The 72,089-nt window shown below is 43.7% G+C and overlaps 1 long non-coding RNA gene across 1 annotated transcript; it reads right to left on the minus strand.

The window, feature by feature from the left end:
• Positions 1–21,562: 21,562 nt before the first annotated feature.
• LOC111819504 (uncharacterized) lies at positions 21,563–47,638 on the minus strand. Its single transcript, XR_002823105.1, has 3 exons — positions 47,279–47,638; positions 31,207–31,343; positions 21,563–21,901 (listed from the first exon to the last, which is right to left on the minus strand). It is a non-coding gene; the product is annotated as an uncharacterized LOC111819504 (long non-coding RNA).
• Positions 47,639–72,089: the final 24,451 nt, after the last annotated feature.

The following is a 72,089-nucleotide window of genomic DNA, read 5'->3' on the forward strand; positions in this document are numbered from 1 at the left end:
GCTGCTTTTGGGAAAAAAAATGAGAAGATATTTCTAAACTGGCTCTCGCGGTAAAATGGACTGTAATGTTCAAACAGAGCTTGTGCCTGACAGTTCTCCATATTCTACTCCATGCCCTGTGAAATCACTTGTATGGAGTCCAGGCACTATTGACCTTGCACTTGCCCGGCTGTTTTTATAGTAGATAAAAAGTGATTTTTCCACACTTGACCTGCCTTGCTCCTATTGGCATTTGAATTTGCAACCCCTGATCTAAGGCACATAGATAAGCCAGAATTGTTTCAATTGCAAGGGACAGAAAACAAAGCCACCTAATTTAAACAAAAATAAAACAGGGAGTTTATTGGCTCATGCAGCTGAGAAAGATACCTGGGTAGCTACAGAATTGAAGGAAGAACTGCAGGGATCACAGAAAATAGCATTCAACCATGCCAAGACTTTCTCCAGCTCTCGTTTCTGCTTGACTCTGTGTATCCTTGCAGGCTGGCCTCATTCTCTTTCAGCAGAGATGCCTTTGCCACGTGGTGAGGATCGTGGTCACCAGAAGCCCCGGTTTAGAAATTGCAATAGGAAAAAGAGCTTCTTTTCTTCACTTCTGAAAATCAATCCCAGGACAGGATGCTGGCCTCACTTGGATCATATGCCTTAGATCTGCAGGGCATTTTCTTTTTTAATTAAACATTTATATAGCTGAACACTGTTCTACGCAGATCGCAAATATTAACTTATTTAATCTCTATAAAAAAGTCTATGAGTTAGGTACCATTATTACCTCCATTACAAATGAAAAAACTGAGGCCCAGAGAAGTTAAGTGGTTTTCCTAAGACCCCACAGCTATTAAATGGTGGAGTTAGAATTTCAACAAATGCAAGCAGTCTAGCTCCAGAGACCATGCTTGTACCTCGATGATGTGGTTGTGCAGGTTTCGCACTACACAACTATAGGGAAACAACCCCTGGACACTTACAGAGCATGACCTGCATACACAACATGGAGGGCCTGCATGTGCCCACCCCTTGGGCCAATGACTATTGTCAGGGGGATGGGAGACTCTGATGGTGGTTCATCTCTGGTGGGTATAGGGGGTGGACACTGTGACTGACAGCCCCACTTGAACCATGTCAACTGGGAGAGGAGTGGTTCCCCAGAGGAAAGAACCAAGCAGTCTGCGACAACACGTAACCATCTGTCTAAGTTATCTAGTGCTACTATAACAGAAATACCACAAGTGGATGGCTTTAACAAAGAGAAATTTACTCTCTCATAGTCCAGGCTAGAAGTCCAAATTCAGGGTACCAGCTCCAGGGGAAGGCTTTTTCTCTTTGTCAGTTCTGAAGGAAGGTCCTTGTCATCGATCTTCCCTTGGTATAGGAGCTTCTCACTGCAGGGACCCCGGGTCCAAAGGACACACTTTGCTCCTGGATCTTCCTTATTGTTGATATGAGGTCCCCTCCTCTCTGCTAGATTCTGTTTTATATTTCAAAAGAGGTTGACTAAAGATACAACCTAATCCTGTAGATTGAGTCCTGACTCATTAACATAACTGCTGCCAATCCTGCCTCATTAACATCATAGAGGTTAGCATTTACAACACATAGGATAATAATATCAGATCACAAAATGGTGGACAACCACAGACTACTGGGGATCACGGCCTAGCCAAGCTGACACACATTCTGGGGGGACACAATTCAATCCATAACAACATCTCAGGAGTGTCCAGGGTCAGCCATGGGCTAGAGCATCTGCCTATCTTCCTGCTCCCCTAAAGACGTCTGAGATCTGAAATGGCATGGCCTCTGGGAAGGATATTCTGGTTCAGAGTCTCTTAAAAAAAGAAGATTTAATCAACTGAAAAACGAAAGATAAGCAGACATTAACTCTGAATCTCAGTTTCTTCATCTGTAAATTGCAGGGATAAGGTCTATCTTCCAGAGTTGTTAGGATTTGTTGAGATAAGGGATCATCTAGCATGGCTCAATGGTACTTGAAAGGCTCTAGAAAATGTCAGCCAGTAAAGACCTAATTTTCACCCTTATTCTCACTGGGCAAGTGTCATTCAAGCCAGCTGCTCTCACTTATGACCTTATCTAGTCTCTTCCTGTGAGAGTTAATATAGATCCTGCCACCTCTTCTAGATTAGCATTGATTTTTTTCAGGATTAAACACCAGACTTTCTCCCTGTTAAAAAGGCTTACAGAGGGGCAGAGAAAGGGTTGGGTACAGGGTGTGTGTGGGGGGGCAGAGGAGAATCAGTGCACGTAATTGAAGGAATACCAAGTGCTCTGGTAATTAAATATAATGTCAGTAAGAAGGAAACGGAAGGGTGGGAGGGATGATTCAACTCCCAAAACAAACAAAGCACTATGACCGGTCCTGATCATTGAATTTTAGAGTTAAAATGAAATTTAGAGTTGATCCAGTTGAGTGGTTATTCAACCTTTTTCAAAAAGTAAAATCTTCTGCAGAACCCTGGTTATGGATTGAATTATATCCCCCAAAAATATGTGTTGTAAATCCTAACCTGTATGCCTGTGGTTATAATCCCATTTGGGAATGGGTTGTCTTTGTTAAGTTAATGAGGCAGGATTAGTGTAGGGGGTATTTTGAGTCAATCTCTTTTGAGATATGAAAGAGATTAAACAAGTGAGCAGGGCAGAGATGGGGTAAGATAGATGTCAAGCCTCATGGAGATCTCTAAGCAACCAGGAAGCAAAAGCTGAAGAGACAGGGTCCTTCCTCCAGAGCCGACACAGACAGAAAGCCTTCCCCTAGGGCCAGTGCTCTGAATTCGGACTTCTAGCCTTCGAAACTGTGAAAAAATAAATTTCTATTTGTTAATGCCATCAGCTTGTGGTATTTCTGTTACAGCAGCACTACATCACTAATACAACCCCCGTCTGTAAAACAGATAAAGGCAAGCTGCTCTGAATGGAAGTGGAGGCAGATTTGGGGAGTAGATAACTTGACTTCCTGTTGCCCTCCATGCAGAGCTCTCAGAAATAAAATTTGAAAATAAGATCTGGGTCAAACCAGGCTCCCACAACACCACAAATATCAGCCACTCTGCTTGCACTCCATAAATGAATTCTCTTCTATTTCATAATCCACCCCAAAACTTGTTAACTGCCATTGAATCAGCTCCCGATTCATGGCAACTCCACGCACAATGAACGCTGCCATATCCTGCATCATCCCCATGATCAGTTGTACAGGATCAGACTGTCATGATCTATAAAGTTTTCTCTTTTTTTATTATGCTTTAGGTGAAAGTTTACAGCTCAAGTTAGTTTCTCATACAAAAATTTATACACATGTTGTTTTGTGACATTAGTTGCAATCCCCACAATGTGACAGCACACTCCCCCTTTCCACCCTGGGTTCCCTGTGTGCATTCAACCAGTTCCTGTCCCTTCCTGCCTTCTCATCTTGCCTCCAGACAGGAGCCACCCATTTGGGCTCATGTATCTGATTGAACTTATTTTTTGTTTTATAGTCCTGTCTAATCTTTGTCTGAAGCGTGGGCTTTGGGAATGGTTTCAGTTCTGGGTTAACAGTGCATCCAGGGGCCATAGTTTCAGAGGTTCCTCCAGTCTCTGTCAGACCATTAAGTCTGGTCTTTTTACGTGAATTTGAGTTCTGCTCCACACTTTCCTCCCACTCCATCCGGGACTCTGTATTGTGCTCCCAGTCAGGGAGGTCATTGGTGGTAGCCGACTACCATCTAGTTCTTCTGGTCTCAGGCTTGTGGAGTCTCTGGTTCATGTGGTCCTTTAGTCTCTTGGGCTAATGTTTTCCTTGTGTCTTTGGTTTTCTTCACTCTTCTTTGCTCCAGGTGGGATGGGACCAATTGATACATCTAAGACGGCCGCTTGCAAACTTTTAAGACCCGAGACGCCACTCCCCAGACTGGGGTGCAGAACATTTTCTTAATAAACTTTGTTATGACAACTGACCTAGATGTCCCCAAAACTATGGTCCACAGGTCCCAGGCCCAGCTACTCTGTCCCTCAAATTGTTTGGATGTGTCCAGGAAACTTCTTAGCTTTTGCTTTGGTCCAGTTGTGCTAATTTACTCTGTACTGTGTGTTGTCTGTCCCTTCACCAAAGTTGATCCTGGTCTACTATCTAGTTAGTGAATTCCTCTACCCTCCCCCCAACCCTCATAACCATCAAAGAATGCTTTTTTCTGTGTTTAAACCTTTTCTTTAGTTCTTATAATAGTGGTCTCATACAATATTTGTCCTTTTATGACTGACTAATTTCACTCAGCATGATGCCCTCAAGATTCATCCATGTTGTGAGATGTTTCACAGATTCATCATTGTTCTTTATTGTTGCATAGTATTCCACTGTGCGTATGTACCATAATTTGTTTATCCATTCATCTGTTGATGGGCACTTAGGTTGCTTCCATCTTTCTGCTATTGCGAATAGTGCTGCAATGAACATGAGTGTGCATGTGCTCTATAAGGTTTTCATTGGCTAATTTTCAGAAGTAGATCTTCAGGCCTTTCTTCCTAGTCTGTCTTAGTCTGGAAGCTCCGCTGAAACCTGTTCAGCATCATAGCAACAGGCAAACTACCAATGATCAATGGGTGGTGGCTGAGCATGAGGTGCAATGGCTGGGGATCTCCTGCATAGAAGGCAAGAATTTCCCAAAACTTGGCTTAAAACAATACTCATTTTATTTGCTTATAATTCTGTGGGGATTCCATTTAGGCTGGGCTCAGCAAAGTGGTTCTCCTGTGTTATTTATGCAACTACCAACATCTAGAAGCTTGACTGGGGCTGGATAGTCTAAGATGGCCTCACTCACAAGTCTGAGACTTGGTGGTGGGTTTTGGCTGGGCCTCTCTCTCTATGTGGTCTTTCATCCTTAAGGCGGCTATTCTAGGATTCTCCACATGCGGCACTGAGTTCAAGGAGGGCAAGAATGAAAGCTGAAAGGCCTCTTAAGGTGGGAACTAGGAAGTCTCATTCTACTGGTCAAAGTAAATCACAAATCTAGCCCAGATTCAAGGGTTAGGGAATAGACTTTGATGGGAAGTGTGTCAAAGTCACATTGAATGAGAAGAATTTTTGGCTTTTTTTTCTTTTTCTTTTTTAATTTACCACATCTCCTTATTTTCTATAATCTTCCAGCAAACTTGGCATGCATCTTGATATACAACGATGACAACTTGTAATATGTGTGGGAGAATGTGACAAACCCTGCTAGTTCCCTACTCATTATTCATCCTCCATTTTTTTTCAGGGTGGCAATGTGCCCAGTTACAAATATTCACCTTCCCAGATTCCCAAACAGCTAAAGTCGCAATGTCGTGACCTAGTTCCGGCCAAAGAATAGAAGTTTCCTGGGTAGAGCCTCCAGGAAAGCAGTTCTTTTCTTCATAAAAGGGAACAGACTCAAGTGATTTGCCTTTTTCCCTTTGTCCTTCCTCTCTCATTCCTGCCTGGATCGCATATGCAACAATTGGAGGCGGAGCAGCAATCTTGAAATCATGAGGATGTTGCTAGTGATTGTGGAATAGAAAGACAGAAGGAGCCTGATCTCTGACGGCATCAAGGGGCCTCTATTCTATCCCTGACTCCCTGCCTCTGGGCTTCTTATTGCCTCAGAAAAGTATACCCTACTTGTCTAAGTCACTAGAACTGTGGTTTCTGCTACCTGAAACAGGGTGTGATAAGGAGATGAGGCTGGGAGGGAAGTCAGAAGACTGACTGTAAAGGGCTGTGACTACTAGAAAGACACCATAGTTGTTATGAAACTGAAAGAAGTTCCTTTCATAGGAATGTGTTCATGTAAGGAAAGGCTGTAGCTGTTGCAAAATTTAAAATCAAATTGGAGTCCAGATTTTGAAAGGCTGAAAATAGTAAGTTGAAAGCGTAAAGATAAGTTTAACGGTGATGACTGAAAACACTTGTACTTGGATTTTAGAAAAGATGTCAGGATGAGAGAGCTTAGTTTCACAGCCTGGGGGTTTAAATTGATTGCAAAGGCTTAGACTAAGCTCACAGAGTGAGTTGCAAGTACCTAAAGCTCTGACTCACGCTCTAACTGCCATGATTATCTAGGATCCAGAGCTTGAGGAACATATGTCCCTCAGCCTCTACACAGTCAGAACTCACTGGGAGTAAGCATCATGTCAATCCCAGGACTGGTGAATGGAGGCCACCCAGAGGAAGACCAGGATGCCAGACAGGAACCTGGGCACGTTTGATTTGGGCAAGAGAAGACTTGGAGGGGCCCAATAACTATAACAGTTATCTATCGTGTGTACAAACCACGCCCAAAACTTAGTGACTTAAACCAATAACCATTTATTTACTTACGATTGTGCAACATGGGCTGGGAAGCTTTTCTCTGACCTAGGTGGTGTAGTAGTATGGGCTGGGCTCACTGATACGTTTGCCACCAGCTCACAGGTCAACTGCGGATGAAGCAGCCGTGATTGCTTAACTCACGTTGCCTCAGCTGGGATGGTTGGAAAGGCTGGGGGCTGGCTGCACCTCTCTCATGTTCTTTCATCCTTCTTCTCCACATGGCCGCTCATCCTCAAGGATGCTAGCCCAGGATTCATGGCTTCTGGGGGCCACAAGACAGTGAAAGTAGAGGCTACAAGGCTGTTAATGCCCAGGCCCAGAATGTCTGTTCCACTCTATTGGATGAAGCAAGTCATAAGACCAGCCTAGACACAATGTGGAAAAAGACCACATGAAAGTGTGAATTCAGCAGTGTGATACGTTGGCAGCCATTTTGTAGTAGTCTAGCAAAATAAGTAATATCTATACCCTGGTGGCATAGTGGTTAAGAGCTATGGCTGCTAACCAAAAGGTTGGCAGTTCGAATCCACCAGGCACTTCTTGGAAACCCTATGGTACAGTTCTACCCTGTCCTAAAGGGTCACTATGAGTCGAAATTAACTCAACAGCAATGGGTTTGGTTTTTTTTCATTCTTTCTATGGCGTCTCTAGGTGTTGCAAACGATTAAGCGCTCAGCTGCTAACCAAAATGTTAGTTGTTCAAGTCCACCCAGAGGTGTCTTGAAAGAAAAATGTGGCAATTTACTTATGAAAAATCAGCCATTGAAAAACTCTATGAAGCACAGTTCTACTTTGACACAAATGGGGTTGCCAATAGTTGGAATTGACTCGATGGCAACTTGTTTTTTATTATTTCTATAGTCTTTGCAATTCACAAGGGGTGTTTACTTTCACTATCTCATTTGATCCTCACAACAAAGCTGAGATATGGTCGGCGGTGTGCTGGTAAAACAAAACAAACCAAGAAAAAGCTTTGGTTTGTAACATTTGCCAATACTCATGGTGTAAATACTCCTACCATGGCCAATTTCAAGTGATCGATGTGAGGTCACTGAGAGTAGAGTTGGCAGGAGATGCATTCAGTAGCGGAGCCCTGGTGGCACAGTGGTTGAGAGCTACAGTGTGCTACAGTGTGCTATGGCTGCTAACCAAAAAGGTCAGCAGTTCAAATCCACCAGTCACTCCTTGGAAACCCTATGGGGCAGTTCTACTCTGTCCTGTAGGGTCACTATGAGTCGGAATCGACTTGATGGCAAAGGGTTTGGTTTCAGGTTTTTGGGCATTCAATAGCTGGCTCCAGCACAGCACTGTGTACGGTGGGTATTATTATATCCATTGCAGATGAGGTTACAGGGCTTTCTCAAAATCACACACAACCAACAGTGGTGGATCTGGGACACAACCCAGATCTAAACTGTATGCTTTGGCTATACCATTGCCCTGTCTCATAGCAATTTTCTTCAAACATCTAAAGGGCCACTTTACCCTAGGAGTAGCTGTATTCTGGATTGCTCCAGAAGGCAGAACAAGAGGCGGCATAAACAAGTTTCAGGGAGGCATATTTCAATATAAGAAAGTCCACAAGAGAATGGATTCTGCAATAATGGAGCCATCCAAAAAGAATGAATTGCTCTGTGCCATGGTGTTGTCTCTATCATAGAAGTATCTGTCAGAGGCCAGACCTTTGAAGGTCTCTGAATTAGGGGAGAGGTTGAACTATGTAACGTTTAAGCTCCATCTATCTTTTAAGTTCTGGTTGTAAGAATTCTCTGACTCCCAAATCTGAAATCACTTAATGTCCTTTTGAGATCAAAGAAGGCAAAGGAAGGCAAGAAGGCCAGGGAAGGGAAAAGAAAGGAAAATAAGGGAAAGGAAAGAAACAGAAGGGAAGAAAGAGAAGATGAGTGTTAAATCCTGGGAAGAGCTTGGGCAGATGAGAAGTCCTTGTTTTTGGGAGCTACATCTCCTAAATAATTCTAGGTGGAAACTGAGTCTTCACTTGCAGTAACTCTGATCCAGATGACTGGCAATCTGACTCATGATATGGAAGCACAACTTATATTTTATCCCAAGTCAGTTCAAATGACAGAAGACAGCTCAGACCTTGTGTCTGAAATGTTAGGATGTTCTCAGTATAATAGAATGCAACCACTGATTTTGCCTGGCTGTTCGGATAGTGCTCTTTCTTTCTAGAGGGGCTTCTTTAATTTTTCTCAGTAGGACATTGTCATGGATTGAATTGTGTTCCCCTTTTCCTCCCAAAAAAATGTGTTGAAATCCTAACCCCTATACCTGTAGATGTGATCTTATTGCAAATAGGGTCTTTCTCTTGTTGTGTTAATGAGGTCATGCGGTGTACTGTGGAGACAGATGCTTCTATAAACCTGGGAAAGCCAAGGACTTCTGGCAGCTGCTACAAGCTAAAATAGACAAGGAAGGGCCTTCCCCTAGACCCACGCCTAACTTCAGACTTTCAGCCTCCTGAACTGTGAGAAAATAAATTTCTGTTCTTTAAAGTCACTCACTGTATTTCTGTTATTGCAGCACTAGGAAAATAAGACAGAAAACTTGCTGAAGATTTAGTATTTTATCTCTTTGGCTCAATCAGAACCGAAGTGCACCCCCACCCCCCAGCTGCCCTGCCCCAGCTTTGCAGGGGTTTTAGGTGATCTGCTAGAGGGTCTGGCAGTCTTTAGCACTTCCCCCTCAGCCCTGGGGTTTTCCTGGAGCAGTGGAAGGCTCTGGTCTTATAATGAGAACCACAAAACTGGAAGCTTTCCTGACTGAGCAGTTCAAAACTTGAGGCATCAATCTCAGCATTTGGGAATAAACACACAAGATATTTTCTGGGATGACTCAGGCATCACCAAGCATGCCAAGTAATTACATGGATAATAGTAAAGCTGTGGAGATTCCAAAGAATGCCCAAAACTGTTGCTAAAGTAGATAAATCATCTCTGAGAACAAGTCACTCAGCTCAAATATTGCAAAAATCCATGCATCTCTGGTTCTGAGGAGTTGTATTTCCATGTGCTGAACCCAAAGGAAGAGACAAGTTGACCAAGCAAAAACTGGCCCTATGCTTTCAGCAGGCAGCTCTCACAAGCAGGACCAGCCCCGTCAAAGACTTTCAAAGGCTGATTTAACACTGAGGTTTCTCATGTCCACTGAATGACATGCTCTGCCAGTTCCAATGGATCCCAGTCACCCATGGGTAGAAGGGTCTGGAATGACTGGGCAGGCTGTAAAATAACAAGCAATGATGCCTCAAAGAGTTGCTCCCCTGGAGGCAGGTGCTATGGTAGCTGTACTCCACTCTGAAATACATTTAGGCAATTGGGAACCATTATCAATTTACACACAAATCAGGCACCAACTCTATAAACCAGAGCCACCCCCTCCCCAGGCCCTGAGTGCCCTCAGTTACCTCTGTTTTGCCTTTTGCACAGAAATAGGTCTGAAAACCTCAGAGGAACAGGGAAGCAGCTATTAAATTAGAGCTTCCTGCTCCTATTTCCTTACTCAAGCCTGATCCTGGAGCTGTGGAACACCCTGGACCTGGGGCCTGGAGCAGGCGCAGGCCTCAGGGCTCAGGGTTTGGGGCTGATTCATGAGGCCCAAGCTCTTTTCTCTCCCCACTCCTCCCCTTCTTCATGTTTCTCCTCACTGACCTCTAATTATTAGAATCATGGACCTTAGGGAACTTAGAGATCATGCTAGTCCAAACTCCTTACTTTACAAGAAACTGAGGCCTGGAGATACTGACTGTTGGAGGACTCTCAGCTAGTTGGTAAAAGAGTCGTTCATTAGCCAGTTCATGCTAGTAACTCTTTTAGTGCATGATCCTCTTCTCCCCTTCTCTACTTCTCCCAAATTGGTGTGGTAGTTAGTCTCTGAGATAGTCCCAAAGATGCTCACCTCTTGGTATCCAGACCCTTGCATAGTCTTCTCTGTCACTGTATCAAGTTTGGTCTGTGTGACCAATAGAATATGGCAGAGTATGTCACTCCTGAGATTAGGTTATAAAAAACTATGACTTCTGTGTCTCTCTCTCTGATCACTCACTGTGAGGAAAGTCAGCTGTCATGTCGTAAGGACATCCAGGCAGCCTGTGGAGAGGCTCAGGTTTTGAGAACCAAAGTCTTTAGCCAATAGCCAGCAAGGAACTAAGACCTGCCAACAACACATGACTGGGCCTGCAAGCCTATCTTTCCGCAGTTGAGCCTTCAGATGACTGCAGCCCCAGCCAACAGCTTAATTAGGACCTCAAGAGAGATCCTGAGTCGGAACCACCAGCTAAGCCACTCCTGGATTCCTAATCTATAGAAACTGAGATAACAAATATTTGTCATTTTAAACTGTTAAGTTTTGGAGTAATTTGTTGCATAGGAGTAGATAAAAGCACTGGGTTTTTTTCTTGGCTTCTTTTTTTCTAGAAAAGAAAAAGAAACGAAGGCAAATATTCTACCATGGCCAGTCAACAAGGCCTTGTCCTACACTTTAAGGGACGTAACTGATAAATCAAGCTTCCCTGAAGGCCTGGGGTGAGAGCCTCATTGGTGTAGGACTAAGAAGTGGTTTTTGAAGGTCTTTCCAAGCCTGAGAAAAGAATTTCAGTTGGTGGCCTGCTAAAATACACTAGTTTCCTTTTAAAAGTTGTGAGCATGTTTCCAGTACAAATGTTAACCAAATAAGATACAGATTAATATTTTGGTGAATAAGTCTTTTAGTACTTTAGAAATGGAGTTCCTCATTGGTGGTTGTTCTTATAACTTAAGAGAAGTAGGGTGATTTCCCAAGATTCTGGCTTCCTAGTTGGGATGAAGTTGCCATGTGATTTTATTGGAGGGAAAGGCAGAGCCTATCCTCAATATGTACTTTCCACCCCCATCCCACCCACCTCTCACGTTGGTCCAGCTCAACCTTGCCTACTGTACACATACTCCAAGAGAGGAAGCTCTTTTAAAGGTGTCTGACCAAAAAGCATTGTCCAAATGTATACATTCAACAAAATACGGTCACAAGCTCTCTGACAGACTTACTCATTGAAGGGTCCAGATAGGAGGGTTGTTAAATGAAAGGATGCATCCTACTCAGGTATGCTGCCCCAAGTTGATTTCCTGTCTTGTTTTGTCTCCAGAAAACCTACAGCTAGAAGCATAACTTGGGTTTAGGTGCTCAGAATTTGTTTCCTAAAATACAATTTAACTAGGTTATTTATTTATTTGCCCTTAAAGTGTAGATTCAGAGCCTCTGGGACACTTCCTGGCTTCTTCTTTTAAGGAACCAACAAGAATACAGTTGTTACTTTCTTTTTAAGAGGAATTTCAGCTGGGCATCCAGGGAGCAGACAAGCCAGAGAGGTGGAAATGACTGGCTTTCCCAGGTCAGTTAGAGATAGTGAGAGCTTGTTAGCGCACACCAGGGGCAAAATATCACCACTCTGCAATGCTGCAGAGTCTTACTGTACAAAATAATGCCAAGTTAGTTTTGTACAGCTGGTGGAAGGCTGGAGCTGCTTTCAGGACCTATTGTGTGTGAGCCAACAGCCTCATCTCTTCAGCTGTTCCTTGGTCTCCTAAAGGAGACCAGGAACTAGAAGAAAATGAAGAAGTTGGAGCCAGAAGTCAGTTTCTGCCAAGAGAAACAATGGGTGCAATTGTGCTTCTCACATAGCATGAACCGCTCTCAAGAAGCATTAAATAAAATTATGCACACGTCGTTACCACCATGAGAACCTCACTGCGGGAACTTCCAGATGTGCTCTTTTGGAATTTGAGGAATCTGGGAAGACCATTCCAATAAAAGAGAAATTCCATAGAAAAGTTAGGGAGTGGCCAGTTTTTGAACAACCCACTCCAAGCAAGAGAAAATACAAATATGTGCTATAGGAGTTTCCTCAAAACCAATAACAAATCTTTCTTATTGCAAACGCCATGCTTTCTCTTTAATATTAAAGATAGTCCTGGTCTTGTTTCTGAAAAGCTTCCAAGAATGGAGGCTGAACTGTTACTAAGCTCACAGGAAAAAAGGAGATCCTCAGAGCTGAGAAATTATAACTTTATATGGTTTCTTCTTCTTGCCTTGAACTGTGCTCAAGCCAAACCCTGAAAGGTCTCAAAATAGGGAGTCCTGGGTATGTTGTGATTCTGGGACTTCTAAGAGGGAAGAGTTGGTGGAGCATGAACCTTTAAGTGGAATCACAGAGGCAATGTGGTGTGGTAATAAAAGCATAAAACTTGAGTCCTGCCTCACTTACTTACTAGCTGTGTAACCTCAAGAAAGTTCCTTAGTTTCTCCAAGTCTCTACTTATAGCAGTTAAATGGAGATAATACCTACCACATGAGGTTTTTTGTGAGACTTTAATAAGAGGGTGTATATGAATGAGCTTTGAAAACTGAAAAACAAGAGAATTGACTTCATAATCAATAACTTCCATACTGGACTTGTTTTAGGTGCTAACTGTCCATAGCCCTTTAGGTGGTCTCATAACCCACTACTCTTGATCAGAGCTGGTTGGACTTCAGGGATGAGCAAACTGACCCAACAATAGCCAACATACAGGCTTGCAGGAGCTGGGCCAATCAGGACCTCTCAGGAATTAGAACTACCAAATACAGAAAGAACATACAACTTGGGGATGGTAGTTGAGGCTGAAAGGATATCTTCAGGTGGAGTCAGAATCCTGGCAGGTGGAAGCCACGTCTAAGTCGAGGTTAGGAGAAGGAGGAGAGGGAGTGTCATTAAAGAGAAGGAGAGGGAACAGATGCACCAAGAGAGCAGAGATGCCATGAGAGAGGGCTGGGCCTTTCATGAGAGATGTGGAGAACTTGCTTGTCCTCAGAGCTGTCTCAATTCCAGCACCTATCACATGGGCTCTTCCAGTAAATCTCCATTTTCTTGAGATAATTGAGGCGTTCCTGGTTCCTATACTTATGTAATTAATGGATCCTGAATAAAGCCACTTTGAGTTTAGAGAAACATGAGTTGTCTACTTGCTTCACATGAGTGTAGTTTGACCTTCCCGTTTAGTTTTTAGCTCCTAAAAAGCAAGGTCTATGTTTCATATATGATTATGTTCTCCAAGAGCCTAACACAGCATATCAGTTACCATTGAGTAATTCTCATGTGTGCAGAGTAGAACTAACTTCCATTGGGTTTTTAAGGCTGTGACCTTTCAGAAGCAGATCACTAGGACTTTCTTCCAAGGCATCTCTGGTTGGGTTTGAACCACAAACCTTTCAGTTAGCAGTTGAGTGCTTAACTGTTTGTACCACCCAGGGACTCCTTAGCATGGGAGAACAAAACCAAACCAAATCCATTGCTGTGGAATCGATTCTGACTCATAACAACTCTATAGGACAGAGTAGAATTGTCCCACAGAGTTTCCAAGGAGCAGCTGGTAGATTCGAAGTGCTGACCTTTTGGTTAGCAGCTGATGCTTAACCACTGTGCCACTAGAGCTCCTAGCATGGGAGATCCCTCAATAAATATTCTGCAAATGGCTTACCACCAACTTCCACATACCTTTGCCTCATTAGCCTCATCATCTTCTTTGTAGCCATGTCTGGAAAATCATCCCTAACTATTATTATTGTTGAACAAATGAGAAAGGAAATACAAATTTCTTTACCCAGGAAATAGTCTCCATGCACACTTAGCACAGACTTCCGAGATCTTCATAATAGATGTGGTATGGATCATGGGCACAAAGGGACTTTTCAGAATTGCTGTAGCCCAGTCTCCGAGCCTCTCATTCAGGTTCCTCAGGAAAATTTCTGGGACTCAGACTCAGCATCTTAAAAATGGTGTTAACATCTGATTATGGTGAGGGGTAAAGAATAAAAATGAAGAACTGTTGGCAGAACAAGAAGTGGCTCAGATGCTTAGTAGCAACGAGTCTCACTTCTGTTTAACAAAATGCCCTGTGCGCTCAAAGCAGCCTTAGCTCGGGCTGCCGTGATGTGAGATGGGTGAAGGGAGTGGATTCAAACCAGGTGGAGCCAGCTGGTGGCAGCTTAGCCCATGACTAGCCTCTGCAGAGCCTTTAGGTGTTCTTTGTCCCTGCCCCCCACCCCTCCTGCCTTCCAATTGCGCAGCTGGAAAAGCCAGCTCACCCAGCAGCTCAGTTAACCCCTGGAACCTGGATGCTCAGATCAGTGACTCCCGACAATGCCCCAGCCCCAGGCTGCCTTCTCCCTGTGGGGTAGAGGGGGAGGTCCCCTTCTGTAACTCCAGCCCAGGACCACTGGAGCTGTGGAGTCTGCCTTTCTAACCTGGCTTTCAGCTTGGGGATGGGGTTTAGAGTAGAAGAAGCTCCTCACAGGGAGTGTTCTCTGGTGTCATGGATTGAATTGTGTCCCTCAAAAGTATCTGTCAACTTGGCTAGGTCATGATTCCCAGTATTGTATGATTGTCTACCATTTTGTCATGTGATGTGATTTCCCTGTGTGTTGTAAATCCTATCACTATGATGTTAGTGAGATAGATTAATGGCAGTTACATTGATGAGATCTACAAGATTAGATAGTGTCTTAAGCCAATCTCTTTTGAGCTGTAAAAGACAGAAGGGGGCAGAGAGACATGGGGACCTCATACCACCAAGAAAGCAGTGCTGGGAGCAAAGCGTGTCCTTTGGACCTGAGGTTCCTGTGTAGAGAAGCTCCTAGACTGCGGGAAGGACCTTCCTCCAGAGCTGACAGAGAAAACCTTCGCCTGGAGCTGACACCCTGAATTTGGACTTGTAGCCTACTAGGCTGTGAGGGAATAAATTTCTCTTTGTTAAAGCCGTCCACTTGTGGTGTTTCTGTTACAGCAGCACTACATGACTAAGACAGAATTTGGTACTGGGAGTGAGGTGCTGCTCTAACAGAGACCTAAAATATAGAAGCTGTTTTGAAACTGTGAATGGGTAGAAGACTCAGAAGTAAGTGAGGAGAACTGTTAACCCTGGAGAAGGCATAGACGGTGACAAACAGCAGCAGAGGACTGGCAGCAGCAGTGAACCAGCAGCAGCGGAACCAGGAGATCAGCGCCCGACAGCGCTGGAGCTGACCCACGGAGCAAGAGAGCTGAGTGCCTGTGCACAGGAGGCTTCCTGGTGGAGTGGGGTGCCTCTGGGCACTTTTCAGTGGAGCTGCTGAGCTTTGGAACACTTGCCCCAGCAGGGCAGGTGCAAGTGTGAGGCCCGAGGGCCAAGAAGCCAAGGAACGAGGAAGCAGAAGCAGAAGAGACAAGGAACACAGGAAGCCGAGCTGCCTCAGTCTCAAAAAGTATGGCCAGGACCTCTGGGGTTTCAAAGGGTGGAGTCGCCACTCAGGTGGACTAGGAGAATGGTGTGCCTAAAGCCAAGGGAGCAGAGTTGCCATTCCAGTGGGCCTGGAAAGCAAAGCTGAAGCCCAGGGCCCAGGGGCCTCCACTCAGAATCCGGAGAGTGTGGCCAATACCTATAGTCTGGAGGGCAGGGCTATTGTATAAACGGTCTCAGAGACCAGAGGATTATTTTCAAGCCTTGAGGGCTAATGTAATGTGTTCTGCTGACTTGCTTGGTGCCTATTATGCCTTCTTTCCCTCAATTTTTCCCATTTCTAGTGGAACTATCTACCTTGTGGCTGTTGCACCATTGTACTTTGGAAGCAGATAACCTGTATTCTAGATCTCACAAATGAAGAGGAATTTTTGGATTTTAGACTTGGAGTTGATTTAAGACTTTTGCTATGGTATGATGGGGTGAATGTGTTTTACATGTGGCAAGGACATGAACTTTTGGGGGCCAAAGTGTAGAATGTCATGGATTGAATTGTGTCCCCCAAAAATATCTATCAACTTGGCTAGGTCATGATTCCCAGTACTGGTTACTTGGACTTTAAGTACATTGTAGTATATGTAAGGTTAAGGCACTTGGCTGCTAACCAAAAAGTTGGAGGTTCAGGTCTATCCAGAGGTGCCTTGGAAGAGAAGCCTGGCGATCTACTTCTGAAAAATCAACCATTGAAAACCCTATGGAGTACAGTTCTTCTCTGACACACATGAGGTCGCCATGAGTCAAAGTTGACTTGGCTGGTACTGGTATTTGTATTTATATTTATATATTCACAGACAGACCTTGAAAGCAGGAAGACAGAGCTTCCCAGCTCCTTCCTGGAGAATTATCCTTGCTTAACTTGACTCCCAGGAAGAAAAAGCCCTCCCTTTAATGGATTCAATGCTTCTGGTTGTCTGCCTGCAAGTGGAAAGAGGACTCCCCGAGGTCCTCTGCCAAAAGGGATGATCAGGGGAGACGCCTGGCCTGGCCTGGCCAGATGAGAGCCCCAGAAATGAGCATGGGAAGAGATGAGAATCTGTTGCAGACACAACAAGCGGGTTGAAATTGCCACACGCACACCCTGGAGACTCTGTGGCAAAGTACCTGGTTTGAGAATGGACTTTCACTCAGCACCTCAGTCTCCATCAGGAACTACTACTGTGCCCAACAGGATTGAATGGAATGAGCCTAACTTCTAACTCACAGACTTAAAAGTGTAGTAGTTAAGTGTGTATGCTCTGGAGGCAGTCTGTCTGGGTTCAAATTCCACCTTCCCCATTTACTAGCTGCTAACCTTGAGTAAGTTGCTTGACCTCTCTGTGACTCTGTTTCCTCATCTGTTACAATGATTAAAGGACTTCGTATATGTAAAGCACTAGCGATAGTGCGTGGCACATAGTAAGCACTATTTTTTAATTGTTGTTACTGGTTTAAATAATGTTGATGGCGACCCCATGTGTGTCAGAGTACAACAGTGCCCCATAGGGTTTTCAAGGCTGTGACCTTTCAGAAGCAGATCACCAGCCCTTCCTTCTGAGGCACCTGTGGGTGGGTTTGAACCGCCAACCTTTCGTCTAGTAGTCAAGCGCTTAACTGTTTGCACCACTCAGGGACCCCTGTTGCAAATATAGCTTCTCTGAAAGACAAAGACTTCTCAAAGGCATGCAGCCTTCAGAGGCCACGAGGCTGTTTGTGCTTCTCCTTGACTCCCTATCAGTCAGAGAAATACAGAAGGTTAGCTGTTCTCGATGTCTTTACACCCCCATATGAGACAGCAGGAAAATCACTGTAGACCAATAGCTGCCACTAAACTCTTCTGTTACTTGGAACTCAAGGGGCTTTATCCTACCCGACCCCAGCATCCTGAAATCTGCACTCACCCTGGCCTGCCCCCAAGGTTTATAACCAGACATACTGACCTTCTCCGCTTCAATCTTGACCTCTCGGACTCGTTTAGCCAGAGACTAGGGAAAGAGACAAATTAAAGCCTGCATAGTTTGAAAAGCCCAATGCAGGCAGGTGCAATTAAAGCATCTCCAGTTCTTCTTGTGGCTTCTCAGCTTTGCCTTCTAACTCCCCACAACTTCTTGGAAGGGTGAGAAGGGCAGGGAAGATTGGCTGCCTCCCTGTACTTGGTGTGATTCTCTGCAGCAGAACCCTTGCCAGGGCAGCTATGAAGGGAAGGTAGCAGGAGCCTGGAGAGCATTTGGGTCAAGAGCTTAACTCATTCCCGAAGGCAGAAACACTGAAAACTGTCATGTGGGAGTCAGAAAAGAGAAAAGGTTTAGGGGGTGGGGATGGGGTTAAGGAGACCAGGAGGGGGAGGAAGGAGGCTAGGAAAATAGATATTATTGTTATTATTATTATAGACTTTTCTATAAAATAGGTGATTTGTGTGTAGTGCAGATAAATTACCTTTTAATTAGGCAGAAAGGAAGCTGTGTGTATTAGCATTACGTTTGGCTGTGTGTGACAGAAAATCCCAAAATAATAGTGGCTTTAAAAGATAGACCTTTATTTATCTCCCACATAAAAGAAATCTAGAGACAAACAATCCAGGGTTGGTATGGAAACCCTGTGGTTATCAGCAAACCAGGTTCCACCTAATATACTGCTCCCCCAACTTTAGCATGTCTCCTCTTGGTTCCAGATGGCTGCTCAGCCTCCAGCCATCATATCCAGACACCAGATAGCAGAAAAGAGGCTTCTCAGAGATCCCATACATTACTTCTGCCTACATCTCATTGGCCAGAACTTAGTAACATGGCCATATAATCTTTCCTCTGGTTAGCTATGTACCTAGAAAAACTGGGAATCTGTTATTAAGAAAAGAAGAAGGAATACTGGGGGGCAACCAGTGGTCTCCACCACATTGTATATGAAAGGAGGAGGATGGTTACTATCTAAACTCCCAAACTAATCCTTGAGAAGAGAATGTTTTGGAAGCATAAATTCTTTGTGCACTGAAGGATCTTCCCTTCCAACCTTATCCCTCAGGGCTTAGCTTCAACCTCACTTCCTCAGGAAACCCTCCCCGTATCCCTTTGTCTGCATTAGGCCTTCATCTGCATTTATGCTCCCATAGCACTTTGTGCTTCTTCTTCAAAGCACTTTTGTTGTTGTTGTCGTTGTTGTTGTTAGCTACTAAGTCGGTTCCGATTCAAGGTGACCCCATGCACAGCAGAATGAAACACTGCCTAGTCCCAAATCATCCTCATGATTGCTTGTGGATCAGCCTGTTGTGATCCATAGGGTTCTCACTGGCTGATTTTCAGAATTAGATCACCAGGTCTTTCTTCCTAGTCCCTCTTAGTCTGGAAGCTCTGCTGAAACCTGTTCAACTTCATAGCAACACGCAACTTCCACTGACGGATGGTTGCTGTGATTGAGGTACATTGGCTGGGAATTAAACTCACATCTCCCACATGGAAGGTGAGAATTCTACCATTGAACCACCAATGTCCCCCTCAAAGCTCTTTGCACCCTAGTAATTATTGAACTATTTATAATTATTTGCGTAAGGACTGTCTTTCTCTGTAAACTCGACTGTAAGCTCCATGAGGGCAGGGACTTTCCTTTGTTCATCATTGTCTCTTCAGTGTATGACACCTAGTAGGCCCTCACTAAATACTTGTCAACCTACTGACTTTGAGTACTAGAATACTAGAGAGGTCCCACAGTCAAGGCCATCGCCAGTAAGACTTTTCTTTAACTGACTTTCCTGACCGAGATCAGGTCAAAACCAGATTCTCCTGTGCTGTACACCTGCCAGGATTTCCGCAGCCCCAATGCCCATGTCAAAGGTCTGGGAAGGATGTGGACTGAGTTGCCAAACCAGCCTCTCTGAGGAGAACTCCCATGGCAAACTCCACTTTATAAAATCGGCTCCAGCCAGAAGCACGCCCAGGACGGCAGAGGAAAAGAAACTGCAGCTGTGTGGGTGAGTTTTAGATCTGAAAACGCAAGTGGCTGCCCAATGTTTTGGGAGGAAAAGTAGGTCACCCTCCTTCCTTCCGCCTGGCGTCATCCCCAGGCCCTAAAGGGGGAGGAAGAGTTGTGTGACTTCTGACGTCAGAAGCTGTGGGCTCATTTGGTCAAGCTCAGCTTTATGAGCACTATCCCCAAGCCTTGTTCTCAAGATTCCCTAAAAATCAGAAAAAGATCAGTTCAGGCTGTTTTCAGCCCTCAGGTCTTGATCAGAGAATCTTTATGAGGCTAGCCTTTTAAGAAAGAGTCCATTTTAGCACCTCCCAAGCCCAAAGGCAGGACTCAAACCCAAAATTCACTGCCGTCCAGTTAATTCCAACTCAGAGAGACCCTATAGGATACAGTAGAACAGGACTCAGAATCCAAAATGGTTCCCACAGTCTTCCATTTTAAATTTGTCCAGCTAGGGATGGAGCATTCTGTTCTCTGGTGTGGGATCACAGGATTTTACAGGAAAGAGCAAGGAGAGAGAGAGCTTGGGAGAGCCCTGTGAGAGAGCCAGCCCTGTGAGGCCTCAGGCATTAGTACTGCCAGTGACTGCTCACGAGAAGCTCTGCATTAACAGGGCTCCCCACCACTTCCCCATCCCTGGAGAGATGAGACACCAAGACTGAGAAATGAAGATGCATCTCCAATTTTGCAGACAAATAATCACCCCCTGCATCCTGTCCTTCCACATTCACGATTGTGATGTTTAATCATAGCAGTCTGGGCATACTTCAACCACTGGTCCTTCTGACTGAGACACTGAAAGTGATGTGTACCCTTGGCATGATCTGGGGATTTCCTGGGTCAGAGCTGAGATGATTAGGTGCCGAAACCAGCTCCTCCTGGTTTGCAAGAGAAGATTAACAAATACTCAAGAATTTTGTGAGCCAGTTGTTAAATTAAACCATTGGTATCTTGATATCAGCCATGGTGAGAGTATTTACACCACAGAAACTGACTGAGGCAATTAATCCAGAATTTTTTTTTGTTTCTTTTTTCTTTTCAGAGGGCTGGTACATTAAGCCCTCAGGAGGAGCTCTGAGAAGGCTGGAGAAGGCAGGAGAGGACCGGGGGGTGGGGGTAGCAGTGCAAAGGGTATTTGGTACTTTCCCCTACATCTTCATCATGCCATCCTTTTCGGCTCTTCATACACTTCCTTGGGGTCAACGTTTTCTCTGTGGAAACACTGATGAGTTCCATTCCTGCTCTACCAGGGAATGTGAAGAAGTTTACTTTCACTTGTCTCTGTGCTAGTGGACTTCAACAGCACAACTTCTAAGAGCAGCAGAACCATTTTCTTGTGGGAAAAATGAGAGAAGGAAAAGCTGGGGAGGTGTCTTTAATGGTGACAGGTCAATGGACAAGTAGATACGGGCAGTCTGATAATCAAAGCTTGGCTTCCTTCAAATCCCCTGATAAAAACCGTGATTCAGTCTTGCCCCTTAAGGCCATAGGTGATGTTTCTTTTGTAAATGAATCCCTGTGGTTCAGATTTCATTTTCAGAGGTCACAAAAGTTTGAAAAGAAAACAAATTATTTTCATGGTAATAAGTGAAGCCATTATTGTGACCCCATGTGTGCAGAATAGAACTGCTCCATAGGGTTTTCAAGGCTGTGACCTTTTGGAAGCAGATCACCAGGTCTGTCTTTCAAGGCATTTCTGGGTGGGTTCATGGGGTCGCCGTGAGTCAGAATTGACTCAACGGCAACTAGCAAAAATAACAAAATGAAACCCAGGATTGGTATAGAGAAGGGTCTTAAACTTTAATGGGCTGGCCAATTTGAAGAAAGAGGTGCTTCTACAAACACAGATTTCCAGGACTTTCCCTGAGAGATTTAGATTCTGGAGAACTTTTGTTGTTATTGTGTGCCATTGAGTCAATTTCGACTCATAGCAACCCTATGTGACAGAGTAGAGCTGGCCCATAGGGTTTTCTAGATGTAATCTTTATGGGATTAGATTGCCAGGTCTTTTCTCCCTCGAGTGGCTAGTGAGTTCAAACTACTGACCTTTTGGTTAGCAGCCGAGTGCTTAACCATTGTGCGACCAGAGATCCTTGGATAACTGTAGAGGGGGCTAAGAATTAACATTTTTAACAGCCCCCACTCCCATCTCATGATTCTGCCACTGGTGGCCTGAGGACTACACTTTGAGAAGCTGGTTGGAAGATGGTCTTCAGCAGGGTCTTCATGACAGAGGCATTTGAAGACGGTGGATGTGACTCTTGAGTGGGCTCCTCCTCCAGGGCCTGCCCTGCCACAGCTGCATGTCAGTCCAGCGTTGTGCCAAGTGCTATGGGAAAATATAAAAAAGCATTCCATTTCTCACCACCATTAGTGAGGATCAGGGATGGGGCCTGAGAAAGGTAGCCACGAGGCTCTGAGGAACAGCTGGGATGTCTTCACAGTGCCAGCCACCTCTAAGGGAAGCAGCAATAGCCCTAGTCTCAGCCTCCACCAAGCCCTGCAGCTGCCCTTGGGCCCTGGGAGAACCAGAAAGAAGAGCACAGGAAGTCCTGTGTGGTGACCACCATCTACTAGGAGGTGACCCTCTGATCTCCTTCCCAACCGATGCAGCCACCCCACCTGCAGTCAGAATGACAGGTCTATGCCCAAGACAGAGGTAGCCTCCCCATCTGAGATCCCCCTCTGGGAATCTAGGGATGACAATGACCTTTTGTTTCTCCACACAAATGAGAGGAAGCTCTTCCCCTATCAGCTCAGGGCGCCCTCTAGAAGCTCCCGAAAGCTGCTGCATGTACATTCCTCTAGTTGGGAGCACCTCTTAATGGTTTAGGTTTATAAGGGTTGGCAAAAATCATCCCAAGAACCTAAGACCACTTGTAAAGAGGGGAGAGAGCATGACATCCCACAGATGGGCCCACTCTGGAGAGGGGCTACTGATGAGCAGTAGTCCCCCACCCCAGTACCCCCACACCACTCCTCCAGAAAGACATCCCACTTCCCATTCAGATGGTAGAGCCCTGCCAAGGGCATCATGATAAAGAAGGGAAAGAAAAGATGCAAAGCTTCATCTCAGCCCCTTGGCATTTGCCCACTGTACACCATCTCATCTGAGTGGAATTCTACTGCAGCCCCTCCTTGGGCTATGCTCTTTATATTTCTAAGCCGCTTCCTGTTTCCTTTTCTAGGTCATAAGGCTGGCTTATATTTGGTGTGATTAACTCACCCAAAGGCCCTGCTATTATCTTCATTCAGAGACCATGGCTGCCTCTCAGAGAGGTAAGAGAGGGTACGACTTGGAAGGTTATTGGTTTGTTCTTATGAAAACACACAAACCATCCTAGGCTCTCAGGAATGCTGCCTGCTTAGGCCCAGAAGCCAGACATGCCTGGAAAATCTGTGACTTGCTTGGTTTGGGTTTCTCTGCTGTGCTGATGCCCAGTATCCTCGGTTTCCAGAGGGACTGGAAAAGTAGAATTTTTGCAAAAAATCCCACTGGAAACCTTGCTTTGCCAAGGGGCCAGGCCTACCAGAAAATCATTATTAGGAAACAGCTAGTGGTTCCTGAGGAAGATGTGAACAAGAAGCCATTTGAAGGCATTATCTTCTAGTAAGTAGATTTCAAAACAAGGAGGAAACCACAGCTCAGACGTGAGTTGATATTCAGCAACCTGAGTTCATAACAAGAGAGACAGCAACAGACTGCACGATCATATCACGTTCCCTTTATGATTTCTGCGCAATTTACTCATCCTGACTTCCACTGCTCATTGTGGGAGAGCTATTCTGGTGGACAAGGTACTGGGTGATTTGGTCAAGGTCAATGTGCCCAGTCAGCACCAGGCTGCTATTTTTACCTCCTAGTTCTATCCCTCGAACTTTTTTTCTATAAAATGAATTGTCAGCTGGAACACACCTGAGATGGCACAGAAGATGCAAAGCTCTAACCTTTTCCCCATGCCTCTGAATGAACCATGCATTCAGGGATGATCCTGGCACAGAGGGCTTGGGACAGGGTCCCCAAGAGCGTTGCCCATGCTGCTGACAACTGCACACTACAACTTCTTCTGCAGCATGGAAGGAAAGGGAAAATGCAGGAACAGGCAGAGAAAGGCCCAGAACCTCAGTCCGTCTTGGAAGACAGGGATGAGGCTGCTGTCCTGCAATCGGTCAGGAAAACAGAGTCCTGGCTCTCCAGAAGGGATGGTCCTGATCCCAGAAAGATTATCTCCAAAGAGAGAGACAGGTACTCTGAATCTAGTTGTGCAGAGAAGTAACAATGCCACATACAGGCCTACTGAAAACAGAAAATGAAAAATGTCTTCCTCTTAATTGGTGAGGACGTAGGGAAATAGAAATTCTCACTCCAATCTCTGCCTTGACATGACTGTCTTCCCTCCATGTGTGTCTCTATGCCTCTTCTCTTCGAATAAGGATACTGGTCATATTGGGTTAGGGCCCAGCCTACTCCAGCATGACTTCATGTTAACTTAGCTAATAACATCGTCAAAGACTCTATTTCCAAGCAAGGTCACATTCATAAGTGTTAGAGGCTAGGACTTCAACAATTCAACCCATAACACATACATATGTATGCATAGAAAAAAGTCTGGAAATATAAATATATATATCAAAATAATATCAGAGATTATTTCTGGTAATAAGGTTACAGGTGACTTTTTTTTTTTCTTGTCTCCTTTCTACAAATTTTATTGTTTTTCTATAATCAGCATCTATTTCTTGGGTTAAAAAATGTTTTTTAAAGTAGCCAGCTGGCAACGAATAGTCTCCTTTAAACTTGAACTTGAAGGCTGGCCTTGCTGTCTCTGGGTGTAAGCATATTGTATGCAAAGGAAACAAAGCTCTCCTGGACACTCTCTTGGTCATGGGGTGCACTTCCGCCACCAACAAGTTAAGCATCTATTTATCTTCACCACTGAGAGTAATTGTTGGTCTATTTTATCTTCACCACTGGGAGTAATTCTTGAGCCCATCACATAACTTCATGGCTCCATGGACAAACTGCCTTCACTTTAAGGAAGGAGGCACTTTTCTTCATCACATTTTTCAGGATTTCCTCAGGGAGTTTCTGGGCCTCCGAAGTCTCTTCTTTCTGGGTCTAATTTGGATGATTTTGGAAGGCTGTAGCCACAGCCCTCTCCCTTCCCCCCAGCAGAGCTGGCTGATGCAGACCGTGCCCACACTGCAGACAGCAGGGCAGGAAATTACACTGTAACTACAGGCCTATATTCAGAAACCCAGCAGCCTCACCACAAGATAAACTCAAGGGCCCTGAGGCCTCAGCGTCCTGGCCGATAAGATCAAAGAGTCTCATGCAATCTTTCCAAGTGGACCTTTAACTATAGCTTTTTGTTTTGACCTTCCAGCTGCATGATCATGCCAAAATTAAGTTGTAGCTCCAATTTTTTTTCTGTGAATCTACTCTCTGCCCTTTTCAACACACCCTCACATGGAGGGGACATGCCACTGAGGTTTCCTGCTGAGGAAACTTCTTTGGTTTCTGGGAGAGGACCATATATCAACACAACCATGTCTAAGTTTTATGTGTAGTAGAATAGAACTGTTTTAGTTTAACTTGATGTCTTTTCATCAAACCACATGCCCTAAAGTGAAGTAAAGAATGAACAACTTTTTTTTAACTATTATTGTACTTTAAATGAAAGTTTGCAGTTAAAGTCAGTTTGTCATACAAAAATTTATACACACATTGCTATGTGACCCTAGCTGTCCTCCCTATAATGTGACAGCACACTCCTCCTTTCCACCCCTGGTTTCCCATGTCCATTCAACCAGCTCCTGTTCCTTTTTGCCTTCTCATCTCACCTCTGGACAGGAGCTGCCCATTAAGTCTCATGAATCTACTTGAGCTAGGAAGCACTCTCTTCAAGAGTATCATTTTATGTCCCCATGTCTAATCTTCGTCTGAAGAGTTGGCTTCAGGAATGGTTTCAGGTCTGAGCTAAAGGAGAGTCCAGGGGCCATGTATTCCGGGGTCCCTCCAGTCTCAGTCAGACCATTAAGACTAGTCTTTTTACTAGAATTTGAATTCTGCAGCCCACTTTTCTCCTGCTCTGTCAGGGACTCTCCGTTGTGAACCCTGTCAGGGCGGTCATTGGTGGTAGCTGGGCACCATCTAGTTCTTCTGGTCTCAGGCTGATGAAGTCTCTGGTTTATGTGGCCCTTTCTGTCTCTTGGGCTAATATCTTCCTGTGTCTTTTGTGTTCTTCATTCTCCTTTGCTCCATGTGGGTTGGGACCAATTGATGCATCTTAGATGGCCGCTCACTAGCTTTTAAGACCCCAGACATCACTCACCAAAGTGGGATGCAGAACAATTTCTTAATAATCTTTGTTATGCCAATTGACCTAGATCCCCTGAAACCATGGTCCCCAGACCCCTGCCCCTGCTACTCTGTCCCTCGAAATATTTGGTTGTATTCAAGAAACTTCTTAGCTTTTAGTTTAGTCCAGTTGTGCTGATTTCTCCTGTATTGTGTGTTGTCCTTGCCTTCACCTAAGATAATTCTTATCTATTACCTAGTTAAGGAACAACTTATTTTTAATATGAGGTCCTGATGTGCTGCATCAGGAAAAGGGGCTTCCCTTGGAGCAAGTGAAGCCCCAAAGCCTAGTCCTGCCTAAGGACTCTGGAGAGAGAGCCCCTACAAGCAAACCTTAGTAATTCTTTTCCCATTGCTCTCTGCAACTCCAAGTCCTACCTGCTCTTCAAGACCCAGCTAAAGAAAGTTCCACTGAACCTGCAAAGAGCTTCCGTGGGTAGATCAGACATCACCAATGACTTTCCTATCTCCAAATTCCTTTTTGGAGAAGAGGCTATATCCTGCAATTTAGCATTTGAGTACATAACCTGAGTGTTGTGGCTCCATGACTGAAGACCTTCTGTCAGATTCATATTAGTGCCCAATTGAGGATTGCTCAGGGGCCCTACCCACTCAGGATCTCAGCCTCTTGGACATTTCTCTTTCCCCAGGCATTTGGAACCCAACAGAGAGTAGTAGCTAAGCACACAGAACTTGGAGCTGGAGTGCTGTGTGACCTCAAGCAAGTCATTTGGTTTCTCTGAGCCTGTTGCTTATTTGTACAATGATCTTAATAATTGTTATGAGAATTACATGAGAAAATTCTTGTGATGCACTTCTCACTCAAAAAACTTAGCATTTCAGTTTTGAAAAGTGCCCTTTCCCCCCAAAACCAGTACCAGTTGCCACTGACTCCACTCTGACTCATGGCAACATCATGTGTGTCAGAGTATAACTGTGCTCCACAGGATTTTCAATGGCTGATTTTTCTGGAAGTAGATCACCAGGCTTTTCTTCCAAAGGGCCTCTGGGTGGACTCAAACCTCCAACCTTTCTGTTAGCAGCGGTGCTCATGAACTGTTTGCACCACCCAGGGATTTCCTTTCCAAAAATTGGTCCCCAAATTCTTTGACACACTCCCATACAGTGGTGGCGCTGTAGGTCCTCTCTCCTTGAATCTGGGTTCTGAAACTGCTTGATCACTAAAATAAGGGTAAGAGATGCCACTGGCAGCTTTCCTGTCCTGGCTTGCTCTTGGAACCCAGGCATCCTACTGAGGAGGGTGCCAGCCACATGGAGAAGCCACATATGGATGTTCTGATTGACAGCCTCAGCTTGAGGTACCAGCCACCAGCCATCAGAAAAGCAAAGAAGCTTTTGAGATGACTCTAGCTGCAGCCACTACCGGACTGCAACCACGGAGATTAGAATAGCCTGAGCAAGATCTGCCAGCTGATCTCAGTCAACCCAGAACCAGAATGATAAGAATAAATAAAATGATTATTGCTGTTTAAGTCACTAAGTTTTGGGGTGGTTTGTTACTCAGCAATAAGTATCTGAAGCCCTTATTAATTGTTTTAGGGCGGTCTGATGTTGGTCTATGAATTATCCTGGTCCTCACTCGCTGTTCCTCCCTTGACAGCTGGAGAGTCATCCACGCTGCTTGGGCCTCCCCAGCTTAGAACAGAGTTAGATGTGCCCTCCTATCACTCAGACATGCTTGTATGTATCTGAAACCCAGTTGTGGACTGGATTCAAGTTTCTCCCCTGAAGAAATGTCTTCGCTCCCATATAAATCATGCATTAAAAGAATAGCTTGTGTGGAAGAGCGTTGCCCAATGTCACATACATCATGATCCATGTCAGAACAGCCAGTTACAATCACATGCTGCCTTGTCCTGTTCACTACGTTTTCCATGAATGTTAGATCCCATTTTTCAAAAAAGAATGTAAATTTTGTGAGGGCAGGAACCCTGTCTTAATTTTGTTTTTTGAGCAACAAAAAGAAAACAATGATTATTATTCATTGGAACCAGTTGAGTATGTGAAAAGTCTCTTAAGTCCATGGTGATACTGGAAATGGACAAATAGTAAAAAGGAGCTAGAGAAAAGTCACATTGTTTAATATGAGTTGATTGGTGCCCAAACTCTCATTTTTAGAAAAAAAGTGTGTGGGGACAAATCATCCTACTGTTAAAGGAAGGTGAAAATTGTTCACATAAATGAAAAGTCCAGAGATTGGAGGGTAAAATTCCTTTAATGAATTCAGGGTTGTTTCCTCATTGGGTAATTCAAATGGTTACTGTAGTCTGCTCAAGATGTAAGATGTATTTTAACTGCTGAGATGATATTGCAAAACTCTTCACTCTTCGGTATGCTGAATTATAGGAATATTCAGACCTGAAGAGCAGTGGCTTGAGGTGGGGAGGTAGGTGGGAAGCCTGGGAGGATGATGGGGAGTGTCATTAATTTCACACAAATGTCTCATTCACAAAGCTCTATCTGGAAGCATACTGTGTGATTTCTCCTGCTCCATGGAAACATCTTCATAAACTTCTCTATCAGTTGTCAACCAAAGTGGTCTGTCTGTGGCTGTTGGCTTCTATTACCCAATCACATGACTTCCCTACTGGGACAGCCATGCATTGTACCCACCTCCAGTGGTATCTTCTCTGTGTTACCATGGCTCTCGGTTCTTATCTTTGTCCTAACCCTTACTCTGCTTGCAGTAATCATCATGTACTTCTCTCTCCCTCCAACAGACTGTGAGCTTCTTGAGGGCCATGACCAAACAAAAAAAACCATTGCTGTCGAGTTGATTCCAACTCATAACGACCCTATAGGACAAGGAGCAGCTGGTAGATTCGAACTGCTGACCTTTTGGTTACCAGTCGAGCTCTTAAGCACTGCACCACCAGGACTCCGAGAGCCATGATAGTCATTTAGTTTTCTCTCCCGGCTCCCTGGCAGTAGCAGGACTCCCCTTAATCAAGTTTCAAATGAATCAATAAGTGGATGAGTAGATTAACTAATGAATGAATGAACTTTTCACTATTTCCTTTTTAAGTTTCAACCAGCACAGACTACTTGCTTTTTCCCAAACATGCCTTGTGTTTCCTTGACTCTGAGGGACTGTGCTTTATGTGTTTCTTGAAACCTTCCCAGTATACACAATAGTATAGCAGTAGGGCTGGCTACATGGGACCCAGTGAAAACTGAAAATGCAGGGTCTCTGGTTCAAAAATTATTAAGAATTCCAAGACAGTGACACAGAGCATCAAACCAAGTATGGGGCATTCTTAAGTGTACAAGCTACCTGTTGTTTGCATCAGCCCTACATATCATACCCGTCTTTCTGGTAAACGCACAATTTTTATTTGAGGAACCACTCTTCCCTGTATAGTGGCTTGGATGGTACTGACACAACCAACCCTAGCCCAGAGATGGGCATGGATCTGGTCTGGCCAATGAAAGCATTGCTTCTTCCTGGTCACGACTAGTTCAGGGATGAACATGTGTCCCAAGCGTAACCAATGAAAACCATACCTCAGAATTTCCCTGCAGGAAAAGAGGTGTCCCATTTCCTGGTGCTACTAAGTTATCAGGAAGTAAGCCTAGAGCGCCTGGATATCACCAATTTGGGAAATCTTACCTGAGATAAAGCTGACACTGAAAAAGCAGAGCTAAGCTGTTAGAGCGGTGTGGGGAGAGATTCCTGCCAATATCAGTTAAGCATCTGGATTGTGCTGACTACCTGGAATGTTCATTTTTTATTTGTATAAACTAATAAATTTCTTTCTTGGCCTCAGCCAATTTATGTTGGGTTTCAGTCACTTGAAATCAAAAGAGACCTGACTAATAGATTTAAGCCTTAATAAATACTTTTCCATTTGAATCGCAGACCACCAGAGGTTGAAGGAACCTATTGTTTTGTTCTATGACCCATCCTTTGCTTGGCTTTATTTTACATGAGAATCAGGGCAAGAAATAGAATGGCCCATAGTGACTGTGACTGGGTTATTAATGTGTCAGATAAAGTGGAAAATTTAATAGTATGTTAAAGACTTAATCTCTTACTCAGACTCATCGTTTTGTGTGTGGAAGAAGGCAGGGACCAGGAGCATGGGGTGGAAGGTCTTTTTGCTTTAGAGACTGGAAAATAGCGTTTTTATGTTAAACAAGACTTACTTTTATAATATGAAAGAATAATAATAAAGTTGATTATTTTAAAGGATTTGAAAAGATGTGACTCAGGCCAGTTAGTCTTTCCACAAGACTACTAATGTGTCAGTTCCATATAGTGTAACTCTGACCAGCTACGCCAACCCTTCACCTAAAGCCAAGCTTTACAGAGTACAGAAGTCCAGGTGGGCCCCCAGGCCAGGACTCAGCCTGCCTACTCCTTCCTTTTCTGCTCCGAGCTGTTCTGCCAAGGCCAACAGACTAGTTGGGTGTTTACTGACTTGGGCCTAACCACACCCTAGCCTGCATCCTTTCACTAGAGTTTCATTTGGAATCCTGAACAAAGGTCTTAGACTACTGTCTCTATTGCCAACAGCAAACACTATCTATCCTCCAAATGTGTTGGCAGGAAAAACAAATTTTTATACCTCCAGACTGGCTAAAATCTTGAGGTCAGTTAACTTCCCTCATGATCTCATCCTAGTCATCCTTTACTTCTGCTCAGAATGAAAGCCCCATCTGTGCTCTGCTTGACTCTCAGCCCAGCAGTGATTTCTGACAACCCCATCCGGATTTGACTTCCACTGCAGCCTTCCCTGACAACCCCTTCCTTTGGTCACTCCTGAACCCTTTTTCATGTCTTCCCATCCTACTCGGTCAGACTCTTCACTGAATCCTCTTTGCCGTCACTGAAACTAGATCTTTCCAAGGATATGACCTGCTCCCATGGTCTGCTCATAATTCTCAAGTGGTAACTTCCAGTGTCACCTAAGTCCTGCCATCACCCCGGGGGAAATTTTAATTTTCATATAGATATCTTCAGCCAATATCTTAGCTTCTTTTACCTCCTCAATTTCAGTATCCCCTCTCCACTTTAGCCATGTCCATATCTGAGATGTTCTTAAAAAAACTCAGAACTAAAATGTTAAACTCCAGTATCCTAAAGTTGTTAAAACAAACAAGAACAAAAAAGAAAACCCCAATATCTCATTTTTTCACTTCAGTTCCTTGGTTTCTAGCTTTCATACTGTCAAACATCTGCATTTACTCATCTACAATTCAGTTGATAGCTTGCCTGAGCTGGAAGATACAAGAAGGCACCATTCACATACCTGTCACTTATGTGCTCCTCCACATGACTTCTCTGTCTCCACGTGGAGAGGTTGGGCTTCCTCATGACATGGTGATCTCAGGGTAGTCAGACTTCTTAGATGACAGCCGGCTTACACATCACCCTTTCTGCCACATTCTGCCAGTGAAAGAAAGTAATAAGGAGTCTTAAGGCCAGCCCAGATTCAAAACGAGGGGAAATAGAACCTACTTCTAGATCAGTATTGTCGAATGTACAGACAATGAGACGGGATTGATGGAGGTCATCTTTTGAGACTATATACTACAAAGGAGTTATAAACAGGAAAATACCAGATATTAATAAGAGTGGCTCAGAGAATTGAAACAGAGTGATTTCATAGACAATGACCAAGTAGCTCCTGTAGATTGAGGCGATGGTCAGAGAAAGTCTCTGAAAAAGTGACATTTAAATCAAAACTTGAAAGAAGATGTAAGCTATGTAAAGATCCAGGTAGGAGGAAGAGCTAGTACAAAGGTTCTAAGAGGGCATGTTTAAGGAATAGAAAGAAGGTCCATATGTCAGGAGAGTAGACAACAACAGAGAGTGGTAGGAAATGAGGTCAGACAAGTAGGAAGGGCCAGATCAAGTGCATTAACGTAAGGAGGTTGGATTTTATTCCAAGAGCAATCAATGAAAAGCCATTGAAGGGTTTTAAGCTGAGAAGGGACATGATACAACCTACATTGTTAATAGGTCAGTCTGGCTGCCTTGTGGAGAACAGACTATAAAGTGCAAGCATGGAAGTAGCAAGACCAGTCGGGGGCTGCTGTGGAGCCCAGGAGAGAGAGGGCGGCTTCATCTGGCTGCTAGTTGTGGGGAAGAGAATGAATGGGAGATGTGTTTGGGTGCTGGGTTAGCAGGAAGCACTGAGGCTTGAAACTGTTCTGTTTGGCTCAAGTCCCCTTCATGCCTGATGATCATTATAATAACTCCTGTCTGTTACTCACCAATACAACCCACACCTGGTTGTCAGAGTTAGTACCCCTCCTTAAATAGCACTGTAAAAATAGGGTGGTAGCATCAGACCTTTTCGTCTAGCTTCATAAGGGGGAAGAGAGAGAATCAAGATCAACATCAACCCTAGGCTGATTCCTATGAGATGGAGGTCAGACGTAACTCCTTCCTCCATTCTTTTTACCAATTCTGACACCAGCCATCCCTCCCACAGCACTCTCTACTTCTCTGCTTGGTTCCATAATTTGTTCCAATGACCACACAGAACTCACAGATCATACTCACAGTTGTGGGGTTTATTAGGTAAGTAACAGATTACAATTCAGGATCAGGAATGACTCAGGATACAGCAGGCAGGCCTCTCTCTGGCCCTTGGCCCCTCAGGACTCAGCCTGGCCTTGGCCCTGCTCAGGCAAGTGTTATGAAACTCTTTAATTTTGCCGGTAAGTGCCCGGAGGCACTCTACTCTGCCGGGAAGCCTCCTGTCCAAAGGTACTCAGCTCTCTTGCTCCATGGGTCAGCATGCCCACTGTAGCCACCTCGCTCTTTGGGCCTAGAAACCTTCACCATCTAGCTCCGGTCTCCTGGTTCTGCCGCTGCCATTTCTCTGCCACTGGACTCTGCCGGGATTGCTGCTACCACTCCATCTCTCGCTATCTTCAGTGTTACAACTCTCTGTCTCCTGAGGCTAGGAGGTTCTCAGCACAGGTACCTAGGGTCCAAAGGATGCACTCCACTCCCGGCTCTTCTTCTTGATGGTAGTGAGGTCCTCTCTCTCTTCTTCTAGAATTGGCTCCCTTTCAGCCTAACTTGATGGCAAAATGGACCGATCCCCTCGTTAGGGTTCCATACAGCTATTTGCACCGTCTCCCCCTTGCAACAGTTCCATGCACCTTATTTGCATTAGCAGCAAGCTGTCCAATCCCATTGGTGGGCCAAAAGTACATTATTTGCATAGTCCTACCCAATCATTTTGTGGGAGTCACAAAGGCCATGGCTAGAGAGGCCATATAAAAGTAATTCACTACACCACAAGCACCTTAGAGTTTTCAATATTATTTTAAATTCCTTATCTTGGCATACAATGTGCCCTTCCTGACAAGCTCATGCACCCCATTCACCCATCTTTGGCTCATTTCCTGTCCCTGTCACCTACATGCCCTTTGCTTCAGCCATATCTAATTATTTACTGACCCCTGACCACATCCTAGTTCTTGCGTTGTTTCTGGAATGTGCTCTTTCTTCTGCCTAGAATGCTTCTTCTCCCCCACCTCCATTCTTTATCCACTCAACTTCTATTCCTCCTTCAAAATCTAATAGGGGTCACCTCTTCCATTAAGCCTTCCCCGAAACCCTAGTTTTATTTGGATTTCTTCTTGTCCATGCTCTCAAGCAATCTGCACACTTGACACATAGTCCCATAGATGTCTAACTCCTTGTCTGTCTCTTCCAGGTGACGGCGTGTTCCTTAAGGGCAGAGACCTTCACTAGAACTTGGCACAGAACTCATAAATGAAGAAAGTAAGAAATTTAAGAGAACTGATGCTACCATGTTTGGCATTGTTTGCCCTGAGTGTCCGAAAATGTGCGTTACAAAATCAAATCACAGCAGAAAGATGGATTTGATAGATCCTTTTAATGAGTTTCATTCTCCAGAGTCCCTGAGGGGCACAAACAGTTAAGTGCTTGACTACTAGCCCAAAGGTTGGCAGTTCAAAGCCATCCAGAGGTGCCTTGGAAATCAGGCCTGGCAATCTGTTTCTGAAAGGTCACAGCCTTGAAAACCCTGTGGAGCAGTTCTATGCTGCACTCATGGGGTTGGCATGAATAGGAATTGACTAGACAGCAGCTAACAACAACAGACTCATAGCTTAAAAGGCCTTAAAAGGCCTCCAAGGGGGAAAACTTGTGTTCCTCTGTGTTTAAGATTCTCCAGAAAGGTTCTGGTCTCTGCATACACAATGGTCAACATTATTGCTTATGTAGTATTGACTCTTAGCAGAATTAGTACTCACATTGACTTTCTCTCCCAGTCTCTGGGAAGATCTGAAAAGCTTACTGTTATCAACACAAAGCTCACTGTGATGTTTAAAGATAAATACACTACATGTAGCTGACTTTAAGATCTATGCCCAGACAACCTACAGAATGGGAGAAAATATTTGGTAACTGTATATCTGACAAGGGTTTAATATCCAGAGTAAATAAAGAACTCCTATAACCCATTACCGTTGAGTAGATTCTGACTCATAGCGACCCTATAGGACAGAGTGGAACTGCCTCGTAGGGTTTCCAAGGAGCGGCTGGTGGATTAGAACTGCTGACCTTTTGGTTAGCAGCTGATACTGGATGGCTATTTTCAGAAAATAACAAGTGTTGCCAAGAATGAAACCCTCATGCATTGCTGGTAAGAATGTAAAATGGTGCAGCTTTGGTGGAAAACAGTTTGGTGGTTCCTCCAAAAGTAAAAAATAGAATTACTGTTAAAAAACAACAACAAAAATAAAAAAAACCATTGCTGTTGAGCCGATTCCGACTTATAGCAACCCTATAGGACAGAGTAGAACTGCCCCATAGAGTCTCCAAGGAGTGCCTGGTGGATTCAAATTGCTGACCTGTTTCCATAGAATTACCATATGACTCAGCATTCCACTTCTGGGTTCTTGTTGTTTTGTTGTAAGCTATTGAGTCAATTCTGACTCAAGGCAACCCCATAGGTATATGCCCCATGGTTATGGGCTTGATATATATATGTGTATATGTATATATATTCTTCACAGAGTGGGAAGAGTGATGCCCTAGGAGCCAAAAGCCTGTTCTCATACCGGGCTCTGCCACTGACTAGTAGAGTCACCTGGAAAGACCCCTGTACCTCTCTGAACCTCTAGTCCTTTGTCTGTAAACCCCTCAAAAAAACAAACCAAACCCGTTGCCGTCAAGTCGATTTCAGCTCATGGCGACCCATAGAACAGAGTAGAACTGCCCCATAGGGTTTCCAAGGAGCAGCTGGTGGATTTGAATTGCCAACCTTTTGGTTAGCAGCTGAGCTCTTAACCACTGCACCACATGGGCTCCTTGTCTGTAAAAGGAGGGTAACAATACTTGCCTGGTCTACTGCATACCTTCCATAAGTATTTCTACCAAGTCATGACTACATCTGGGAGTGGCATGCACACACACACTCGCAGCTGCTCCCACTCTGTGTCATTCATCCATCAAAACATAAGAGAGCAGAGCCCCAGGTCAGCTGTCTGCCAGCTGCTGCTCCGAGCCTCAGCTGGAGCTCTGGACTGGCCAGCAAGAAGGAACTCAATCCCCTTGGCATATATATGAGTGTCTAGACCGGAAATTGCCCTTCCAGGGCAGGCTGAGCATCTGTTACATGTGGAAATTCTTCCTGAGGAGTGTCCCAGATCCATTAGCATGTATGGAGGACATTGACCGTCCGTGATGCTCGACTCAGCAGAACCCTAGGCTCGCTTTAACAGATGGGTGAGGGACTGCAGGCCTTAGAGCAAGAGTGCTCACCTAGGACATCTATGATATTCTTTTTTTTTTTTTTCCCTGCTGAGCGGAGGGTGAGAGGGTGCTATAAACTGATATGGCGCCAGGGAACACAGATTTTATTTTTTGTGTATAAATGAGATTTTGAAACTGGACTACTCATATTAGTAACAAGTATTTATTAATGTACCTACTATGTGCCATGAGTCCCTTGGTAGTGAAAACAGTTAATGCACTTGACTACTAACTGAAAGGTCAGAGGTTCAAGTCCCAGAGGTGCCTCAGAAGAAAGGCCTGGTGATTTACTTCTGAAAAATCAGCCGCTAAAACCCTATGGGGCACAGTTCTACTCTGACACTCATGGGGTTGCCATGAGTCAGAAGGGACTCAATAGCACCTGGTTTGGTTGCTATGTGCCATGCATGGTATTAGGCACTTGACTTAAGTGGTCTTATTTCACATGCTCATCTCACAGAGGAGAAAATGAAGCCCCAGAGCTCATGAGATTTTCAGAGCCTGAAGTAGAACCTTGGGCTTTTGACTGCCAACTTGGTGTCCCTCACTCTGTCAGCCTTTCTGAAAGCTTCCTCTGTGGTGAGCTAGTCCCAAGGCACAACCTTGCCAAACAGATACCTGGGTCAAATGAGTTTGGGAATGTCTGCATATTGTGTCCCCCTTGGTTTCAGGATGCTATTAGCTGAAAAATCACAGAATACCCCATGGCCTGAACAATGAAGAAACAAGCCAGAAGAGCAGGTCCAGGGCCATTCCAGAGTGGTTTTGCAACAGCTTAACCAGGGATCAGGATCAGCTTCTCTGAGAGTTTCTTGGCTTTTCCATTATGATTGCAGTAAAACTGCAGCAGCTCCAAGGCTCACGTCTTCACACAGCCGTGTCCAAAGACAGACAGAGATAAGTACTCGGCCTATGTCTTGTTTTAAAAGCAAAAAAATACTTTCCTAGAGGTCCCCAAACCTGACTTTCCTTGCATCCCAGGGCAGGACTGCATCGCATGTCCAGATAGAAAGCAATCACTGTCAGAGGGATGGCTTAGACCAATCACATTCCTCCCCAAGACTTGGGAGGAACCCACAAAGCTTACAGGTGTCATAACTGAACAAAATCCAGGTTATTTAAGCAAAGAAGTGGGGGTGGGATGGAGCTGGGAATGGTGTTGAGTAGGAAATTAACAGGGGTTTCCATATTCTTCTTGAAGATTAGAGTTCCACATTTGTATATTTAAAGTGAAAACAGTTAAGACCTCGACTACTAGTTGAAAGGTTGGCGGTTCAAACCCACCAATAGGTGCCTTGAAAGTCAGGCCTGGTGATCTGCTTCTGAAAGGTCACAACCTTGAAAACCCTATGGAGCAATTCTGCTCTGAACATATGGGGTTGTCATGAATAGGAATTGAAGCGACAGCAAATAGGGCAACACTAAAGAAACTTATTTTACTTCTTTGAATCAATGCTTCCCAAACGTGTTTTTTCTTGGTGTTCTGATGAACTTCCTGCAGACCCACCATGCCGTCTGTCCTCAGTTAAGCGACTGTCCTGAGAGCTCTGTAACACCTCCTCAGAGCCAGACAGAGCTCTGTGCAAACACGGGAGAACTGTGAAAATGCCTTCATAATCTGGAGGAGAGGGTTTTATTTGGCCCAATTAACGGGAAATAAAGGCAGCAGTTTCCTTTCTTCTACAGGACCATTTTCTTTCAGGCCATTCAAAATTAATCGGTTTAAGACATTACTTTCAGTTTAATTTCTTTCTGCTAACCTTTCCAGCTCGCCAGTACCACAAGGGAGGAGAAAATGACTGCTTTTAAGAGTGATTAAAGTGGGACTAAGGAGCCATGGAAGGAGTCCTGGTGGCACAGTGGTTAAGTGCTCGACTGTTAAACCAAAGGTTGGCGATTCAAACCCACCAGCAGGAAGATGTGGCAGTCTGCACCAGTAAAGATTACAGCCTTGGAAACCCTATGGGGCAGTTCTACTCTGTCCTATAGAGTCACTGCAGGATCGACTCCATAGCAACTGGTAAAGAGGGACTGGCGGTTAGGTCAAACCAGGACTGCAGCTCCGCCCGCTCTGCGTGTGCATCAGCACTAGCAAAGCCGGGGAGAATACTCCTCTCAATTCATTACTTCCCTAGTCACTTCTCCACAGGAAATAGCCTGCCAGAAGCCTGGACAGCTGGCAGTCAGCGCTCATCACGTGCTCAGCCCTGCAAACCTTTTCCCTCTCCCTTCTCTTCCTAATCTTCTGGTCTTTCCACTCCCTACTTCTCCACCGTGCCTCTTTCCTTATTGGAAATTTCTTACTGGTTTGTTGTTGTTAGCTGCCATTGAGTCAGCTCTGACTCGTGGTGACCCTGTGCACAACAGGACTGGAGCATTGTGACCCATAGGGTTTTCACTGGCTGATTTGCAGAAGTAGATCACCAGGCCTTTCTTCCTAGTCTGTCTTAGTCTGTAAGCTCTGCTGAAACCTGTCTAACATCACAGCAGCATGCAAGCTTCCACTGACAAATGGGTGGTGGCTGCAGAAAAGGTGTTTACTAGTTTACTGGTTTACAAAAGGGAGACCTTGAGGTTTTTTGTAATAGTATTTGAATAAAAATGGAAACCAAGCTGTAGTCCTCTGCTGAGGAGAACAACCAGGGCACCCTTCATCCCTGCAGACCCTGACAACCGACTAAGAAGGAGTTTGGGCAAGCAGGAAGGACACATTTTATATTCGAGATAACAAGGTTCAGGTTGATTTCACAGATATAACACTTGTTCTCTCTCCTATTCATTCCTGGGTCCTCGTGTTCTCTTTCTGTGGGCTCACTTTTGTTCCCATTCTTTTGTGTGGGTTTTAAGAGGCAAGGCCATCCTGTCAGGTATGGGAGAGAAGGACATGCAATCTCAGCTTTCACTGGCTTCCTCAGACAACTCGACCTGCAAATTGAGAAGCTGAACCCTCTGGGCTTGTGTCTGGTGGAAAAGATTGGGAGGGTGAGGTATAACTTACTAGGATGACAGAGAAAAGTTCAGCTCTCTGTACCTGGTTCAGCTAGAGACAATAACAATGCAACCAACAAGTACCAGTTAAATCAGTTGCCGTCTTGTCAATTCCAGCTCATGGCAACCCCCTGTTGTGTCATGGTAGAACTGGCCTCCATAGGGTTTTCAGTGGCTGATTTTTTGGAAGTAGCTCACCAGACCTTTCTTCCAAGGTGACTCTGAGTGTACTCAAACCTCCAACCTTTTGGTTTGCAGCCAAGCATGTTAACTGTTTGCACCACTCAGGGACTCCAACCAACAAATACCATTCGCAAGAGATTCCTGGGATTTTGGGTTATAGATAGGATGCTTTAGCTCTCTATCTTGCAGTCTTCCTTCCACTCTACAATGTGTGTCTTTCTTCTTTGTGACTTCAACATCTGCCTGGCTGAAACTTCCTGCTCCCTGATCTCTCACTTTCTTGATCTCTTTACCTCCTATTTCTTTTACCTACATCCAAAAACTCTCCCATCATCCACTTCTCCCCACTTCCATGGCCTCTGCCAGAGTTTAAGTCACCAGCATCTCTTGCCTAGACAACTGGTCAGCCACACTTTCATCGCCTAATCCATTCTTATGCTGCAGCCAGTGTGATCTTAAAATGTCACTCCTCTGCTTAAAACCCTTTGGTGGCTTCCCCTTGGACAAAGAATAAAATCCAAAATCTTTACAGCTACCCACAGAGCCTGCATCATCTGGTCCCTGCCTTTCATCTTATTTCTTGTTTCCCTCTGCTCACTGTGACCAGTCCTGATGTCCTCTTGTTGGTCCTGAGCAGGGTCAGCCAGCTTCATGGGTGTGAGACCACTCCAGTTGCATAAGGCCTGTCATGGATTGAATTGTGCCCCCAAAAATGTGTGTCAAATTGGCTAGGCCATGATTCCCAGTATTGTGTGATTGTCCACCATTTTGTCATCTGATGTGATTTTCCTATGTGTTATAAATCCTACTTCTATGATGCTAATGATTGGAGCCCTGGTGGTGCAGTGGTTAAAAGCTCAGCTGCTAACCAAAAGTTCAACAGTTCAAATCCACCAGCTGCTGCTTGGAAACCATATGGAGCAGTTCTACTGTCCAACAGGGTCACTTTGAGTTGGAACCAACTCGACATCACCTAACAACAACAACATGATGTTAATGAGGCAGGATTAGAGGCAGTTATGGTAATGAGGTAGGACTCAATCTACAAGATTAAGTTGTATCTTGAGTCAATCAAGTACCAGTTAAAGAGAGAAGAGAGCAGAGAGACAAAGGGACCTCATACCACCAAGAAATCAGCGCTGGGAGCAGAATGTCTTTTGGACCCGGGGTTCCTGTGCTGAGAAGCCCCTACACCAGGGGGAAATTGATGATAAGGACCTTCCCCCAGAACTGACAAACAGAGAAAGTCTTCCCCTGGAGCCGGCACCCTGAATTTGAACTCTAGCCTCCTACACTGTGAGAGGATAAATTTCTCTTTGTTAAAGCCATTCACTTGTGGTATTTCTGTTATAGCAGCACTGGGTGACTAAGACAGGGCCCCAGCACAGAAGGGGACCCTATGCTTGGGGCTTAATGCTCTACAGTCGCCATCTTGAATTCTTAATAATTTTATCTTTGAATTTGTGTTTTGTAAGTGAAGTCTGATACGACAATAGAGCATGCACTGGGGTCTGTTGCTGAGATTTCTATTCTATTCCACTGGACTATATGTCTGTTACTGAGCCAGTACCATGCTGTTGTTATTACTATGGCTTTATTATTTCTATGGCTTCTTGCCACCTCCCTGCACCCTGGGGCCCCAGGTCCTACCAAGCTCTTCCCTTCCTTCCCCTCCCTGCCCTTGCCCTGTGACCACTGCCACCCTCTGCCTAGAGCAGTGACCAGGTACATTGACAGGGAAGGCCCTGGCAGGGATATGGGTGCAGACACGGAGGATCAGAGTCAGGTGAGTGCCCCATATTATGTCAGGATGGAACAAGTCATCAGCCATCTCCACCCACGGCTGGCAGCACCATAGCACTTTTGGCAGGTGATGACAGGGGTCTGTCACTCACCCTAATCCAGGTACCAAGCATGTCCCAGGACAGAGGTCGCAATCCTTTCGGGTCTCCCATCTGCCATAGGTTTGGGAAGTGAGCTCCTGGGAAGGGGGGACTGACTCCACTATCCCTGGCTGGGTTCTCGTATTTTCATTTTGCACTGAATCTTGCAAATTATATAGGCAGCCCTGGTTCTGAGGCTCTCTGAGCCAGACTGCCCTTTTCCTTTCCTTCTCATCCTTCAGGTCTCAGCTCGTGGGTCGACTCCTCAGATAGTCCTGCCCTGCTCCTTCCACCCAAAGAGGACACGCCTGTTATACTCTATGTGTTTTCTTCATATCATTTTTCATAATTTATAATCATGTATTTTTTTTATTGCTTGTTTTCTGTCTTCCCAGGAAATTTTAAGCTCCAGTCTCTTGTCTGTCTTGCTCAGTCATAGCCACATCACTTACCACAATCTTTCGTACAATATCTGATGCATATATACTCAACATATATTTGTTGAATGAATACATTTATTTCAGAAGCTGCATGGTGAAGATGGCTCCTATTTAAAGCAAATGCAACAAAAACTGGGGATTTGACAAAGCAAAGTGGTAGGTGTTTGTTGTTTAATTCTCCAAACTTTTGTGGATGCTTAAAATAATACCATTTTAAGGAAGTTTAAAGAGGAAAACATAGTATTTCTGAGGTTTTTATATACAATTCCTATGTTTCCAATTTGCTGTTTTCCTTTCAACAAGAAATCTGTAAGGGTCTTTCCACATCAGTCTGCATAGATCAGTTCATCAATTTTGTTACATGGTTTTCCATACTTTATTTAGCTGTTTTCCCCATCGCAATACAACTAGATTGGTTAAACTATTTTGAGGTCTACGAGCAATGTCTCAGTAAACTAGCCTGTGTATACCTTCCTGTGCATGTGTTGTGAGCGTTTCTCTAAGGTAGACACGAAAAAGAGGAATTGTTTAGTTTCTAGGGCTTGCACATTTTTTAATGGAATAAAGAGATGCTTTTAAACCACTCTGTCTCCTCAGCACAGGATGGAACTCCTGAGGGGAAAAGTGAACGAGATCCTGGGTGTGAGTGAGCCTCCTGTTTCTTTCCAGACACTCACACTCTTACTGTGTTGCCTCTCTTGATCCCTCGTGGTCTATAAAGGGAGGGTCCTGGCAATTACTTGTCTCAGAAAAGAAGAGAATAATTCCCTTCCTATGTCTCTGTTCAGAGCCACTTCCTCTTCTCCATGGGGTGGGTCAGGATGGCGACAGGAGGAACTTGAGAAAAGGTATAAGTCCTTTGTTAGAAAAATAGCAGAGAATGGCTGCTTGGTATTTTTCCTGATTTTTGTTTATCGGAGACACTGACTCCAGCTCCTCTTGAGTTCGAGATGGACAATGGACAGGCTTAGAGCCATCTTAGAATCTGTCAAGCATTTATTCAACAAGTATTTATTGAGCAACTCAGAGACTTAGTATGGGCACTGACTAATCAGGATGCCACTGGTCCTGGTGCTGAAATAGGGTCCTGGAGTCCCCCTACCATGCCAGTCCGTCTAATTGGGGACTGAGATGTGCCAGAGGGGACACACGGGAGCTTGGGGCAGTAACTAGGCACCAATTGGTACAGAAGTATTTCAGTATTTTAACAATTACTACAAATACACTCCACCATCCGTCTGTCAGTTTGCTGTTCTCTGGTGACTTGCGTGTTGCTGTGATGCTGGAAGCTATGTAACTAGTATTTCAAATACCAGCAGGGTCCATCCACGGTGGACAGGTTTCAACTGAGCTGCCAGACTAAGACAGACTAGGAAGAAAGGCCTGGTGATCTACTTTGGAAAATTACCCTATGAAAACCTTATGGATCACAACAGAATATTGTCCAATATAGTGCTGGAAGATGAGCCCTTAGGTTGGAAGGCACTACACAATAGCCTCAGCAATGGACTCAAATATACCAACGATCATGAAAATGGCCCAGGACTGGGCAACATTTCATTCTGTTCTACATAATGTTGCCATGAGTTGGAGCCGACTTGACAGCAACTAACTACAAGAAATATACTGGAGTGTACCAGCACTGTTTATGGAATTTACATTCTAGTGAGAAAAGCAGATAATATACAAAATAAGTAAAATAAATAGTAATGTCAAATGGTGTTATGTGCTATGGAGAAAAACAAGGCAGAATAGATGAAAAGAATAGGAAGTGCCATGGGGGAGGGAGGTTGTTATTTTACGTTATACGACGGAGGAAAGAGAAAGCATGTTCCCCACCCTTTGAGAACACTTTCCAAAAGCTGCACAAACTACTTACACTCACGGTCTATTGTTCAGAACCAAGTCATACAGCCGCAGCTTGATGCAAGAGAAAATGGGAAATGCAGACTTGATTCCGGGATGCATGTGCACAGCTTGTGGGAGAGGGAGAGTTTTGTTACTGAAGGTGGAAAGAATGGATATTGGAGAACAAACAGCCACAGTAGAGGACTAACTTGACTAGACTGTGTTGTGGAAAGATAATTCTTCAGGGTCTTTTGGGAAAGAGTTCTCCATGAATCTCTCACATTTCTGCATGTCTTATGAGCAGAGGAACTGGCTGCCTTTTTCTGGACTATCTTTTCAAGAATATTTGTTTAGTGAATCGTCTCAGAAGTTAGAGATAGTGTCTCTCTACAGAGCAAAGGGCATGCAAACTCAGTGTTGAATAAAATAATGTCTCCCTCTGCAGAAGACAGCAGGTAGACTTACTGCCCATTATAAGAGATTCTGATTCCCTAAATTCAGGGCTTCTTCTACTGTAATGCAACCCACAGTATTAGCAGGTATCACCTGGTCCTCTTTGCATTGGCCTGTGAGAATTAGGGCTCAGGGAAGTGGTAGAAGGAAATGCTGATACTTTGGCTACTACTATTCCTATGAATAGTCTTTGACCCAGGAGTCTTGTGTCTTCTACTAGCATCGATAAAACTGTGGCAGCCTAGCTTGTTAATTGTGAATAGGGTAAAATCTCAGACCCTTCATTCTTGACAGAATCATCAATGGATCAAAGGTTGCTATGGAACCAGTTATTCAAATGGCCTGAAAGTAAGACTTTATGGATACATGTTTAATTATTCCCAGGTACCAAGGGAAAATGATACCTTTACAATGGAGAAATCTGGCAGATTCCACCTTAACAAAACGATCAAACGTAACACCACCAATAAGGGAACAAGCTGGCATCATGTGCCTCTTAATACAATGCACTGAGAAGAACCCAGCATAATCTCTGTTGTATTATTGTTAAAAATATACAGTGTGACTCGAGAAGAAGGAGAGTCAGGAATAGGAGGAGGATATGGAATGTGTGGCTAATTGGTTCCATGACAACTGCCTCCTTTGCCATGAGACCAGAAGAACTGGATGGTGCCCAGCTACCATTACTGAACATTTTGATCAAAGATTCTATAGAAAAATCCTGATCAAAATGGGGGAAATACAGAACAGAATTTCAAATTCTCATGGACTCCAGACTTTCTGGAGCCATGGAGGCTGGGTGAACCCCTAAAACTATTGCCTGAGATAATCTTTAATGCTTAAACCAAAAATATCCCTGAAATCTTCCCAAACAATAGTTTAGCTTAACTAGTAAAGAATGTCTGCCTCAAGCATTGTGCTGTTTCAAGCTCTATCTATATGGGATCAAACTGACAACAGCTACTTGAAAGATTAGATAGGAATCTTAAGAGGCAGTGAGTTTATGTTAATGGGGGGGAACAACTCAGAAAAGGAGGGTGAGAATGGTTGCACAACTCAAATATAATCAATGTCACTGAATTGTACATGTAGAAACAGTTGAATTGGTGTATGTTTTGTTGTGTATACTCTCAACAAAACAAAATTAATATATATGCATATATATGGTATGACCCTAATCATGAGGTAACAATAAATTCAGATTGAGAGATATGCTACAGAAAATATTAACATCATGAAATACAAAAAAGAGTGGGGGAACTATTCTAGATTATGCAAGACTAAGCAGATATGAAGGAGCCCTGGTGGTGCAGTGCTTAAGTGCTCAGCTGCTAACCTAATGGGTTGCAGTTAGAGGGAGAAAAACGTGGCAGTTGGCTTCCATAAAGATTAGAGCCTTGAAAACCCTATGGGGTAGTTCTACTCTGTCCCATAGGGTTGCTATGAGTTGAAATTGACACAATGGCAATGAGTTTGGTTTGATTTAAACAGATATGACAACTAAATGCAATGTGTCACCCTGGATTGAAAAAAAAAAACCTGCAATATTATCTAATATATCTCTATGTTCAAATTTCTCTTGGTAAATTGAATATGGGTATATATTAGCTAATATTATTATATCCTTAATAAATTTCTTGACAGTGATGGTGGTATTGCGATTATGCAGGAGAAAGCTCATGTTCTTAGGAAGTACATGCTGAAATAATTAAGAGAGAAGAGTTATGAAATCAGAAACTTATTTTCAAATGGTTCAGGAAAAACACATACATGTATACATAGAGAAAAAGAGAGAGAATGCAAACGTGGCTAAATGCTAGGATTTGGTGAATCTATGTAAAGAGTATGTGGGTGTTCATTGGCTTATTCTGTAAATGTCTCTGCAGGTTTGACCTTTTTCAAAATAAAAAGCTGGAAAAATGGAAAAGATTTCTGGTGGCCTTGTGGAGGATGGGTTAGAGGGAGGGTGAAGCCGGGCTCAGGGACGACTGGATCAGGAACTTCACCCATCAGGAATTCTCTCTCCATCGCTCAAGTGGCTTCTCTCTGCAGCCTGGTTTTCTTTTCCCCTACTGCAGGCAGGCTTTTAGGTGGCAGGACATATGGCCACAGGCCTCTCTGGATTCCCAGCCTTCCAGCTAGCAACCAGAGAGGATAAAACCAGTTGCCATCGAGTCAACTTTGACTCATGGCAGCCCATGTGTTTCTGAGTAGAACTGTGCTGCACAGGCGTTTCAGTGGCTGATTTGTTTGTTTTGACAACCCAGGCGTCTCACTCCATACTTCAGTTTGAAAAATCCTGGAAGGGGCTCTGGTTAGCTCAGCTTGGTCATGCACTCACCCCTGAGTCAGAAAAAGGCAGGGCAGGGAGCGGTGTGGCCAGGACACAGCATCTGTTATGTAGTCCAGGCAGGGGCGAGTTAACCAGTAAGCAAAGTATGCACGAGCTTAATTGTGTTTCCTTACTAATCTGTAGCACACAATTTCACATGGGTAACATGTGAAATTGTGCGCTACTGATTAGGAAGTAAGCAGAAGTAAATCTGGGCATACCTTGCTGATTTGCTAATCCGTCCCTGACCAGGGGAGAATGGGAACCTCCTAAAGGCAAAGACGCTAGGAGGGAGAATCAGTTAGACGTAAGATGGAAAGGAGAGAAGCAGAGGAATTAAGGATGATTTGATGGTTTCTAACAAGGATGATTAGTAGAAGGTGTGGTCATTAACTAAAAGAGAACTGAAGAAGACAAGCCAGCTTGAGCTGCTCTGTTTGAACTTGATAAATCCAGGTGCTTAGGTGGCAACTAGGATGAGAAATCTCACGGATTGTTGGAAATACATTTCCGTGGCTCAGAGAAGCACTGGCAACTCTGCTGCTTGATGAAAGGCATGAGTGCACCACTTCCTCACAGGAATGTGGAAGATGCCACCTTGTCCAGCAGCCTGGCAGCAGAGCCCTCTCTTTGTAACTAGACTCCTTGGAGATAGAGATCCTGGTTAATTATGAGGGAGTAGAAGAAGTTGGGAGCCATTAAAAGGCGTTGCATCCACATTTCTGTTTAATGCCTCAGCATTCAATGACTCAGTGAGAGCTGCTCCTGCTGCTTGCCCCAAAGCACACTGGGAGCTGCTGGGCAAACGTCTGGACAGCATTTAGGTCTCAGCCCTGCAATGGCCTCAGCCTCCCACTTGCAGAGCCTCCTGCCGTGGTGTAAGCAGTTCTCCCAGTTTTTCCGTCAAACCAGGGACAGCAGGGGTCTTTGAGCCACTTAAAGCTTGTGTCTGGCTTTCCAGAAAAGGCCCCCTGCCAAGAAATGCGTACCTGGGGGAAAGAAGGGAAGGAAAATGTAACCAAAGTTCCAGGGTACTGGTACCTTGCTCCTGTCGTTCTCTCCAGAAAACACAGGTCTCCCCATTCTTTACTATGGTTCTTTTTCTTTCTTATTCTGTGTACAGGGGAAGTTGAGTCTGTGGTTAATCTCTTGAGATCCGGAGTGAGTCAAACCTGGGTTTGAATACCAGTTTCCTCATCTACCAGTAACCAGAAACCAGTTGTCAACAAGTTGATTCCGACTCATGGCGACCTCATGAGTGTCAGAGTAGAAGTGGGCTCTATAGGGTTTTCAATGACTGATTTTTGGGAAGTAGATCAGCAGACCTTTCTCAAGATGCCTCTGGGTGGATTCGAACATCCAACCTTTCAGTTGTTAGCAGCCAAGCACATTATTAACCTTTGCCCCACCCAGAGACTCCTTCCCATCTACAAAATGAGAATAAAAATGTACCTTCTTCCTGAGAGTAAGTAAATTCAGTGAGATAACACAGGTTAAAAGCTCAGCCCAGTGTCTGACACATGGGAAGTGAGACAAATGTAGCTGCTCGTCTCCTTCAGCAGTGTCTGAATAAGACTGGAGATGGACGCCTCCCTTCCTTGTTCCTCTCAGATACCCAAGGATGCCGTAGGGAGCGGAGACTGGAGGATGGCCGGCGGGACTTCACTCGTGTAAGCTGCACACCTAAAATAAGCCCAGGCAGGAGACTCTGCAAATTTCCCTTAATTTTCGCTGTAAATGTCCTATTTATAAAGCTGAGTCACCGCAAGTCGATGTTTTGCAGTCTCTCGGGTGTGTGGAGACAGGCCATAACAGGAAACGAGGAGCACACCCAGAAACACAGACCTCACCTGTGGGCTTGGGGGAGCCCTGGGTCTGACCTGGGCCTGGCTGTTCAGCTCTCAGAAGCACCTTGACAAACCCAGGGGATTTGTGTTACCCGAACAGGCTTACTTGTTCTCATCCCATTGGCCCTTTGTCTGGCTTCTTTGCTCCAAAAAAATCTTCCTTTTTTTTTTTTTTTTCCTTTTCTAGTAATAAATTTACAAGGAAATTCTGATATCTTCAAGGATTGTTTAGCAGCCAGCACTGCCAGGCCCGTCTGTCCCCAGAGACCCAAGGGTTCTGCCATTAGAGTGGTATCTCAGGGCATCTGCCTGCTTCACCGTGGGAAGACCTGTCTGGATGCCTCTGCTCATCCTTGCCTCTATAAAATAAAAATAATAAAAAAGCAAATTCTCTACACCAATGTCCATAGTAGCACTATTCACAACAGCCAACAGGTGGAACCAACTCAAGTGTCTATCAATAGATGAATGGATAAACAAAATGTGGTATATACATACAATGGAAGATTATCCAGTAAAAAAAAAGGAATGAAGTCCTGATACATGCTACACATGGATGAACCTTGAAAGCATTATGCTGAGCGAAATAAGCCAGAGACAAAAGGACAAATATTGTATGATTCTACTTATATGCAGTATCTAGAATAGGCAAATTCGTAGAGACAGAAAGTAGAATAGAGGTTACCAGGTGCTGAGGGGAAGAGGGCAATGGGGAGCTATTGTTTAATGGGTATAAAGTTTCTGTTTGGGATGATAAAAGAGATCTGGAAATGGATAGTAGTGATGGTTATATATCATTGTGAAGGTACTTAACACCCCTGAATTGTACACCCCAAAATGGTTAAGATGGTAAATTTTATGTTATGTGTATTTTAGCACACACACACACACACACAAAAATCAGAGAAAGAGAGGACGAACAAAAAAAGGAGCAAATTTCTTAGAAGAGATTCTGTAGGTTCAGAGCTCTGGGTACCTGGGGTGTGGAATTCATTAAAGGCTGGTAGAGGGATGAAAACAGGAGCAGTAGTCAGTACAGAACAAAAATTTAAAAAAACAAATAAACCAAACCCACTGCTGTCAAGTTAATTATGATTCATGGTGACCCCATGTGTTACAGAGTAGAAATATTCACCATAGGATTTTCTTGGCTATAATCTTTATGGAAGCAGATTGCCAGAACTTTCTTCTACAGCACCTCAGGGTTAGTTTGAAGCATGCACCTTTAGGTTAGCAGATGGGTGCAAACCATTTGTGCCAGCTGCACTTAATGTTTTTATAATTTCATGCCCTGAAGGAGGGGGCAGGGAGGGGAATACAAACCCCTCTTCACTTCCTAATTTTACAGTCACTCAGCCAATGACTGAACAGGGTCACTAATCACAGCTGGGAATCCAGTGCCTCCAGCTACTGCCCTGTAGGACCCTGTGCAGCCCCATTTCACCACTTTTCTCAGGGGTGCAGAGAAGTTTCCAGACCAAAGTAACCTTAATGCTTAGCTACAGTTTCTCAGTAAACAATCACCCTCTCTCAGCAAACTTCTTTTCAGGACCAAGTGATGGGACCCCAACTCTGCCGTGCTTTCTGGTTTCAGCTCTGAGGATGTAGGAAGTTCACACCCTGATGAAGACAAGTTCCTGGGCTGAGGCAGATTTGGGTATTAGTCAGTGTCACAGCAATGCATATGACTACTGAAGGGGTAGGGCCTCTTCCTCCTACACAGCTCGTTTAATTGGTCAGCATGGACTGGTGGTGGGAGGGGGTTGTCAGGTGTCCAAGTCGGCCTCCCAGGTGTTTGAGCTCCTCGCTCCCTGTTCCTACATTCAGTGACCAAATGTTCCCTAGGGTGTTTTTGAGTGCTACTCCTGGACAGCAGGTCTTCAGGTCCAGCTACTCTTCTGGAGATCCTTTTATCATCCATTGTACCTGATACTTCCCAGGGACAGAATGACCTCCCCCTCAGCCCCTATTCCTTTCTCCTCCTCTCTAGATACCCTCCCTAGATACCCTCCCTCTTTATTTTTTGGCTCCCGCATAACCAGAGAACTACAGGCCACCTTTTCTGTCATGATTGTGGTTCATGACCCGACTAGCAAGTTTCTGGAGCTTTGGGGAATCCAGATCTTAGAAACACAGAGGCCAAGCCCCCTCCCTAGAGTAGGGGGAGAAGGAAAGCATTTTCCACCCCTTCCTAATGAGTCATCACTCCCCTAACTTTCCCCCATCCACCCACCATAGAGACTACCTGGGGATACTTCTTACTGTAGCAATGGAAAAATGTCAACTTAGGAAAAACACTCAACGAATTAGAATAAGGTTCAGCAAGTTTGCCAGATAAAATGTCAACCTGCGAAATTCAACATCTCTCTCCACCCTCAATAATTATTATAAAATATTACTAAAAAGATATCATTCACAAAAGCAACAAGAATTATAAATATCTAGGAGTTAACCAAGAATATACAAAACTTATATAAATCATTTAAAATTCTAATAAAGGAAACAGAAAATGATCTGAATAAATAGAACATAGTCTATACTTTTGGATTGGAAGACTTAATACTATAAAGACCTAGTTATATTAAAGATTAACCCATAAATTCAATGTAATCCCAACCAAAATTCCAATCGAACAAAAGTTTTTAATTTTGATGAAGTCCAATTTATCTATTTTGTTGTTTGTTGGTCATGCTTTTGGTGTCATATCTAATAATTCATTGTTAAAAACTAGGTCCCAAAGCATTACTCCTATGTTTTCTTCTAAGAGTTTTATGGTTTTACTTTTTATGCTTATGTCCTTGATCCATTTTGAGTTAATTTTCATATATAGTGTGAGGTATAGGTCTAACTTCTTTCTTTTGCATGTGGAAACCCAGTTGTCCCAGCATCATTTATTAAAGAGGCTATTCTTTCCCCATTGGACGGACTTAGTTTGTCAAATGACTTTATCAACAAAGTAAACAGGCAAACTACAGATAAGAAGATATACAAATGGCCAATAAGCACATGAAAAGATGTTCAACATCATTAGTCATTAAGGAAATGCAAAGCAAAACCACTACAAGATATCTATGATTTAAAAAATGGAAAACAACAGGTATTGGTGAAGATGCGGAGAAATTGGAGCCTTCGTCCATTGCTGGTGTAATTGTAAAATGATGCAACTGCTGTGTACAGTGTGGTAGTTCCTTAAAAAGTTAAACATGGAATTGCCATATAACCCAGCAATTTCACTCCTAGGTTTCTACCCAAAAGAATTGAAAGTGGATAAAAAACTGAAAGAGATACTTGTACACAGTGTTCATAGCAATGCTATTCACAATAGCCAAAAGGTGTAACCAACCTAAATGTCCATCAACAGATGAATGGATAACCAAAATGTAGTACATACACACAATGGAATATTACTCAGCCATAAAGAGAGATGAAGTCCTGATACAAGCTATGACCTTGATAAACCTTGAAAACGTTATACTGAGTGATATAAGTCAGTCACGAAAGACAAATATTGTATAATTCCACCGATATGAAATATCTAGAATAGGCAAATGTATAGAAACCAAAGTTTATTACTAGTTACCAGGAGTGGGAGGAAGGAGGAAGGGGAAGTTATTGCACAGGGGCAGTTAGTTCCTGTTAAGAATGATGGACAAAATTGGAAATAGAGAGTGGTGATGGTTGTACAACATGATGAACATAATTAATGTCATTGAATTGTAAATGTAAAAAATGTTGAAATGACAAATATATTTTTACTACCAAAAAAAAAAGAAAAAAGGCAAAAAAAAATTCCACTTGTATTTCTTTTTAAGGAACTCAATAAATAAATAAGTTAACTTTAAAAAAGAAGAGTGGAGAGGGGAGACTCGCGAACCAAATATACTACAAAGTCATAGCAAGAGCAACAGCATGGTCCTGGCTCAATGATTGACATAGAGATCAATGGAATAGAATAGAAGGCTCAGCAACAAATCCATATACTGTATATAAAGAAACTTCGGAGCCCTAGTGGCACCAGTAGTTACGAATCCACCAGCCACTCCTTAGAAACCCTATGGGGCAGTTCTACTCTGTACTATAGAGCCGTTATGAGTCCGAATCGACTTAATGGCAAAGGGTTGTTTGTTTGTTTTTTTTTTAAGCAACTTAACATAAAAAAACACAAGTTCAAAAAAAAAAAAAACAAGTTCTCAGTGGGTTAAACCACAACTTAAGGTTTTGTTGGGATATTTTGCTACACTGCTATCACTGTAACAAGTATACCTAAGGAATAACTAATATGTACCTGAAGGGCTCTGAGTGACTTAAAATGAACTACATAAATCTGGCACTATGGAGAGAACAATACTTGCTATTCTACAGGCCTAACTTTCTGGAACTACCTCCTAAGGACAGCAGCAGTAACATATCCCAGTGGTGCATATCCCTCAACATAAAAGACTGAGGCATAGAAAGCTGAGGCAGGTCCGTGAGCACAAGTCATCCATCTCCTCCTACATGAAAACTTCTATGTAGTAAGTAAGAAGGTGAGCTCCAACTGCCAGAAGAGCTAAAGGGTGAGTTGAAGGAGATGAACTTAGACTGAGACAAAAGGGATCCCACAAAGCAAGTCCATTCCAAGTGTCTAGCAACATTTAAGTCAATTAATCCATGCTGATGTTCAACTCTCCTGAATTCCTAAAAGCATTTAAAAATTTTAAGAAAAATCTGGCATAAAAATCAAATATAATAAACTTTGTTTCTCTACTTGTCACTCATTTACTACTTGTATAAAATAACATCTTTCCTTCTTATTTTAGTCAGGATTAGTCTAGGTTGAGTTGTAGCAACAAGCAAGCCCCAAGTCACAATGGTTTATGTATTAGTTAAGATGTATTGCATTGGGCAAATTTGCTGCAAAAGACCTCTTTAAAGTTTTAAAAAGTAAAGATGTCGCTTTGATGTCCAAGGTGTGCCTTACCCAAGCCATGGTCTTTTCAATCATCTTATAGGCATGTAAAAGCTGGACAATGAAACAGGAAGACAGAAGAATTGATGCATTTGAACTGTGGTGTTGGCAAAGAATATTGAATATACCATGGACTGCCGAAAGAATGAACAAATCAGGCTTAAAAGAAATACAACCAGAATGCTCCTTAGTAGAAAGAATGGCAAGACTTCAATTTACTTACTTTGGACACATCATCAGGAAAGATCAATCACTAGAAAAGGACATCATGGTTGGTAAAGTAGAGGGTCGGTAAAAATGAGGGAAACCCCCAGTGAGATGGGCTGACACAATAGCCACGACAATGGACTCAAACATACCAATGATCATGAAGATGGCACATGACTGGGCAATGTTTCATTCTGTTATACATAAGATCGCCATGAGTCAGAACCAACAACAACAATGTATTAATAATAGTTTAACCTGAGTCATGGCTACAGCAGGTTCAATATACTATTCTCTCTGCTTTCATATACAAGAGGTCTCCAAATTATGGCTTATTTGAATTACAATGAACCACACTTAACTACTGTCCTTTTTTTTTTTGTACATCTTATTGTTCATAATACGTACAACATACAACATTGCAGCAAGTAACTTGCTGATGTTATATTCTCAGATGAAATGTTTCTAACCCCCAAAGACAAATAAAGTTGGATTTATAAAGACGCTGATAATAAACGGCAATAATAATGAAAACTAAAAAAAAAAAAAAAGAGGTATTCGACTTATGTCAGAACTGACTTCCTACAGAGTAGTTGTCGGAACAGGACCCCATCATAAGTCAGGGACTACCTGTATGTTTGAAAATTTCCATAATAAAAGTTTTGAAAAATCTCCGTGGCTTAAAACAAGAAAGGTTTGTTTTCTTTCTCATACTACACATCCTTCACAGATAAGCAGTGTCTCCACATCACTTTGTCCTCACTCAGAGACACAGGCTAGCGAGCCTCTACTATCTGGAGCGTTGCTGGTTACTGCGGCAGACAAAAAGAAGCATGATGGGGCCGTGCAATGGTTCTTAAGGCTTTGGCTTTAAAGTGACACATATCAATTCTGCTCACATTCATTGGCAAGAAGCTTACATGGTCACACCTAACTCCAGTGGCTCAGGAAAATATGATTCTACCATGTGCTCAGTAGAAAGAGAACTGGAAATATTTGTTGAGCAGCACTAATGATTACTACGGCCTTGTGCATCTAGAAATTAAAAGCAAAAGGGTGCTCTGATATACCATAGATATCGCCAAAGACTTTCACCCCAAAGCAAAACAAAACACTCAATTTTTTCACTTGTGATAAAACACTCAAAGTTATGCCAAGACTGGGAGTTCCACAACGTCAGGACAGTTTATTTATCTTTACCTTTCCAAAACATAGCACATTGTCTTAACTTTGTTGTTGTTCTTAGTTACCATCAAGTTGATTCCGACTCATGGTGGTCCCATCTGTGCAGACTAGAACTGCTCTACAGGGTTTTTAAGGCTGTGACCTTTTGGAGGCAGATAGCTGGTCCTGTCTTCTAAGACACCTCTGGGAAGGTTTGAACCACCAGCCTTTCAGCTAGTAGTTAAGTGCTTAACCATTTGCGCCACCCAAGGACTCCATCTTGTCTTTACCAGGCGCTAAATAAAGATTTTGCCGAACTGAAGAGACAGACGAGGTGAGCACTGTGAATTACCAGGTGTGCCTAAGAAAACCAATTTCTCATTGTTGTTCTTATATTTACCAAACTCTGTCTTATGACATCCCCAGGAAGAAGGGACAGGGGACTTGCACATTTCTAGGAGGATGCTCCCCCACACGTCTGTCAGTTTGTTGTACTGTGGGGACTTGCGTGTTGCTGTGATGATGGAAGCTATACCACTAATATTCAAATACAAGCAGGGTCACCCATGGTGAACAGGTTTCAGCTGAGCTTCCAGACTAAGCCAGACTAGGAAAAAGGACTTGGTGGTCTATTTCTAAAAAGAGTTAGCTAGTTAACCTTATGAATAGCAGCAGAACATTGTCTGATATAGTGCCGGAAGATAAGTCCCTCAGGTTAGAAGGCACTCAAAAGATGACTGGGGGAGAGCTGCCTCCTCAAAGTAGAATTTACCTTAATGATGTGGATGGAGTCAAGCTTTTGGGACTTTCATTTGCTGATGTGGCATGACTCAAAATGAGAAGAAATGGTTGCAAACATCCATTAATAATCAGTATGTGGAATGTACGAAGTATGAATCTAGGAAAATTGGAAATCGTCAAAAATGAAATGGAACACATAAACATTGATATCCTAGGCATTAGTGAGCTAAAATGGACTAGTATCGGCCTTTTTGAATCAGACAATCATATGGTCTACTATGCCGGGAATGACAACTTAAAGAGGAATGGCGTTGCACTCATCATCAAAAAGAACATTTCAAGACCTATCCTTGACAGTACAATGCTGTCAGTGATAGGATAATATCCATATGCCTACAAAGAAGACCAGTTAATACAACTATTATTCAAATTTATGTACCAACCACTAAGGCCAAAGATGAAGAAATTGAAGGTTTTTGCCAAAGTCTGCAGTCTGCAATTGATCAAACATGCAATCAGGGATGCACTGATAATTACTAGTGATTGGAACGCAGAAGTTGGAAATAAAGAAGAAGGATCAGTAGTTGGAAAATATGGCCTTGGTGATAGAAACGATGCCAGCGACCACGTGATAGAATTTTGCAAGACCAACTTCTTCATTGTGAATACCTTTTTTCAACAACATAAACGACAACTATACACATAGACCTTACCAGATGGAATTTACAGGAATCAAATCCACTACATCTGTGGAAAGAGAAGATGGAAAAACACAGTATCATCAGTCAGAACAAGGCCAGGGGCCAACTGTGGAACAGGCCATCAATTGCTCATATGCAAGTTCAGGTTGAAGCTGAAGAAATTAGAACAAGTCCATGACAGCCAAAGTATGACCTTGAGTATATCCCACCTGAATTTAGAGACCATCTCAAGAGCAGATTTGACAAGTTGAACACTAATGAACAAAGACCAGACAAGTTGTGGAATAACATCAAGGACATCATACATGAAGAAGGCAAGAAGTCATTAGAAAGACAGGAAAGAAAGAAAATACCAAAATGATTGTCAGAAGAGACTCTGAAACTTGCTCTTGAACATCGAGTAGCTAAAGCAAATGGAAGAAATGATGAAGTAAAAGAGCTGAACAGAAGATTTCAAAGTGTGGCTTGAGAAGACAAAGTAAAGTATTATAATGAAATGTGCAAAGATCAGGTGTTAGAAAACCAAAAGGGAAGAACACGCTCAGCATTTCTCAAGCTGAAACAACTGAAGAAAAAATTCAAGCCTTGAGTTGCAGTATTGAACGCTTCTACAGGGAAAATATTAAACAATGCAGGAAGCATCAAAACAAGATGGAAGGAATACACAGAGGCACTATACCAGAAAGAACTGATCGACGTTCAACCATTTCAGGAAGTAGCATATAATCAGGAACCAACGGTACTGAAGGAAGAAGTCCAAGCTGTACTGAAGGCATTGGTGAATCACAAGGCTCTAGGAATTGAAGGAATACCAACTGAGTTGTCTCAACAAACCAAAGCAGCACTGGAAGTGCTCACTCATCTATGCCAAGAAATTTGGAAGATGGCTACCTGGCCAACTGACTGCAAGAAATCCATATTTATGCCTATTCCCAAGAAAGGTGATCCAACCAAATGTGGAAATTATTGAACTATATCATTAGTATTACACACAAGTAAAATTTTGCTGAAGATCATTCAAAAGTGGCTGCAGCAGTACATTGACAGGGAACTGCCAGAAATTCAAGCCAGATTCAGAAGAGGATGAGGAAGGAAGGATATCTTTGCTGATGTCAGACGGATCCTGGCTGGAAGCAGAGAATACCAGAAAGAGAATACCTGTGTGGTATTGACTACGCAAAGGCATTCGACTGTATGGATCATAACAAATTATGGATAACATTGTGAAGAATGGGAATCCCAGAACACTTAATTAATTATTCTCATGAAGAACTTGTACATAGATCAAGAGGCAGTCCTTCGAACAGAGCAAGGGGATACTGCACGGTTTAAAGTCAGGAAAGGTGTGCATCAGGGTTGCCTTTCCACCATACTTATTCAATCTGTATGCTGAGCAAATAATCCGAGAAGCTGGACTATATGAAGAATAACACGGCATCAGGATTGGAGGAAGACTCATTAACAACCTGTGATATGCAGATGACACAACCTCGCTTGCTGAAAGTGAAGAGGACTTGAAGGACTTACTGATGAAGATGAAAGACTACAGCCTTCAGTATGGATTACACCTCAACATAAAGAAAACAAAACTCCTCACAACTGGACCAATAAGCAACATCATGATAAATGGAGAAAAGCTTGAAGTTGTCAAGGATTTCATGTTACTTGGATCCACAATCAACATGCGTAGAAGCAGCAGTCAAGAAACCAAACAATGCATTGCATTGGGCAAATCTGCTGCAAAAGACCTCTTTAAAGTGTTAAAAAAGCAAAGATGTCACCCTGAAGACTAAGGTGGGCCTGACCCAAGCCATGGTGTTCTCAATTTCCTCATATGCATGTGAAAGCTGGACAATGAATAAGGAAGAAGAATTGACACCTTTGAATTATGGTGTTGATGAAGAATATTGAATATACCATGGACTGCCAAAAGAACGAAGAAATCTGTCTTGGAAGAAGTACAGACAGAATGCTCCTTAGAAGCAAGAATGGCAAGACTACATCTCACACACTTTGAACATATTATCAGGAAGGATCAGTCCCTAGAGAAGGACATTATGCTTGGTAAAGTAGAGGGTCAGTGAAAAAGAAGAAGACCCTCAATTAGATGGATTGACACAGTGGCTGCAACAATGGGTTCAGGCATACTGATTGTGAGGATGGCTCAGGACCAGGTAGCGTTTCGTTCTGTTGTATGTAGGGTGGCAATGAGTAGGAACCAGCTCCATGGCACCTAACAACAACAACAACAACAGGAGGATGCTGGGTGGTTTAGACTGTTCTAGGTGGCCAGTCCTTCTTGGCAGAGAACCCGGAGCTTGAACTTACCAAGTGAGAGAGCCTTGGAATCATCCAGCACAAAGCATACATTTTACAGGCAAGGAAACAGAATCCCAGAAAAAGTAATGAGCTCTATTTACTTTAAGAGTCCATGGCCCCATAAGTCCCTTTGGCTTAGTGTTCTCTTGTGCTTGTGGCTGAGCTGACTTTGGAGGCTGGGTATGCTGGATCCCAGTCAAGTATTCTCCCCATCTGCAATACTGTATGTAATCATGCTGTAAGTCACAATGTGTTCAGAAAAACTGAGGTGCCCTGGTGGTTAAGTGCTTGCCTGTTAACTGAAAGGTTGGCAATTCAAACCCACCAGCCGCTGCACTGGAGAAAGATGTGGCAGTCTGCTTCCATAAAGATTTACAGCCTTGGAGACATTATGGGGGCAGTTCTACTCTGTCCTATAGGGTCAGAATTGGCTGGAAGCCAACAGGTTTGATTTTCAGAAAAACTAAAATTAAAAGAGAGACCCAGAGAAAAATATTTAAATAGAGCAGGTAATTCTTCCTGCTATTTCACTCAATGCCAAAGATATGAATCTGCTGTTCCCAATAGGAACTGCATTCTTCTCTTCGTGTAAGCGCTAGGGAGACTTTGTATGGTTCTACCACGGCCCTAGATTCAATCCAACAGTTCAGCTGGGACTCCACTGAAGAAACATTGATCTGTTCCAACACTGGAGAGAAACTTGGTCCTTTTGGAGTAAGAGAGAAACTGGGTCATGATATCCAAGATGGCAACTTCTGAAGGGATTTTCAAGAGAAACTTTGACCATACTCACTGTCTTTAGGACCTAAGCCTGGGTGCGATGCACCTCTGCTATAATTATTGCCAGCATAGGAGACTGGCTGCCAAGAAAGAACCCATTCAGAACAGTGCCATGTGTTAAATTACCCTTTGGTGAGCTCTTACTGGAGCATCTTACGGTCAAGCGAGTGTGGAGAGAACAATAACATGAACAAACCTACACATACCTGGACTATCCAGATCATTAAAATATTGAATAATTTAAAGACTTAATGACCCAGCAAAGATGGAAAATACGTTTAGATGCAGATGTCAGTCATTAAAAACGCGTTTGGCATGCTACATTTGCCTCCTATGAAAATGGAGGAAGAATACATTTAGGACAAGACTGCCACAGCTTCCCAAGAGGGTGGGTTAGAAAAACAAGCAACAACTGTCTCTGGGTGCCCAATGAGGCAATCGCTCTGAGATGCTAGGATTGCCTTTCTGTAGGGGCTGGTGGTGCTGTCACCCCTTAAATCTGCAGCCAATTCACTGCTTCAGAGACTTCTAAACCGTGCAAGACACAGGAAATGTTTACTGAGAGAGATGCCCTCATAGAGGAAGGTGCCAGAGAGAGCCTGCTTGGCAGAAGTATCGTGAGGTAAGGTAGCTGGGGAAATTTACACAGCAAGAAACACTGAGGGAAGCAACTTGCAGTGTAACAGATCGCTTTTATATGGCCTTTCTCGCCATGGTCTTATAACTCCCACCAAATGACTGGGTGGGATTATGCAAATTAGGTGTTTATGGCCCACCAAGGGAACTCGATAGCTTGCAAATAAAGCAAATAAGGTACATGGCAACCTTGTGGGGGTGGAACCATGCAAATAAGGGGATTGGTCAGTTTTGCTATCTCACTAGGCTTAAAGCGAGCCACCCCAGAGGTGGACAGGGGGAACCTCACTACCACCAAGAAGAAGAGATGGAAGAGGAGCGTGTCCTTTGGACCTTCGGTCCCTTCACTGAGAATCTCCTAAACCCAGGAGACAGAGACAGAGAGAGAGCTGTAACACTAGAGACAGCGCAAGATGGTGACAAATGGCGGCAGAACCAGGAGACTGGCTCAAGATAGCACAGTGGGCTTTCTAGCCCATGGAGCAAGGTGGTTACAGTGGGTGTGACAACCCACAGAGTGAGAGAGCTGCGCACCTTCAGGTAGGAGGCTTGCTGGTGGGGTAGGGTGCCTCCGGGCACTTGTTCATGGAGCTAAGCTTGCCAACCCACAGAGCAAGACAGCTGAGCGCCTTCGGGCTGAGGCTTGCTGGCAGAGCGGGTTGATCCCAGGCACTGATTGGCAGAGTGGAGCTAAAGACCTTTGTGATAATTGCTTCAGCAGGGCAGAGGCCAGGCCAGCCCAAGAGGCCCAAAGAGCTGAGGGCTGTGAGGCCGAGGGCCAGGGAGAGGCTTGTCTGGGCATGACTGAGAAGCTGTCCTGACCAAAGAACTGCATCCTGAGTCATTCCTGATCCTGAACTGTAACCTGTTACTTCCCTAATAAACCCCAAAACTGTGAGTATGGTCTGTGAGTTCTGTGTGACCATTGCAACGAATTAGAGAACCCAGCAGAGGAGTAGAGAGTACAGTGGAAGGGACAGCTGGTGTCAGAATTAGTAAAAAGATTGGAGAGATAGGTATGTCTGACCTCCACCTCATAGGAATCACCCTTGGGCTGTTGATCTTGATTCTTTTTCCGCTTGTGAAGTTACAGGAGGTCAGATGCCCCCACCTCGCCATTTTTACACAACTTAAAAAAGAGATCCAAATTGTCTCTTACCTGACGCATGCTTCTCTTTTCTTACCAGCCCTAAGCTACTTAATGATTATAATACATCCCAAAGGAGACTTTTTGGGGTTTTGTTTTGTTTTACAGAGAAAATTAAAAGTTTGTGGTGTATGGAGCAGATTCTGCTTTTCTAAGGGGTTTGAGTCAATGGAAGTCCAACCACAGGACTCATGTTGACACAGTGCCAGGACTGTGAAGGGGCAAAGGCTGGGGCTGTTAGCCATGACCAGATATGTGATCGTGAGCAAGAACCATAACCCTCCCAGTCCTCAATTTTTCTTGTTTGTAAAACAAAGGCACTAGATCAAGGAGCAGAATGCCATTATTGGCACTCAGCATCCCCTCCAACCTCCCGTGAGCTTTCCTATATGGCAGAGATGAGAAAGCTAAAGACTGCATTTCCCAGATTCCTTTGCAGCTAGAGTCTGGTTATGAATTAAGTCCCCCCTTCCCTGCCCCCTGCAATGAGATGCACTGGTATGAGATTTGGAGAACAAAAATGAAACAGAGGCCATCTTCCTATTATTGCTCTTGCTGCTGCAAGCCATGTCAAGAGCGTGGAGAGGCAGTTGTGGAGGTGGAGTTAGTGTTATAGCGTCTCATAACCAGGTTGAGGGCGTGAAGAACAGTTATGGTGATAGGGGCAGCAGCAGCAGAGGCTTCCGGAACCTAGGAATCTTGCCCAGAGATACGCTGGCAAAAATACGAAAAACACGCGTAAGCATGTTCATTGCTGCGCAGTTGTAATAGTAAAAGACTGGCAACAATCCAAATGTCCATCAATAGGAGACAGGTTGAATAACTACGGTACAACCACACGCATAATGGAGTGCTGTGTAGCTCTATAAAGAAATAAAAAGAATATCTCCATATACATCTATGGGGTAATCTTCAAGATATATAGTTAAGGGGAAAAAGCAAAGTGGAGAAAATGGTATAAAGTAGGTTACCATTTAGAAAAGCGGAGTATGTAGGCATATTTAAAAGAAACCTTGGTGAACTGCTACTTGAAAACTTCTTTGTATCCACCCATCTAAGCTCTTTACCAGTCTTTTGTACATACATATTTGCAATAAAACTATCTTTTTCTGAGCAAAATAAATAAATAAAAGAAACCTTGGAAGAATAAACAGGCAAAAAAGAGGTAGTCGTAAAGACCCCGTTGAACAGTGAAAATAGTGTGTCTAAGATGGCAGGCTCCAAACTCTGGTAGTGAAACTAGAAACAAAGAAGCACGTGTGCCCGACTTATTTCTCTGCCCAGCTCAGAATGCAGATGAGGGCAAAACAGAGGCTCAGGGAAGGTGAGAAGGGAAATTAGCATTTACTGAGTGTCTACTATTTAAAGCACCCGGGCAGGTGTTCAACTGTATTTTCTCCTTTAATCTTTTACAGCTTCACTTTGAGGTAGGTATTTTTATTGTCCCCACTCTGTAGATAAGGAAAGGCGAGTGGAGAGAAATTGAACAACTTGATCAAATCCATAAAGCAAGTAAAGTGCCAGAAGTAGGGCTTTGCACCCAGGACTTTCCGACCCCAGCTATAGAGTCACTCTTTGCTGGGCCCCCAGACGGAGCTCTTGGGCAGCTGCCAAGGGGGAGGAATTGCTTCTTTGGGTCCTGGGGTGTCTTCTTTCTTCACCTACTCCTTGACTGGGGTCCCAAGCCTAGCCAGGGCATCTCCCAGCTTCTCTGTGACTGGCTGGGTAGGGGTGGGAGGACCTCTAAGCCACTGGTGTTTGGTTTGGTTGTGTATTGAAATCACCTGAGGAGTTTTAAAAACTACTGATACCCAGGTCCCACCTCCAGAAATTCTGATTTAATAACTGTGGGGTACAGCCGGGCCGTGGGAAGCTCCCCAGGTGATTCTAATGTACAGCAAAGTTTTTGCCCCACTGCACTGCACTCTTACTGTTTCCAAGAGTGGTCTGATGTCCAAAGTATTGGCATCACCTGGAGCTTATTAGCAGTGAGAAATCTCTGGCCCCACTGAGACCTACTGAATCAGAAACAAGGAGCGAAGAAGAGAAGCGACCTTAACAAGCCCTCCAGGTGATTCTGATGTACGCTAAAGTTTGAGAATCGCTGCTCTAAGCAACAAGCTAGAGACAGATCACATACCAGTTTGCTTTGTTATCTGTCACATAACCACCATGTTACAAAGTAAGATGAATTTGACAGCCTCAGGGAATGAGACCAGCCGGGCCTTTTCCCCAAGGACAAAACCTTGAGGCATGCGAAAAAGTGTTTAAATGTGGTTTAGAATCAACTGGAACTCACTGCAGGCTTCTGAGAAGAAGAGCAACATAATCAAAACATGAGGATGCTACTCAGCAACTGTGTACCAAAAGCTACTGAAGGAAGCGTCAACAGCTAGAATATGGTCCTCAAGGACAGATGAGCAAGGATGAACAGCTGAGGGTGACCCAGCAGACTGGTGACCCTTCTTGACAAGGCTTCTCAACTTGGATGTTTTCCTATTGTTGTTAGGTGCCATCGAGTTGGTTCTGACTCACAGAGACCCGGAAACTCTGGTGGCATAGTGATTAAGAGCTATGGCTGCTAACCAAAAGGTCAGCAGTTCGAATCCACCAGCAGCTCCTTGGAAACCCTATGGGGCAGTTCTACTCTGTCCTATAGGGTCACTATGAGTCAGAATCAACTCAATGGCAGCGAGTTTTAATTGTGCTCATGAGGAACCTGTACATACATAGATGAAGAGGCAGTGTCACAGCAACCCTATGTATAACAGAACGAAACTTCCCTGTCCTGCGCCATCCTCACAATCATTGCTATGCTTGAGCCCATTGTTTCAACCACCGTGTCACTCCATCTCGTTGAGGGTCTTCCTCTTTTTCACTGACCCTCTAGGGCTGTCATAACAAATTGCCACAAACTGACTGGCTTAAAACAACAGAAATTTATTCTCTCCCAGTTCTGGAGGCCAGAAGTCTGAAATCAAGGAGTCAACAGGGTTGGTTCCTTCTGGAGGCTCTGAGGGAGAATCAGTTCCATGCCTTTCTCCTAGCTTCTGGTGGCTGCCAGCAATCCTTGGTGTTTCTTGGCTTGTAGATGCATCCTTCCCTGCCTCCACCTTCACATGGCCTTCCCCTCTGTGTCTCTGTGTCTCTGTATCTCAATTCTCTCTCCTTTCTCCTATAATGACACCAGTAATTGGATTTAGGGCTCACCCTAAATCCAGGATGATCTCATCTTGAGATCCTTAACTTAATTACGTCTGCAAGGAGCCTACTTGCAAATAAGGCTTCGTTTACAGGTACCTGGAGTTAGAATTTGAATATATATTTTTGGAGAACACAATTTAGTCCACTACAGACGAGAAACAAATTTCACTTCCTTATAGCTGCCCTCCCTAATGCTGATTCTGAGCTGAGAAGTTGCTTCACTCACTCCTTGCTTCAAGGTAACTCTGTTTGCCCTTCGGGCAAACGCAGATGGGCCTAGCCAACGGTACTAATTACTGTCTTCTCAGAGGTGCTTTCATGTGTGCTCATTTAAGTTTCAACGCAAAGCTGTGATATTTCTGGGCTGTTGCAAAAAGGAGGAAACTGAGGCTCAGGAAGGTTAAGTGATTTGCCCAAAGTCACAGAGTTAGCCAGTGGTGCAGACTGGACTTGAACCCAGTCCTCCCACACTAAATTCCCAGCCCCTTCTGTTGGAATCATCTACTGCCAGGCAGGGATGGATTACCCAATAAGCAACGTAGGCATGGGCTTACTTACTAATCTGTAGTACATAATTTCACCTGTTTTTCACCACATCTTTGATGTGAAATTGTGTGAAACCCATGTGAAAGTGTGCACTACAGATCAGTAAGTAAACACAAGTAAGCCCGTGCATACCTTGCTTGCTGGTTAATCTGCCCCTGCTGCCAGGACTCATGACTTAACCCTAACATCTTCAGGGAAAGAGGGCCGGGGATTCTTCCCTGGAACCAGTGATCTAATCAAGATACAGCCTCCTCTCAGTTTATCACCAGTGGTCATGGAAGATGGTCACTTCTTCCTCTCTCTCAGTTTCCCATGACTTCCAACTCTAGTTCTGCTAACATTAAGAGCCTTGTACGTGCCAGGCACCCTGGCCTCTGGTAAAAACTCAGTAAGCGTGAACAGAATGATTTTTTTGTTCTGCCCATAGCTCAGCAAGAAACATATTTCATATACAAAGTTGAATAAAACACATACCTTGTCCCAGGGACTCAACAATGCAGGGGACACACAGACACACTTTGATGTACAATGACAGCCAAAGCAGTGGGTTCCGATACCAGTCCCCATATTCTCTTCATTCAAAAATTGGTGAAAACCTATAACCAGAGCAGCCAGGAGGCTGGTGTTAATGCTGTTGTCTTTAGGTGGGTGTCTAGTTTTCCACAGAGTCCTTGTGGTCCAGTAATGCCATGTCTGCTTCATCTTTAGTGTCTTTCTTACTGAGCCCAAACGTCTCAGGTTAGCCTGTTCACCTGAGCAATGGCTGCTGATATCTTTGCTCCATGTCTTTCTCTTCTGAGCTCCTTGTTGTTGAGGTCTGCTTAGCTGCACACCCATGTTCACTGCATGCAGTGAAGATGAGAGAGAGTTTAAATCCTCTATGGTGAGAAAACTTACTTGTGTTTGGAGTCCAACTGCAAATATATTTATACAGAGCCCTGACACTTCTTGTACAACACCTGTCACTTAATGACAAGTGGATTTGAAATCATACAGCCCCCCAAGCAAGAGTAGTAGCTCAGGCCTCCTGTTCAATCTCTTCTTCATGACCACCAGGAATTCAGAGACACATGTGGTTTCAACAGCCCAGCCTCTCTGCTGATGACTTCTGCTTCCCTGCCCTCAGTTGCAGTCCCTCTGGCACTCCAGCCCCTGGGTTTCCAGCCACCAACATGACTGGCCCACCATCACTTCAAATGCCCAATTAAAAAAAAAAAGCCCTATGTCCCCCTTCTGAATAGTTTCCCTTTGTAGCCTATCTGGCTAATGTCAGCCATCCAGAAAATAGGTAGCATTGTGACCTCCTCTCCTCCCCTCTGCTCTCTATAAGCAGTCTCTTGTCAAGAGGCAGAGGTGGGGTACAGAAATGGGGAAGGGAACAAACATCTTTTGAGCACTCACCAAGATGAGTCAGACCATGGGCTCTATGCTAATTCACTGATTCCCGCAAAAATCCAGCAATTACTGTCCTAATTTTACCGGTGAGAAAATGGAGGCTTAGAACTGTCATGGGCCTTGAGGTCAGGCAGCTGTAAGGTCAAGGTCAGAACCCAGCCTTTCCTCTTTACACTACACTGTAATATTTAGCCTGATTTATTCTTCCCTTGGTGACTCCCAGATGGCTGTTTCTCTTCTGTTCTTGCTAACACCACCCTAGTCCAGGACTTGACAATCTCCTTCCTGAATTACTGTAACAGCTTCCCAGCTGTTCTCTGTGTCTACTCCTTTCTGCTCCAACTTATCCTGTGTGTAGCTGCTTTCCATTTCTTTTATGTCCTCCATAGTGCCTGGCCCAAGGCGAGGCCTGGGGTAGACACTCAGCATATTTTATTAATAGAATGATCACCTAGTACTGGGCCTGGCTCAGCAGGAAATTTATTTCCTAGCATCTGAATGCAGTTTTTGATTAGGCTAGATGTTACCTGCTGGTCTGTGCCCTTTGAGGACAGAGAGTAGTAAAATCATACAAAGTTAATAATATGGTTGATTTTTTTACCGTTGTTGATACTGAAGGATGAGGATAGAACTTACATGGAGAGCTCGTAGCTAATCTGCAATGCTTACAGTGCTGATAGCTGCCAAGTCTGTAGCTCATCTTGTTTTCTGCCCCTGTACAACTTCAGGTAGGGACTAAAAGCATAGGTGGGAGTTTATAGAAACCACAAGTCAAAGGAATTGCTGAATTCTAGGTAACTTGAATGAAAAAAAGTCAAGTAACTTTAGTTTAACCTGATCCTGGAATGCACACTTTGATATGGACATATCAGAGGAGAAGATAGATTTTATAGAGATGAGTTCTATATGCATGTCTGATGTTATCAGGAAAGTGTACATGTTCATATTGTTAAGGATTGAATTGTATCCCCCAAAAATGTGTGTCTCTTGGCTAGGCCATGATTCCCAGTATTGTGTGATTGTCCTCCATTTTGTCATCTGATGTGATTTTCCTATGTGTTGAAAATCCTACCTCTATGATGTTAATGAGGCAGGATTAGAGGCAGTTATGTTAATGAAGCAGGACTCAATCTATAAGCTTAGGTTGTGCCATAAGCCAATCTCTTTTGATATATAAAAGAGAGAAGCCAGCAGAGAGACATGGGGACCACAAACCACCAAGAAAGCAGCACCTGGAGCACAGTGTGTCTTTTGGATCTGGGGTTTCTTCACTGAGAATCTCCTAGACAAAGGGAAGATTGATGACAAGGACCTTCTTTCAGAGCCGACAGAGAGAGAAAGCCTTCCCCTGGAGCTGGCTCCCTGAATTCGGACTTCTAGCCTACTAGACTGTGAAGAATAAATTTCTCTTTGGTAAAGCCATCCACTTGTGGTATTTCTGTTATAGCAGCACTAGATAACTAAGACAGAATTTGGAGCCGAGAGAGTGGGGTGCTATTCTTGCAGACACTTAAAATGTGGAAATGGTTTTGAAACTGTGAATGGGTAGAAGCTGGAAGAGTTTTAAAATGTCTAATAGTAAAAGCCTAGATTGCCTTGAAAAGACTGTTGGTGGAATTACAGATGTCAAAGACAATTCCAGTGAGGATTCAGCAGGAAGTGAGGAGAGCTGTTGTACTAGAGATGACATAGACGGCAAGAAGCAGCAGCAGAAAAACAGCAGCAGCAGAACCAGGAGACCAGCCCAAGAAAGCACTGGAGCTGACCCATGGAGCAAGAGAGCTCAGTGCCTTTGGCAGGAGGCTTCCTGGCAGAGTAGGGTACCTCCAGGCACTTTTCTGTGGAGCTAGGCTTGCCTGACCCATGGAGCGAGACAGCTGAGTGCCTTCCAGCCAAACTTTACTGGCGAAGTGGGGTACCTCCAGGCACTTATTGGTGGAGCTAAAGAGCTTTGAAACACTTGCCCCAGCAGTGCAAAGGTGGGTGGTGAGGCCTAAAAGGCTGAAAGGCCAAGGAACCAGGAAGCAGAAGCTGAAGAGACAAGGAACACAGGAAGCCTCAAAGGGTGGAGTCGCCACTCAGATAGACTAGGGGAATGGGGCTGTCCAAAGCCAAGGGAGCAGAGTTGCTGCTCCAGTGGGCCTTGAAGGTGGAGCTGAAGCCCAGGGCCCAGGCACCTCCACTTAGAATCTGGGAAGTGTGGCCAATACCTAGAGTCTGGAGGGCTGGGCCGTTGTGTAAGTGGTCTCAGAAAACAGGATTATTTTCAAGCCTTGAGGGCTAATGTAATGTGTTCTGCTGACTTGCTTGATGCCCGTTATCCCTTCTTTTCCTCCAATTTCTCCCATATGTAATGGATATGTCTACCTTGTGCCTGTTTCACCACTGTACTTTGGAAGCAGATAACTTGTATTCTAGACTTCACAGATGAGGAGGAGTTTTTGGATTTTGGACTTGGAGTTGAATTAAGACTTTTGTTATGATATGATGAGGTAGATGTATGTGTTTTACATGTGGCAAGGATATGAATTTTGGGGGGCCAAAGGGTGGAATGTTATAGATTGAATCATGTCCCTCAAAAATGTGTGTCTACTTGGCTAGGCCATGATTCCCAGTATTATGTGATTGTCCACCATTTTGTCATCTGATGTGATTTTCCTATGTGTTGTAAATCCTACCTCTATGATGTTAATGAGGCAGAACTCAAACTACATGATTAGCTTGTGTCTTAAGTCAATCTCTTTTGAGATGTAAAAGAGAGAAGTGAGCAGAGAGATGGCAGCCTCATACCACCAAGAAAGTACTGCCAGGAGCAGAGCATGTCCTTTGGACCTGGGATCCCTGCACTGAGAAGCTCCTAAACCAAGGGAAGATTGATGATAAGGACCTTTCTCCAGAGCCATCAGAGAGAGAAAGACTTTGCCTGGAGCTGGTGCCCTGAATTCAGAATTCTAGCCTCCTAGACTGTGAGAGAATAAATTTCTCTTTGGTAAAGACATCCACTTGTGGTATTTCTGTTACAGCAATACTAGATAACTAAGACACGTATCATAGACATTACCTTTACCACCCTGGTATAGATCAGAACAGATGGAGACCCCAGTGAAATATGGTAAGTATGTTGCACAGTGACCATTTGCCAGTTAACAGGTGAGAAAACCACACCTGATTTGACTCCACTGCCAAGAGAGTGTCACTGCTAGGGACCCATCAGGCTCCCACCCTCTCTCCTACTAAGCAGTTCAAAATTTTTTGACAAATGCACCCATTCCATTTAATGTATTCCTCATCATCTGACTTACCTGTCATACCACACAGCACAGCTAAGTTTTATATGCAAAGCAACTCAGATAACAAGGGTGCTAGACTCAACCTTTAGAACTCCTCACTGAGAGCAAGTTGGTGCAACCTCTTTGGAGGATAATTTGGTGATTTAATTAAAATGTAAAATACGAATATCCTTTGACTTAACAGCTCCACTTATAGGATTTTTTCCCATGGATAATAACAATGACAACAAAATCCAATCAAAACAAAAATACAAATGCACATGTGTGTACATATTTATTTCAGCATTATTTATAACAGCATAAGACTGGACATAATTGAAATTGTATTTATTAGATGATTGTTAAATAAATTCTAATACATTCAAACAATGGAATTATATGAAGTCATGAGAAAGAATGAGGTAAATCTTTTGATGATTATGTTGAAAATAGAATGAATCACACAAATAGACATATGCACACCCATGTTCATTGCAGCATTGTTCACAATAGCGAAAAGATGGAAGCAACCTAGATGCCCATCAACAGATGAATGGATAAACAAACTATGGTACATACACACAATGGAGTATTATGCAACGATAAAGAACAATGATCAATCTGTGAAGCATCTCATAACATGGATGAAACTGGAGGACATTATGCTGAATGAAATAAGTCAGTCACAAAAGGACAAATATTTTATGAGACCACTACTGTAAAAACTCATGAAAAGGTTTACACACAAAAAGAAGCAATCTTTGATGGTTATGAGGGATAGGAGGGGTGGGGGTGAGGGGGTGGAATACTAAGTAGGTAAGTGGTAACTTTGGTGAAGAGTAAGACAGTACACAATACTGCGGAAGCCAGCATAACTTGTAACAGGAAAGGTCATGGAAGCTCCATAGACACATCCAAACTCCCTGAGGGATCGAATTGCTGGGCAGAGGGCTGTGGGGACCATGGTCTCTGGGAACATCTACCTCAGTTGGCATAACATAGTCTATAAAGAAAATGTACTACTACCTTGGTGAGTAGCATCTGGGGTCTTAAAAGCCTGTGAGCAGCCGTCTAAAATACTCCACTGGCCTCACCCCTTCAGAAGCAAGGGAGAATGAAGAAAACAAGATACAAGGGAAAGATTAGTCCAAAGGACTAATGGACCACAACTACCATGGCCTTCACCACACTGAGTCCAGTACAACTAGATGGTGCCCAGCTACCACCACTGAGTGCTCTGACAGCGATCAGAACCGAGGGTCTCAGACAGAGCTGGATAAAAATGCAGAACAAAATTCTAATGCACAAAAAAAGACCAGACTTACTTGCCTGACAGAGACTGGAGAAACCCCAAGAGTACGGCCCCCGGACACCCTTTTAGCTCAGTAATGAAGTCACTACCAAGGTTCACCCTTCAGCCAAAGATTAGAAAGCCCCATAAAACAAAACAAGACTAATGGGGCACAAGAGTCCAAGGACAAGGACTAGAGAAAGCAGCAGAGGACAGGAAAGCTGGTAATAGGAAACCCAAGGGAGAGTGTTAACATGTTGTGGGGTTGTTAACCAATGTCATAAAACAATATATGTACTAACTGTTTAATGAGAAGCTAGTTTGTTCTGTAAACCTTCTCTAAAGTGCAATTAAAAAAAAAATAGAATGGGCTACAAGATATGTTAAGTGAAATAACAATGGTGCAGAGGAGTAGATATAACATGTGTAGTATATGTAGTGTATAGTATGCTTCCTTTCATTCTGCATTCATTCATTCACATATTCAAACTACAGTACATAAGTGTCTCTTCTCCCTATATTTACTTGCTATTGAGTTTATTGTAGATCTCTGAAGACTCATAATTTAACTTGTTCTAAGAAGCTACAATGCTATCGTCTCTGAATCAAAAAAAGAAAGATAAAGTGGATTAAAAACTAGGTGCCTTCTTTACAAAAATAAGAAAAAGGGAAATAAATTTGCTAACTTTGCATCTCTTCTATCCTCCTCACTGAAATATACTGTTCCTTTAAGCTGGTACTGGCGGGTTCTTGGACACTGAAGAAATTGTATCCTTTTTTAAAAAATCTGTAATACTAGGGGAAGTCAGCACAACTGGACTAAACCAAAGCTAAGAAGTATCCTGAATACAACCAAACATTTTGAGGGACAGAGTAGCAGGGGTGGAGGTCTGGGGACCATGCTTTCAGGAGACATCAAGGTCAACTGGCATAACAAAGTTTATTAAGAAAATTTTGTGCATCCTACTTTGGTGAGTGGCACCTGGGGTCTTAAAAGCTAGCCAGTGGCCATCTAAGGTACATCAATTTGTCCCAACCCACCTGGAGCAAAGGACAATGAAGAACACCAAAGTTACAAGGAAAACATTAGCCCAAGAGACAGAAAGGGCCACATAAACCAGAGACTGCAACAGCCTGAGACCAGAAGAACTCGATGGAGCCCGGCTACCACCAATGATTGCCCTGATGGGGAACACAACAGAGAGTCTCTGTTGGAGCAGGAGAAAAGTGGGGTGCAGAACTCAAATTCTAGTGAAAAGACCAGATTTAATGGTCTAACTGAGACTGGAGGAACCCCAGAGAGCGTGGTCCCTAGAATCTCTGTCAACCCAGCACTAAAACCATTCCCGGGGCCAACTTTTCAGTCAAAGATTAGACTGGACTATGGGACATAACATGATACTTGTGAAGAGTGTACTTTTTAGCTCAAGTAGCTACATGAGACTAAATGGGCAGTTCCTGTCCAGAGGTGAGATGAGAAAGCAGAGAGGGTCAGGAGCTGGTTGAATGGACACAGAAAGTCAGGGGTGGAAAGGAGGAGTGTGCATGTCACAGTATAGGGAGAGCAATTAAGGTCACATAACAATGTATGTATAAATTTTTGTATGAGAGACTAACTTGAATTGTAAACTTTCACTTAAAGTACAATAAAATAAAATTTAAAAAAAAATCTGTAATACTGTACCTGCTACTGACTTCTTATCTCATTTATGAACTGATGAGCAAACTGGGTCCTGATTTTCAGCCAGCAGCATAAAATAAGGAGTGAACACTGGAGCTTATAAAATAAAAGATCCTACTTATACATATCTTTAGGGGAATTTCCAGACCAACAGCATGATAGGGGCAGTCAGACTAGGGCCTCAGGGACCATGAGGATTCAGCTCCATACACTTCATCTTGGGAAAGTAAATGATGAAGAGCATGGGTTCATGGGAAAGGTCTGAATGGCTCCTAGTCTCTTCCTTTGGTACCTTGACTCCTTTAAGGTGGTAGAACATAGTGGATAAGAGCGTGAACTCTGAAGCCAGACTCCAGGATTCCATCCTAATGCTGCCGTGTATTAGCT

The sequence above is a fragment of the Trichechus manatus genome, unplaced genomic scaffold (genome assembly GCF_000243295.1).
Source record: "Trichechus manatus latirostris isolate Lorelei unplaced genomic scaffold, TriManLat1.0 scaffold00010, whole genome shotgun sequence".
NCBI lineage: Eukaryota > Metazoa > Chordata > Mammalia > Sirenia > Trichechidae > Trichechus > Trichechus manatus.